Raw genomic sequence first — 61183 nt, forward strand, 5'->3', positions numbered from 1 at the left:
GGCGAGTAGAATTAACACTCCAGCTCCTCGCGGGTGGAGGATATCACACTTCAACGAAGAGGTATTTGCGGAAGCAATTAGACTAGAACACGAGGCAAGCAGAATTCGTAACCCGAGCGCTGATCAACTTGTTGCCATACTTTCGCGGGCGTGCGACGCCACTATGCCTAGGAACCGCCAGCCTAGGCATGGAAGGCCACCAGTCTACTGGTGGACCGACGCGATAGCGGACCTCCGCAGAGCGTGTCTTCAAGCGAGAAGAAGGATTCAACGTGCGCGAACCGACGAAGAAAGGGAAGATCGTCGAGGGGAATTCAGTTCCGCAAGAGCGGCGCTTAAGAGAGCAATAAAAGCTAGTAAACGTGCGTGCTTCGAAAGACTGTGCGCTAGTGCCAACACTAACCCGTGGGGTAACGCCTATAGGATGGTGATGGCCAAGACTAAGGGTGCGATGGCGCCCGCAGAAAAATCACCAGCGATGCTTGAGCGGATCATAGAGGGACTCTTTCCACGCCACGAGCCAAATCCTTGGCCTCCGGCTGGCGAGTCACTTCACCGACGTTCCAGTATCTCAAACTCAGACCAGAGGTGGTCGGCCAACCTGCCGAACACCCAATATATGAGTGACGGCGTTAGCCGTGCCGAGGCAGAGGAGGCGGAAACGGTTACGAATGAGGAACTCATCGCGATCGCCAACTCCCTGAAGGTGAGCAAGGCACCGGGATTGGATGGGATTCCGAATCTGGCTGTGAAGAAGGCCATCAAAGAGGCCCCCAGACTATTTCGGGAAGTCATGCAGAAGTGCCTGGATGACTGTACATTCCCAGACAGATGGAAGCGACAGAAGCTGGTCTTATTGCCGAAGACAGGGAAACCACCTGGTGACCCGTCGGCATACAGACCGATATGTCTGCTCGATACGGCGGGTAAGGTGCTCGAGAAGGTTATTCTCAATAGACTGGTTAGGTACACCGAATGTGCAAACGGTCTGTCGAGTAACCAGTTCGGCTTCCGAAAAGGCAAGTCTACGGTGGATGCTATTCTGTCCGTCACCAAAACAGCAGAGGTAGCACTCCAGCGTAAAAGATGGGGCATTCGCTATTGCGCAATCGTCACGTTGGACGTGAAAAATGCGTTCAATAGTGTTAGCTGGGATTCCATAGCCCACTCGCTTCGGAAACTAGACATTCCGGTGTCTTTGTACAGGATTCTGGAAAATTATTTCCAGAATCGTGTGCTAGTTTACAGCACAGACGAGGGTCAAAAATGTGTCCCAATTACCGCAGGGGTTCCACAAGGTTCCATCCTGGGCCCGGTACTGTGGAATATCATGTACGATGAAGTGCTGAAACAAAAGCTCCCCCAAGGGGTTGTGATCGTTGGATTTGCGGACGACATCACACTTGAGGTCTACGGCGAGTCGATCGAGGAGGTTGAGTTGACGGCTTCGCACTCTATAAGCGTCGTCGAGGACTGGATGCGCTCCAAAAAACTGGAGCTGGCGCATCATAAGACGGAAATTTCAGTTGTCAATAACCGCAAGTCGAAGCAACAGGCGTTGATCAGTGTCGGGAATTGCACCATCGCCTCTAAGCGCTCCCTGAAGCTGCTGGGGGTGATGATCGATGACAAGCTCGCCTTCGGGAGCCATGTCGAATATGCCTGCAAGAAGGCTTCAATGGCTATTGCAGCATTATCTCGCATGATGTCCAATAGCTCAGCAGTGTACGGCAGCAAGCGGAAACTTCTAGCTAGCGTGACTTCGTCCATACTGAGATATGGCGGGCCAGTGTGGTCCAAAGCACTAGGTACTAGTAAACATCGGAGTAAGTTGGAAAGTACCTACAGGCTCATGTGCCTGAGGGTTGCGAGCGCGTATCGAACTGTGTCATACGACGCAATCTGCGTCCTGTCCGGCATGTTGCCTATCAGCATAGCCATTAAGGAGGACGTAGAATGCTTCGATCAACGTGACACAAGGGGCATACGAGGTACCAGAAGATCATTCTCGATGATCAGATGGCAGCAGGAGTGGTCCAATTCCGCGAAGGGTAGATGGACGCATCGACTTATTCCGGATGTATCCGGATGGGTCGGGAGGCGCCATGGAGAAGTGAACTTCCATCTGACACAGATTCTGTCAGGCCATGGTTGCTTTAGGCAGTATCTACACAGATTCGGGCATGCGGGGTCCCCCATGTGTCCCGAGTGCGCGGATGCGGAAGAGACTGCTGAGCATGTCTTCTTCGTGTGCCCTCGTTTTGTGCATGCGCGGAGCGACATGATGGTAGTGAGCGGGCCAGACACCACTCCGGACAACCTAGTTCGGAGGATGTGTAAAGACCCAAACATTTGGAGGGCGGTTTGTACAGCCGCCTCTCAAATAGTTTTAGAATTGCAAAACAGGCGACAGGTTGACCACCGACACGCCAGTGTTAGCTAACGGCCAGTCTCCAGGTTAGTTACCTAAGTTAGCAAAAAGACCTAAAGAACCAAGAGGGTGCACAGAGCACAAAAGCCGCTCCCCGAAGCAATACCTAGCGGTGGTCCCGGGGAGTATTATGGGCTGGAGACTGAAGGGGTTTTAGTGGGTCCGGTCACTGATTCAAACCAACCCCACACTCCCTGAGGTTGGTCACCTCAGGGGTTTGGATGCAAATTTCCCCTTCACCTGAAACAAAAAAAAAAAAAAAAAAAAAAAAAAATATATATATATATATATATTTATATATATATATGTATATATATATATATATATATATATGTATATATATATATATATATATATATATATATATATATATATATATATATATATATATATATATACATATATATATATATATATATATATATATATATATATATATATATATATATATATATATATATATATATATATATATATATATATAATAGTGCTGAAATGTCACCATTTGTGGCAGAACACACAATATTAATTCTGAATAGATATTTTAGTACATGAATAAATCATTACAAACCATCCCCCCCTATTAAAAAAAAAAGACTTTATGATAGATGGATAAATAAACTAATAATGATAATAAATCATCATCACTTTCGTCACGACCTAGCTGGCAACAATCGGAACGTGAATAAATGAATATCTATATTTTGAGTAACTATCATTTATTGATAAGGCATGTAGATAAGGCTTATACCAAGATATGTATATGTTTACGACACGTATATAATAAAATCAGTTGTTATTTAAGAAGGTAATTGAATCAATGTACGCTCCCAGGTTACGCACGACCGAGACAATGATTTTTATATGTTCGTTTTCAAAGTATACCATGTGTTTGTTTTCCTCAGTTTTTACAATTCGTTCGTTGAATTTTTTAAACGCAATAAATCGGTTATACTTTTCCAATTGTCGAGAACGTGGAAGTTCAAGGGATCGATTTTCAACCAAATTTAAGACGGCATTTTCGACTGAACCAAATTGCAGGCTTTTTTTTTTTGCTAGCTCTTTTATCAATTTAGGTAGTTGATCAGGGTCTGAGTAGGGAATCTGGCAATATCCTGCTAAAAAGTGATTATTTACTTTTTCTTTGTTTTCCGCAAAGTTCTGTTTTAACATTGTGATATTTGTGTCAATAGAATTCAACGAATCATGCGACACCTGTTCAAACTTCCTCAAGGCGAATTTAAAATGATAAAAAAATTCCCGAAAGTTTGTGCATTCTATTGCTTTTGTATAGCCGACAGCCAATTCCACTGCAGACGGGTTGAGTTGAAAGGCGGTTCTCAGTTCTTCTAGCTTCTCGAAATTTTTATCTCGAGGCATTTCTTTGCACGTATTCTTCCACAAAAATTCAAGATATTCTCTATGATTCTTCATTGCTGACTCGCATATTTTGAGGAATGTTGGATCAACGAGATACGGCTTATATGCGGACGGTGCTTTGTCGTAGGTAGAAAGATCCAGGTATATCAAAGATTGTATCACGATTGTCTCTCTATCAGAAATTAAATCTGTAATGGAAAGCGACTTTTCCGTGCAAATTTCGTCGATTTTGAGAAGAAACCGGATTTTCTTCAAAACATGATAACTTTGGCCAGACCCAGCCATTATCCAGCGAAAAACTTGTAGCTCTTTACCGTCTTTGGCCATCTGCGAACGTAACGCGGTCATCTTTTTGGCTTCCTGGGGGTTCATTGTATTGAGAGCATTGATAAGGGCACAACATTTTAATCTTGCTACCCTGATGAACACATCGAAAGCGAATCCCAACGTAAACGAATGTTCCCTAGCAATAATGATGTTGGTGCCTGACAGTGCACTGAAACCATCTACAATGTTGCGCAATGAGTTAAACAGCTGAATTAAATCATTGATTGCTCTGCCATAATCCCCTCTGGTGCCACCTATCTCTTTAGCACGCTTAGAAACTATTTTGAAAACTTCTACAGCACCAAACATCGACTGCAACAAAATGAAAGTTTCTTTGAAGCCTACAGCTATTGATTCGAGCATGTGAATAAACTTGTCCAATACACTCGATTTTATATAAAACAATGTAGCAAATTTAAATTGATATCCGAAGATCGTTATCTCCGTGAAGTCGCAGTTCACCGTGACTTTAATGGCCTTCGTTGCTAGAATTTTTACTAGTTCTAAGCCCCATTCTAGCATATTCTCATCTTTGCTGAAAACATTTCTTACGGTAGCTGGACACAAAGACGCGGATTCCACGCAACTTGCAAAGAAGCTGGATAATCCATCCAACTGATTGTTGCGAATGATTCTTTCGGCGTTTACAAAACTGATAACTTGTCCGACACTGAAGCACACGGAACATACAAGATTGATTCGTTGCGAAATCGACAGTTGCTTCCAATTGCGGGCCGAATAGACGATTGTGCTGACCATTGCAGCCGTGCTGGTGCAAGCGCTGGTTCTCTTCAAGTATCGACTTGCGGTAGATAACCGAGCTGCACTTTTAGCTGTCAGATTTTCTGCGGCGGCCAGTTTGGTAACTCCGGCCGATGCAAACGCAAGCAAATTAGCTGACACCAGAACCCAGTTGTGGAACGCTTCCTGATCCTAAAAAAAACAGAAAGAAAACATTTCAGTAGCGTTGATTTTTTTTTTTTATAAAAATAACGGATGCATGAAGAAAGCTGCAGATTTTTTGTGATGCATGTAGAAAATTAGTTGTCAAGAGCTTTATGATTTGAATTTACTATAAATATTATACTGCATCATTAGAATTAGATTATTCTACAACCTTATTTTTAAAATTTTTTTCTTACAATGGGACACCCGAAACAATGTTCAATTTTAAGAGATGGCGCTACAGTGGTAGTGATAGTAAAATCGAAATTTCAACAAGCATTTTGCTCAATGACCGGAAAAGCTGCTATTAATTACTCTGTTTTTATATTATTCTAACTTTCAAGTACTTACTTTTACTATATTCAATCCATTTTTATCAAAAAACTTGATTTTGCTGTACTACTATATTGAGTCAACGGAGTGGTATAAGAAAATCAAGTTTTTTTGATAAAAATAGATTGCATATAGTAAAAGTAACTACTAGAAAGTTAGAATAATATGAAAACAAGGTAAATAATATCAGTTTTTCCGGTCGATAAGCAAAATGCTCGTAGAAATTTCGATTTTACTACCACTAACATCAGCGCGTCTTGAACTGTCCTACAGATCAGACGTTTTTTCGGTTGCTTGTGGACTGGTCTTTGACTGCCTATAGCTTCAAAGTTTGTGTTTTGTCAGTATGTCTTTTAAAGACTACCTGAAAGTTACTTCCCATCAGTCTTTCTCAAGACTACCTACTTTTGAATTTAACATTTGTTTTAACTTTTTTCGTATCACCTGAAATGGCTGGACGGAAAAAGAAACCTCGCATCGCTGCGGGGAGGAAAAGAGAGGCATCTCTTTCTGACACATCAAGTGTCTGTAGTGACAATCCTTTTGATATTTTGCCTGAGCAAGAAGCTGGTGAAATGGAAATTATTAATAATGAAACTATACAAAATATAAAATCTTTAAAAAAGGAGAAAGTTCCACCTATTGTGGTAACTATTTCTTCTGAATTTAATATATTCAAAAAGGAACTTTCAACGTTTGTTTCTGACGTTAAAGTAACCTATCAGATTGGCCGTAGAGGTGAATGCCGCTTATTAGCCGACTCAGTAAAGGGTCGTGATCGTCTTGTTCAGTATTTAACTGACAAGATGTACAAATTTTTTACATACGACACCAAGAACGCCAAGCCGTTCAAGGTTGTCTTGAAAGGTCTCACCAACGATCAAACCGTTGATGAGATCAAACTTACTTTGACAGAATTACTTGGCATAGCCCCTACCCAAGTAATTCTAATGAAACAAAAATCACGAGGCGAAAACAGTCAGAGAACTGGAATTTTCCTTGTTAATTATTTAATTCATTTTAACCGCAATGAGGTTAACAACTTAAAATTTTTTGAAAAAGCACATGCTTTGTATAATGTGCGTGTAAAGTGGGAAATTTATAGGAAGTATGGCGGAGGTGAAAAGCATATCACCCAATGCCGTACTTGCCAACGTTATGGCCATGGTTCCAAATTCTGTAACATGGACCAAAAATGTCTTAATTGTGGAGACTCTTGTCACAAAAAGGACACATGTCCTGTGAAAGAGAGTAAAAATTTTCGCTGTGCGAATTGTAACGGCAACCATATGTCAAAATTTTATCAATGCCCAGTCCGTTTAGCAATTGTTAAGGCAAGGCAAGGTAAACAAAATTCAATTTCTCAATTAAAACCAACTTCAAAACAAAATTCTCCAAGCGTACCAGTGACGCATAGTTTACCTACTCCTTTGCATACCCGTTTAACATATGCACAGGTTACAGGTAGTTCGAACATTATACCGCCTAATGTTGGTAGTTCGAAAATGACCGCTAATATGGGTAAGCAAAACACGCTAGAAAATAATTGTACACCTATTACCCCAGCTAATATTGCTACCGAAAATATTTTTTCTAATGTCAACTGCCTGGGGCCTATTACGGCAGGTAAATTTTCTTTTTTGCAACAGGCAATGTTCGATCTTATGAACGCCATGTTGCAGGCAAAATCAATGTTTGAAGCCATTCAAATAGGCACAAATTTTACTATTAAAATTGTTTCTAATTTAAAATTTAGCAATGATTTTAAATAAAAATATTGAAATGTTAAATTGGAATGCTCGCTCATTGAAGGCCAATGAGAATGAGCTTTTTAATTTTTTAACAGTAAATAATGTGCATATTGCAATTATTACTGAAACATTTTTGAAACCTAACATAAAATTAAAATATGATCCCAATTACGTGGTTCATAGATATGATAGGATTCAGGGTTCCGGCGGTGGAGTTGCAATTGTTATTCATCGCCGAATCAAACATCGTGCTCTTCCCCATCTTGAGACGAAAGTTATTGAAACTTTGGGAATTGAAGTTCAAACTGAACTTGGGATTTTATTTATTGCCGCAGCATATTTACCATTTCAATGCACACGCGAGCTCAAAAATTACTTTAAAGGTGATTTACAAAAACTCACCAGAAATCGTTCGAAATTTTTCATAATCGGCGATTTTAACGCTAAACATCGTTCATGGAATAATTCTCAAAGTAATTCCAATGGCAAAATTTTATTCAATGATTGTTCTTCAGGATACTATTCTATTTTGTCTCCGAATAGTCCTACATGCTTTTCTTCTGTAAGAAACCCTTCAACAATTGATTTGGTGCTAACAGATCAAAGTCATGTATGTAGTGATTTGATCACACATGCTGACTTTGATTCTGACCATCTTCCAATAACTTTTTCTTTATCACATGAATCAGTTTTAAACCCTATGAGCTCTGTTTTTAATTATAACAAGGCTAATTGGGAAAGATACAAAACTCATATTTAGAGAAATTTCAATAATGAGCTTGATTTGCAAAACGAAGTGAATATTGATTCCGCTTTGGAAGCATTAAAATGTGCAACTGTTGATGCCAGGAATTATTCTGTTCCAAAGGCTCAAGTGAAATTTGATTCACCAATAATTGACGAAAATCTTCAACTTCTAATTCGTTTGAAAAATGTCCGCAGACGTCAATATCAACGTTCTCGTGACCCTGTTTTTAGATTTACAGAAAGAGATTAAACATAGATTTACTCTTCTGAGAAATCAAAATTTTGAGACTAAAGTTGAAAAATTGAAACCATATTCAAAACCTTTTTGGAAGCTGTCGAAGATTCTTAAGAAACCTTCAAAGCCTATTCCAGATTTAAAAAAAGGTGAACGTTTTCTTGTATCCAATGAACAAAAGGCTCAAAGACTTGCTCAACAGTTTGAGAGTGTTCATAACTCAAATTTGAATTTTGTGAGTCCAATTGAAAATGAAGTCACACGTCAATTTGATTTAATTTCTTCCCAGAATTTTTTACCTGCAGAAATAATTGAAACTAACTTGAATGAGATTAAATCAATTATTAAAAATTTCAAAAATATGAAAGCACCTGGTGACGATGGAATCTTTAATATACTAATCAAACATCTCCCTGAGGGCACAATGGAATTTTTAGTTAAAATTTTCAATTGCTGCTTCAAAATTGCATATTTTCCCAAATTATGGAAAAATGCAAAAATTACTCCAATTTTAAAACCGGATAAGAACCCAGCAGAAGTTTCAACTTATCGACCAATCAGTTTGCTTTCTTCAATAAGTAAACTGTTTGAGAGAATTATTCTTAACAGAATGATGTCACACATCAACGAAAATTCAATTTTTGCAAATGAACAGTTTGGATTTCGCCATGGGCATTCCACAACTCATCAATTGCTCCGAGTTACTAATATGATACGAGCTCACAAATCTGAAGGTTATTCCACTGGAGCTGCTCTTTTAGACATAGAAAAAGCATTCGACAGTGTTTGGCATAAAGGTTTGATTGCGAAATTGCAAACTTTTAATTTTCCAATTTTCCTAATCAAAATTTTAAAAAATTATCTTACTGACCGAACTCTGCAGGTTGTCTATCAGAATTCCAAATCTGATAGATTTCCTGTCAGAGCAGGTGTACCTCAAGGTTCAGTCTTGGGTCCAGTCCTGTACAACATATTCACTTCAGATCTTCCTGCCTCCAGGATGCACAAAGTCATTGTTCTGCGATGACACAAGCATTTCCGTAAAAGGAAAAAGCCTTCGTGTCATATGCAGTCGATTGCAGAAAAGTTTAGATATTTTTTCTTCCTACTTGCAAAAGTGGAAAATCTCTCCCAATGCTTCTAAAACTCAAATGATAATTTTTCCGCATAAGCCTAGGGCTTCTTTCCTCAAGCCAAACAATAATCACGTTGTCAAGATGAATGGGGTTATTTTAAGTTGGTCTGACAAGGTTAAGTACTTGGGACTAATTTACGATAAAAAACTTATTTTCAAAGAGCACATTGAGAGTATACAAGCCAAGTGCATCAAATATACGAGATGTTTATATCCTCTCATTAACAGGAATTCTAAACTTTGTTTAAAGAACAAACTTTTGATTTACAAACAAATTTTTAGACCAGCAATGCTGTATGCTGTACCGATCTGGGCAAGTTGCTGTTCAACAAGGAAGAAAACGCTCCAAAGGATTCAGAATAAAATTCTGAAAATGATTTTGAAGCGTCCTCCTTGGGTTGGTACACTCGAATTACATAGACTTACTGGTGTTGAACCATTAGAAGCTATGTCAAATAAAATTATTAACAATTTTCGACAAAAATCGTTGCAATCCTCAATTGCTACGATAAGCTCTCTTTATAGCCAATAAGTTAGCAATTAAGTTAGTTGTAAGTTTACTTCCCCTTTTCTGACAAGTAGGTTCAAATCCCTACGAATGATAAGTCCTAATTGCGAAAGCAAACAAATCCTAACAATTAAAATTACAAATTTCTAACAGTGTTGAGAAGTCACCATTTGTGATTGGACACACATACTCATTATTTACTAATATTTATCATAAATACTTAAGCTACTAACAAATCCCCCCCATTAAAAAAAAAAATAAACCACTAACACTGCAGCGCCATCTCTTAGAATTTAACATTGTTTCGGGTGTCCCATTCTCCAACCAAAACTTTTCATCAAAAAATTTGGAATGATGTCAAGATGCAACAGAAAATTTACTCGTATAATTCAGTTTCTGAATTTTCTCAACTTAAATTACAACTTACCTCAAAATGGATGCACTTACGAAGTTAATTATTATAAGCTTTTTGATTTGCATTGACCATTTAAATCGTTCGGAATTATTACAGTGTACCTAATTATTTCGAAAAACGTCGAAAAATATTTATTTTTCAAAACTTAACCTTTCATAAAAAATGTTTTCCAATTTTCCATCCTAAACTTTTCATCAAAAGTTGCGTTATTCCTCTAGCTTCTTTTGAAAAAAAAAAATCAATTATTTTTTAATATAATTTTAGTGTTAGTTTCCAATTTCTTTTAGTGAACTTCTTTTTAAAGCATTTATGTTTCCCTACAACTGATTCTCAGGCTGTACAACAAACGGTTTCTGAGCTACAATGCTTCAAATTGCAAATAACTCATAGTTCTAGAAAAATTCTCCATCTGTGAAAAATACTCAGTTTGTTAAGCCAAATACGCGTGCAAAGTTTCATTCGAATCCGAAATTGCTGATTACGATTTTGCTCACATGTCTAGTGTAAAAAAAAATAAATTTTTGCTATGCCAACTATGACGGGAACCACGATTTTTTTGACGTAGAAAATCTATTAACGGAAAAGCATATTCGATTTTGAACAGTAAACTGCCCTTCTCAGGGCAACTAAACAAGTAATTGAAGATTAACAATTTTTTCGAAAGGTCTCAAGCGCTAAACTGTGGAAGTGAATGGTTTCTTATTCTGTTTAGTCCAATAGCATGTGAGAAGTACGAGGATTATTGTTATCGTGACGATTTGGGATTTTGCCTAGTTGAAATAGGTTGATAGACATGGAATTTTTCACAACAACGTTAAGGTTCCCGATCACGGACATATATTTCGTACTCTAGCACGGTACGAAACGTGCAAATTGTCTTACTTACTCCAAGTGGTGCAGTATTACATTGAAGTGTTGTATTATTCTCATATAGTAGACTCCCAGCGTTAAATCAATGAGTAGTTTTTTTAATTTGAGCAAGTAAGAATAGATTTTATGACTCAATAATGAAACACTCTCAACAATGCATTTGTTAATAGTGTGCGTAGTTCTACGTCGGTTATGCGGTCGTGTCTTAGATACAACCTCCTCCTTTTTTTCTCGTTCTTCAATTCTTAGGTTCTTGTGGTTACAGGTAAAACTCATGTTTGGATCAATCCAAATTGGAACAAAATGTATTATGTTTCGACAATGGTTTTGATTAATTCAATCAAAATTTTGAACTGTAATGGTCGTTCGTTAAAAGTAAACAGAGAGATTTTATTTATTTTTTAACAATTCATAATTGTGACTGAAACATGGATCAATCCGAATACTAAATTGAAATATGATTCCATAGATTGAACAGAATAACTCTCATCGTCGAATAAAACATGGTGCTATTTCCTATTTCGAGACGACAGTAAATGATACTTTGGGAATTGGAGTTCAAATTGAACATAGGGTTTATTATTTGCAACATGCTAGAACAACTTTTTCGACCAAGGCGATTTGCAGAAACTCAGCAGAAACCGCTTTAAGTCGGTAATTCAACGGTCAACTTCAGCAATCCCCATTACAGATATCTAATAGTGTTGAAAATTACCATCCATTGAACAGTTAAGTTGCGTATAACGCATGGAAAGTTAATACTTGTTTGAAGATGAAATTTTCATTATGAATGTTACTAAATCGATTAACTACCGCCAGCAGACTTTGAATGTTGACTGCTACAGAAGATTGCATTTTCCTATGCATTATTTCTTTCTAACAGCGACTTTCCAAAACAGACGTCTTCAACAACTGTACATGCATTGCTATTGGGCTACAACCGAATTTAGGATGTTTTTTCTTGACCACGAATTCTTAAATGCTCACAATAACCGAGAACTGCTTTTACAGAACAAGTTAAGCTTGTAAAGTCATGTACATTTTTATAACGTTAAAAATAAGAATATTGATATTTACAAAGAATTTATATTATTATTATTTGCTTTTAGGTTAATTTGTTTCCACTCATGAAAGTGCTACTAAAGACAATAGATGAGTACAGGAACTATGCTGCATTTAAAATTAGGATTTCCTCTCAAATAATTATTTGAAAAAATCAGTAAATTAAAAAAAAAATCAATTGGTTTTCTATTCTTACTGTTAACGAACTTTTCTAAATGGTTTTCTCCAATATCTTTTGTTCACACAACAATTCACCCTTATCGTTAGAAAAGAACTCACCGCAAAAGGATCCACCGATTTACCATGTTTAGCGGCATCACACAAATTAGCAACGGTTCGACCGGTGGTGTAAGCCGCGGATCCAAGCGACATTGCCAACAGAGGTGTCGCCATTCCACCAGTGGCAAACACAGTTCCGATAGCGCCAATTATCCCAACGGTATTGATAAGTGTATCAAATACTCCGAGCATCTCATTTTTGAGTCCAACCTCGCAACTATCAATGCGTATTTCTCCGGAACTTTCAAAATACATGCATTCTCTCCAGGGATAGTACAAACGCGAATGCGGTAGTTTGTTGTCATTCAGAAAGTTATCAAACGACGTATATATACGTCCATTCACATCGACATATCGATATTCGCTACCAATGTGGCACTTAATCAGTAAAGTAAAAAGCAAGGGTAGCTCGTTTTCACCTTTGGCTATTACTCTCTTAATAACCAATGGCAGAAGTTCAAACTTATAACTCGGCATCTGTTTGACAATGCTTTCAAGATTTTTTCTAATTTCTTTGTCGAAAAAACAGGAATTTCCATCGAGAAAGTCGTTCGAACAAGTTTGGGATACCTCAGAACGTAATGGACAACTCAGGGCATATCCCAAAATGTTGACGGCTTGAACATTATTGGCTACTTTGAATATCTTAACCGTATACCAGGAACCAGGAACAGCATCTTGACCACGTAATACGAACTCCTGTATTATTTTTCTTGCTTCTTCAAATCTCGAATTCATTGTTAAAGATAAGTGGGGCGATCTGTGAACAAGTATAAAAAAATAATAGTGAATAAATTTACTAAAACTAGTTATTTTGAGTTTTTTTTTTGAAACTATCGAAAACTATCGAGGAAAGAAATAACTACCAAATTATTTGAACAAAACTTGAAAGAATTGATGCTGAAGCTTAGAGCTGATTTTGTACATTCCGAGTTCGATTCCATTGCTTAAAAATTTGATGTACACACTAAAAATTTATTAACGGGTCTCGGTTATTTTTGCCGAGAATGGCACCACTGAGTGCTCGGTTAAAAAAGAATGACAGCTGTCACATTTTTTCGTAAATCTCGGTTCGGCCAACTGAAGTGTCGGCACAAAATAACCGTAATCTCGGTAGTGATAGCTCGGTAATATTTTATACCAAAATATCAGTTAGGTTGAACCGAGATTTACGAAAAAAAGTGACAGCTGTCATTATTTTTTTAACCGAGCACTCAGTGGTGCCATTCTTGGCAAAAATTACCGAGACCCGGCTGTAATTCTAAGTGTGTACCATTTTATTTAAAATTCACATCAATGGCATATACAGTCCCTCAACAATTATGGGTCAGTCAACGTGTTGACTAAATGTTGAAAAATGAATATAAAATCGGAAAAGTTATCAACTACGAATGTTTTACTATCTATTTCTGTGTTGTGATGTATACTTTCGATCGACAATTAGTTTCACTGCAGCTGATGTGTCTAAAACGGTTAAGAAGAAAAATAGTACTTGCATAGCAAAAGACACAATTATGGGTCACTTTTGGCCTTCAAGATCATTTAGTTTATAAAACCATCAGAATCCATCACATAAGTTATTTTATTGTTGTAAAAGCTTGATAATAAGTTATTTAATTAGGTCGTGATGTATTTTCATGCAAAAGTAATAAATATAGCCAAAATATGGACTGACCCACAATTGTGCACCGCAAAACGTGACATTACTACAATTATGGGTCACTTCACTTATTGCACCGAGCAGAATTATTGTTTTTAGTAACATTTTCAACATTAAATCATTTCAATCGTATGAATAGGGTTACAATTGAGTTATAAAAAATACTACTGCCAATGAAAATTGTTTAGTTACGTGAGAATAGACGTATTTGCGTAAAAGTGACCCATAATTGTTGCTGACCCATGATTGTGGAAGCACTGTAACTAACTTCACGGTTCACCGATGTAAGATTAATTGCTGATAACGTGTTTTGTTCCGTCTATCGCGGTTGAAAACTCAAATCATGTTGCAGCCCTTTTAAACCAGAATCCGTGAAACCAAGTATTTTTTCTACGGCCAGCTTTAGGCCTGCTGTAAAATCATGCCATTTATAAGGAGACGGCTAAAATATTCGTTTCTGCTCTTCCATCTTATTTCACTTATACTGGACAGGACACATTTTGATAACTATCTGGGAGCAAACAGTATAGTTTTTGCCAGCGGATTTTATGAAAAAATCAGTAGTTGCTGGCTGCCTTGATATTTAGGCTTTCGAATTCTCAGCGAATATTTTTATATCCATTTCAGATTAGTAAAAAGTGCAGCAGCAATGATGGATGGAGATAATACCCGGGTGTCTGGTGTATTCCGTACTTCTATTATTAATAATAACACTATTGAGAGTAGGTGACATGCTTATTATTTATCCGTGCTTGGGGGACGTCTCAAACCACGTGGTCATAAAGAGGGGGACGGGGAGGAGGGGGGGTTGTCAAAAGGCCACGCACGGGGGTTGGGGGGTTAACGAAATGACCACGTGGTCCTGACGTATAATTTATTGTGTCCACCAATTCCAGAATGAAGCTTTTGCATTTTAGAAATATAGAATGTACTGAAAGTTAAATAATAAAAATGTAAAAAATTCAAGCGAATTTTTTGCACTTGACAAATGAAAACACCACGTGGTTAAAGTCGCAAGGAGGAGGGGGAGGAGGTTGGCCAAAAGATCATGAAAGACCGTGGAGGGGGGGGGGGGGGTTGAAAAAGTGATCAAAATATGACCACGTGGCTTAGGAACGGCCCCTTGTATGTTTTACCCTTCCTTTTACGCATGCTGCTCTACTACACCGGGTTTTTTCCGTCTGCCAAGTATTGCCAATCAGAATTTCCTAGAGATATTTCAACTACGTGTACTTCTGACCAGTTTTATACCAACAAGAAGGAAGAGTAAGTAAGGGCCTGAAAATAAATCCATGCCTAAGTCCTTTAAAACCGAATGGTCTGATTCTTTAAAAAATTCATGATCACTGGCTATGATTGCAGCTACACAGCTTCACCACAGACTAACAGACGTAACACTGGAACCTAGCTCCATCGCCACAAAAAAAAACGATCATTTCAAATTTCTAATCGAATAACACTCATCGCGCGAGAACGCCGCCCGGGGCGCTGTCATGCAATCTCATACATATTTTATAGTTCCCTATTTGACACATGCAGTAACGCTAGCGCTGTTGTCGAAATACATGACGCAGCGCGAACACGGCAACAGATGGTGCTAGCGTTACTGACATAAAGTACTGGAATCATCCGAACGATGATTTTATTGGAAACTTGTTCGAAGTGTTATGTCTGTTAGTCTGTGGCTTCACTATCATTATACAATGTTATAATTGTGATATACAGTCATACCTCGATATAAGGCAATCTCTATATAACGTAACTCGATATAACGTAACTTTAACCTCGATATAACGTAGCTTTTTAAAATGTATTGAAATTAAAAGTAAATGATACAGCAACCGTCGTTGGGGTATAAATTGCTTCAAAGAAATGTTTGTAGTAAGTTTTAAAATTATTGAACTTAATGCGAAAATTGTCCTATATGGGCATAAGAAAGGTTTAGAAATACTAATAGGTGTTGGAAAATAGGTTTTCACACATCCTTCAGTAACAATTCACAGTCTTGCATCAATTAGAAAAAAATATTTTTTTTTTACTAGTTGAAATTTTCTCTGAATGGGCATAAGAAAGGTTCAAAAATACTGATGGGTGATGGAAAATGGGTTTTCGCGCATCTTTGAGTAAACAATAACATTCTTGCATAATTTAAAAATATTTTTTTTTTGCTTCAATATAACGTAACTCGATATAACGTAACGAAAATAAAGTTGCCTTATATCGAGGTATGACTGTATTATATCCTATTATATATTATTATACACTAAGGTCGCTTTTTACGCGGTTTTTTACGCGGATTCCGGAATTCACGCGGCTTTTTTTACGCGGATTCCGGAATTTACGCGGTTTTTTATACGCGGATTCCGGAATTTACGCAGTTTTTTTACGCGGATTCCGGAATTAACGCGGTATTTTTTTTTGCCCGGATTTCGGTTTTCCTTCACTCGGAATGCAAAATTAACGATGGTTTTTTTTTACGCGGATTCCGGAATTCACGCGGTTTTTTTTACGCGGATTCCGGAATTTACGCGGTTTTTTTACGCGGCACGTATCCCCCGCGTAAAAAGCGACTTTAGTGTATATTATTTAAAAATAAATATATAGTACGTAGCACAATCGTTGACTTTTGGCCACATCCGTGTCATCAACGTCAATCCCATACATTTCGCTTGAAGTCATTGTTCTCTGGCTCAATTATCATACAGCTATCACAGGGTGGTGAAAACATTTTCTAAATCAAATTCCCTGATTTTCCCTGAAATATAACATCAATTTTCCTGATGCATTCGGGACAAAAAAGTGCAACGTAGATAAACAGAACTCTGAAATCTCAGTGGAAAAAGTACGGTAACGGTCCCGAATTAGCCTTTTATGCTAAAAAAATCAGTTTTCACGCTAAAGAGCCGTTTGAAAAAGAGTCGTGTAACGGTTGAAAAATTTCCCTGATTATTTTAAGGTTTTCTCTGATATTTCCTGATCGAAAATTGAAATCCCTGATGTTTCCTGATTTTGCGGTTTATCCAAGGTTTCGACACCCTGTATCATGCCCTGTATTCATGCTGAAACAGCCAAATAAGCTTCATTATGGCGTGATCTATTGCTTACTGCAAATGGTGTGTAGAAAAGCGAAAAAGCGATAAACGTTTGTTTTGTTTTGTGCTTTCAATGGGTTTTAAGCAGAACATAACTGATAACGTTCAGACATATCTCAATACGTTTCGGATAGCCCAGAATTCTATGCAGATTTTACCATAGGTCAGGTTTGTTCTTTTTTCTAATATATAGGCAATCAGCTTACTAGCTGTTTTCAGTTCATTATTATTTAGAGAAAAAAAATTCATGAAAACTTTAATTTGCCCCCTTTCAGGGCATCAAAAACAGAAACAGAGAAAAAGAGAGTGGGCAATGGGATCAATATAGGAAGACTTTTACCACTTACAACAACGAATTAAGGTAATCCAAGAGAAGAAACTGGAAGTCGTATTGTAGAACATATAAAAAAAATCCTCTATCGGTGGGGGTCGTATTGTAGAACATATAAAAAAATCCAGCGACAGATGAGAAGAACCGTGCCAGGAGGCGCATGCTCACTGCGGCTATGCGTCAGAATAGAGAGAGGTACAGGGGGGCAAGAGCTGCCGAAAATAGAACCCACCGTCGGAAAAAGCGCGAGTACGAGGAGCAGGTGCTCGCCGGCGCAGAGGACAGCTATGCTCAAAACGAAGTGCAGAGCTTCTAGAGAACAGTCAACAGAGTCAGAAGCAGGAGTTTCCCTGTGCCGATCATGTGCAATGACAAGGACGGCAACCTGCTTACTGATAAACCGACGGTTGCAGCCAGGTGGAAGGAGCATTTTCAAGCGCTATTGAACGGTGAGGAGCCGGATGAGCAGAGCAGGAACAGGATGACGATTATGAGTGACGAACAAGCTGTGGAGCCACCAACACAGGAGGAGGTGAAAAAGGCGATTAGTGAGCTGAAAAACGGCAAGGCCGCTGGGAAGGACGGTATCCCGGCCGAACTTCTAAAAGCGGGAAGCGAGCGGCTGTACTATGCGATCCACCAGATAATACTAAGGATCTGGGTGGATGAACAAATGCCGAACGACTGGTTGGAAGGCCTCATATGCCCTATCTATAAGAAGGGTCATCGACTGGATTGTTGCAACTATTGAGGCATTACGTTGCTCAACTCCGCGTATAAAGTGCTCTCCTGTATTCTGTTCTTCAGTTTGAGACCGTTGGTTTTTGACAGGGGCGATACTCGATAAGTTCCGGGAGTACAACTTACCGACTCACCATCTACTTACGACTCAGTGAAATGAAACGAGCTGTGGCAGACGAAACTTATTTAGCTGAGTCGTGTGACGCTCCCAGATGGTCTCGAGGTACAATGCTGGCCTAACAAGCCAGTCGTCGTAGGTTCGAGTCTCTCGAGGAAGACTGTTAGTGTCAGTAGGATCTTAGCGCTAGCCCCGCAATTGTCCTGTACACTAAACAATCGGCTGCGAAGTCTGTGTGTATGAAATCATCGCAGTTGTTCTATGTGTTTGTAAAGTCGGAAGTCCGACTTCCGAACTCAATTTAGTTCTGGCGCCACAATATTTAACATCACCCTTGGAGGTGCAGTACTAAAAGCAAACGTGGAAAGTAACGGTACGATCATCACGAAATCTCACATGCTTCTTGGTTTTGCAGACGAAGTCGATATCATCGGTATCAACCGTAGGGCCGTGGGGGAGGCCTTCGTACCTCTTGAGAGGGAAGCTGCGAGAATGGGACTTGTAATTAATTCTACCAAAACGATGTACATGGCAGCTGGCAGGGAGTGTGGGAGTTCCGTGGTGTTGGTGGTGAAGTGGCGATAGATGGAGAACGATTTGAAGTGATTGACGAATTAGTTTATCTTGGTACGCTTGTGACATGTGACAGCGATATGAGCTGTGAAGTGAAACGATGAGTTGCAGCTGCGAACAGGGCCTTCTACGAACGACGTAGCCAGCTGAGGTCCCGTAGTTTGCAAACTCGCACAAAACTAGCAATATTGAACGCTGATACTCCCGGTGGCCCTTTACGGACATGAAGCATGGACGCTGAAGAAAGCTGATCAAAGAGTGTTCGGAGTTTTTAAGCGTAAAGTTATGCGATCGATACTTGACGGTAAACTGGAAGATGGAATGTGACGCAGACGCATGAGTTGTACCAGGTATACAAACATGCTGATACAGTGAAGGTAATACAGCAGAGCAGGCTTCAGTGGGGCTGGACATGTAGCCAGAATGCCTAACGAGAGAGCCGCCAAAACTATCTTCAGTAGAAAACCAGGAAAAAACCGTCGACTCCGTGGTAGGCCTCGCACGCGGTGGATACGCGCGGTGGGAGAAGATGCACGATCTGCTGGTGTACGAGGTGACTGGAGAACGGCTGCCCAAGACAAAAGAAGCGGGACATCTCTAATTCGTTCGGCCCTAGACCGGTGAACGATCCGTTAGCCAACGAAGCAAGTAAGTAGCAATCTGCACTGAATTGTACTTACATTTGTGCCAAAATTAAGAGTTGAATATAAACCCTTGCAAGGCAGTGTTGGTCCCGTTCACTCGCAAGAAAAATACGGCGTTCCGAACACTAATACTAAATGAATTTGCAGTAGAATAATCGTCAGAAGTAAAACATCTACAGCGTGCGGCAGGAAAAAATGCGAAAAAGTGTGGTACCTACTACTTCAAATCTTATTTTCAACTACTTCGAGCAATAATATCAAAATTGACGAAGTTATTTTTTAAGGTTCTTTCAAACAAATGTAATTGTTGTCTCCTTTATTTTTATTAATGACATCTTCAAGACAACAATCCAATTGATTCTAAGAGAAGCTGGCCTTTATCCAGGAAAGTACTTGGGTCTTTCAAAATAACGTTATACATCAACAGTACTGATTTTAAAATTAGCATCAATGAAAATAGGCGGCATTTTTAAACCGTTGGACACCACCAAGCCAAACATCAAGAAACACGCCGGATGCTTGATTTGAAACGTAAATATAACTTTCCCCGGAATATCCGCCAATTTTTTCAGTGAAATGAGCCGGTTTGTGCGGCTGTAGGACACAGCATCCATGCCAAACAGTTTTTCGCTCGAGAACAGGATTATTATTTTTTCATTCCTCGACAAAAAAGAAAGAGTCTCTCATAGCTCCTTCACCTACTTCGTGGTAAGTGGCGTTTTATTCTAGCCCTAGAAAGTGCGTGAAATCTTCTATGATGATTCCTCGCATGGATTTAAAAAAACCTTGGCTTTTCTGGCAAGCTTTCTGATTGAACGTACCGGGCTGCGAAGAATCTTCGTGCGGACCGATTTGATCACGTACATTTTGAATTCTCCCAGTTTTTCTTGAAAAAAGGTTGACATCGCTGGATCCAATAGCAACGGATTTACTCTCAATAAGCCTAGCTTTACTAACAAAAACTCGACGCATACTTAAACCGAAAACGTATACTGATTCAGAAAATTGGCTATTCTTTGGTGATTTTAATGTTTCGAATCACAAAACTATTACAAACAACGTGAAACTCAAACAAATTCTTCAAAAACTCATAAATTTCCAAAAAACATTTAGAGACAGAAATCTCGTTTCTTCTACGAAGCTACATAAAATTTTTAAATCTAAAACAGAAGTTCTTATTACACTGAGAAACTTTGCTGAAGAATGCACAGAGGTTGGATAGAGTATCAAGTACTGGACCGTGTATTCCATGCAATAAATACATAGCAATTGTTCAAAATTCAAACTGAAATATCATTAAAACACCAAAAAAATACATCTTTCAAAATTTCATAAAATGAAGATTTTTTGATGGACAATTTTTAGAAAAAACATGGTTTGCTAATACTTGCTACCCGCTGAGATATCTACTTCACGAAATTATGTTTTTTTTTTTTACAAATTTTGTGTAATATTTTCACTTAAGTACTTCAAAAACTTTTGTACTCGGAAGAGAACGATGTAGTTATTCAATTTCTTTCGAAAAAAAAAAATTGTAAGAAATTAATTCGAGTGTACTCATAAAATTCTCACAATAAAACGTGAAATTCAGACAAAATTTATAAAAACTCGTAGATCTCTGAAACTTAAAGAGTTGGAAATTTTGCATATTCTGTAAAGTTTCATGGAATTTAGAGATCTACAACTTTATCGAATACCGCAAAGCTCTAGCGTGTAAGGGAAAGAAGTTGGCATCGCAGTGCCACCTTTGCGGCTAAATTCCGAACTAATTTAAACGTCCAAAATGAAACCCTAACTATACCAAAAAACTTTGTAGAAGTTCGAAAACCGATTGGTCATACCCTGAGAGCGCTATTAGTTTCGTTCTGCTAGATTCCATTTCTGGCTCAATGTGCAGTGCTTGAAAGTAAAGTGCTTGTAACCAAATACACTGTCAACAGAAATAGGTCACTAGTTACAGAATTTAACCCAAATTTCACATTTTTTTCTGCCGCACCTGTGGGAGTTATAAACTAAAGAAAAAACTAAATTGGAGCTCACATCTTAATTACGTGATAAGCGAAGCTTCGAGTTTGGAATGAAATGGGGATTAAAACCTGCGACCATCCACTGGATTTATACGGTTTTAGTCGGACCCTGACCTTCCAGCTGGTGTCGAGGTTCGATGCTGGCCTAACAAGCCAGTCGTCGTAGGTTCGAGTTTCGGCTCGGAAGAGACTGTTAGTGTCAATAGGATCGTGGCGCTAGCCCCGCAATTGTCCCGAACACTGCAAAGTCTGTGTACAATAAACAGAAGGTCGAGTTCCGAATCGGTGCTACATTCTTCTTCTACAAGGCTTGAGTCGGACCCTAGTATGGTAACCAAAAAAAGCAATAGAAAGCTCAAGAATAATTTGAAAAATAAAACCCTTAGTATGCATGTCCTTAACGAGAGCATACTTAAATTATACAATATGTGCAGATGGAAGCTGAGGGAAAAAGGACAAAGTACTTTTTTAGAAGCTAATCTTGAGCTTGAGCTTGACGACTCGCACATTTCGTAGTTGCTTCTTCGTGATCGATCTGAGCTGTGAAGTTGCACAAAGAACCAAGTATATGGCTATTGTATAGACCGGTAACGGCATCGGCTACATTAGGGTAAGGAAGGATGTTATAAGAAAGGGAGTGTAACAGTCGTTGTTGTCGGAGACCGTGTTTACCTCTTCATCTCTCCACGACTGTGACGGAAAAGAAAGGTATAAGTCACCGTGGAAATGACCAATTCGAACAATGTTGTGCGCGAATACCTTTTAGAAGGTAATCTTACTGGACATCTACGTATACTAAAGATTTTGAAATTAATCCAGTAGTAGAGAGCGAAGACTGGATAGAATCTAGACTAAACCTTTAAATATCATACGGGGTGACTGAAACAGATCGTCATATATGGCTATAAGGGGGACCAACTACCTCACCAGGATCAATAATCTTAAATAGACGGATCAAACATAGGTAAAAATACGGGAGCGGGGATCACAGTCATTCTATTTGTTACTTTTCGAAAGTGAAACTAAAAACCAATAAAATCAAAATATATATTAGCGTTTGAAATATATTGTTGCCTGGTGTTCCTGTGTGCAATGCACAGGTTGCACCTATGAACGAGTCCACCCTGCTACGATGAAATTGTGAAGATACAAGTGACATTTGAAGTTGCATCGTTACCTCAAAAAACCTTGAACCAACAACGTAGTTCACGGAGTAGGAGTTGTTGATGAAACGTGTAAACCGCATTTGAAAACTTAACATTCACACAATAGATCTAGTGTGCGGGGCACATAAGTTGACAACGTGATACTTCCAGGCAACGTTGCCAGTATGCCAGATAAATCTGGATTTCTGTTTGCGCGCCAGACAAACAGATAAACCTCAGAATCAGCCAGATATTTGCCAGATTTCATCTGCGTCGTCTCGCAAAAAGGTCATTACTGCGAGGTGGGCCGTGGCTGGCTTTTACCTACCTACATTTTTCTCGGACTTTTTATTTTCGTTTTGCCAGATTTTATTTAAAACTTAGTGGCAACGCTGCTTGCAAGATACACAAAACAAACACTTTTGAAAGTTGCCGTCATGTTGAAACACCGAAAATGTTGCAATTGGCTATAATAAATAATAAATAGAAATGTAGCTGCAACTTAGTTTCGCATAAAAATTGGTTGCTGTGATGCACAAAGTTCATGATCAACACATTTTGCATTTTGCGTGTAATAGTTACAATTCTCCAGATATCCCAATTCCATACTTGTCACTGTATTCACAGATTCGTCAGGTGAAAGAGGAATGACAGTATCGGGGAATCATCCTCTTTCTTTAATTGGTTGTCGGTGCTGGTGATGTACATTGATTCTCATGCGTTTATGACATGGCATGGTTTTGAGATGAGAATGCGTGCTGCCACACTTGATTCATTGGCACGAACGTTGTCAATTGCATTCTTATGCTCTCGCAAACGCATCTTGAACTTCTGTCGTGTTTGGCCAATGTAAAGCGCGGGGCAGTTTTTGCAGGGGATCTGATTTGGGTACCTGATTTTAACGTGTTTTTTTCTTTTGTAAACAGCATAGAACTCGTGTTTCTGTACTGTAGAAAGGTCCAATTTCGACAGCGAAATGCTAGTACCTAAGCGAGCAAAAAAATGTTACGTGGCAAAACTTCAACAATTAGGCTGACCAGATTTTCTCAGAATAAAAACGGGACATTTGAGTTCGAAAAACGGGACACATGATAAAATTGATTTTTGAAAAATTTCAGCAACTAAATCATGTAAACAATTATGATTTGCTTTCATGAACCTACCCGATTCTGTACGATACTTAGCGTTGATGAAATTTAGCGTAGAAGAGTGTGATTTTTTGCAATGAGTTACTAAAATTTGTCACATGGATGACGAGATTTTGATTAACAATTATCATGGTCTTGGAAACTTATTTTCCGCTTAGGAAAATTTCAATGCAAAGCTAGAGTTATCATTTGGTCGAAGTTAAAAATCAGGACATCTTTTTCCAGCAAAAAATTGATCTAAGCTATTTTTATTTTTTGAGGTATCAATAAATAAAACATGTAATTTGAGTTTTGCACTTCAAAATACACCAAAAGACTCATATTGAACGTATTTCTCGAACGATTCAATTTTGCAAGTTTGGTTTATTAGACGTTAATAGAAACTTAAAAAATGCAACACTAGTAAACTGTTTGAAATAAACTCAGCAATTTTCAAAAAACGTTTAACGGTTTCAACGATTAGACAATTTCTCTCATCAAGATTAAACCAAAGAAAAAAATCCTTCAAAATAAGTTCGTTTCTTCCCGGAGTCAAGATGAAAATACTGAACAATTTGGTACTTTCTTGAATATCCCGTATTATTCGGAAAAATCAGGACAAACGCTGAAATATGAAAAATAATTCAGGACACTCCAAATAGGTCTCAAAATCAGGACATGTTCTGCTAAATCAGGACGGATGGTATCCCTATGCAAAGCTCTATTTAAGAATTTTTCAAGGAGTCTCCGAAAACGGTACAAAATGACAAAAAGACGGGACGGTTAAAAATAGTCGAAAAAACGGTACTGTCCCGTTCAAAACGGTACGTCTGGTCAGCCTATCAACAATCGAATGTTTGTATTATAGATTATCATCAAATTATTTGACGAACAAGAGTATTGTTTACTTTTGATTTTTATACGATAAAATGGAAACGTTGTTTTTATCGACTGTGTATTTTTATTACAAGATAAGCAACCAATTCTGAGTACCGAACAGCAATCAATTCTGAGTCACCGAACAATTTCGACACTAGATTAAAAGGTTAAAAATTTTCGAAATAAATGACTGTAGGTTAGTAAAAGATTCCAACTGCTTGTAGTATGCTATTCAATGAGGCGATATACTATATAGTACAAATACAAGATCCCGAAAAGGGAAAACACTGTTTTATCAATATCTGCAAGCCGTGTCACGCAATTTAAACATAAATAAATAAATAAATACTAAGACAACATACATAGTGTTATGAACTCAGTAAACCAAACATCAATGTTGACCCTAAAACAATGTTTATTTGCCGATTGTTAGTTTTTAAGAAAACAATATGTAGGTAATCAAATTATCAAAACTCACATATTTTACAACACTAAAATCTGCAGATTTTTTCTGATCTTTCTAGAGCTTTCGAGTAAGCGAACATTCGAAGCAAAGCACGGACCGGGACCGATAATTGTAGAGCCAACAACACGGCTGCCAGACAGTGTCTTATAACTTCACTTGGAATAGAGACAGTCGTGTTTAAAGTTGTGCAAACCAGCTCGGTGGATACACCAGTGATAAAATACCTTCAACAGGCCAATATTTTGAATTTTTAATTGCGTACCTAAAGAAAACCCATAATTTTTGCTAGCGATATGTCATAAAAACTTATTTATGAAACTTAGAGCTGTGTTACCGGCTGCCGCTTACAGTTTATGACGAGAGAAATCCAAGAGTTTAGACTTCGAGTGAAACGAGAAGTGAACCAGAACTTTCTCTAGAACGCATAGACAAGTCAACTTTACACTTGTTGCTGCTTTTTCAGGTGCGTTTTGAATCATTACTTCCACTGTTGGCTATTTCTAGCATTCAGAGACGTTGTTTAACCAATTTAGACCGAATTTGGAATTCATTCTTTTCTATTCTTTCGAACATTTCGAAGTATTTTTAGATATTTCAAGCTACATTTACGAGAGCTTTTGTACTTTTTAAATTACGCTTGATGTAGAATTTTCTTGGTTTTGGTATATTTCCTGGTTCCACGTTTTTAGATACTTTTCCTGCATTTTGAGGTAAACTCAGCGTACACTAAGGTCTTTTTACCCGGGGAATGCGTTCCAAATTTGTATGAACCCGCGTAAAGACTTTTCTGAGTTAGAAATATAACGAAGAATACCCTCCCGAAATGTTTGTACCTCGTTTGAATACGATAGAGTTCCTAAAGACCCACCTAAAGACCAAAATGCAATATTTTAAATTTTCAGTGTCAACCCCAAAAATTGTGATTTTTTTTTTTTTTGAAAACTGATACATGATTATATTCGGCCTAAAACGGAAAACGAGATTGAAATGAGGTCGATATCTTGTACCATTTTTAAGTAATGCAGAAAAGCAACCTGCGTAAAAAAAGAACTTACTTCTTTCGTTTTTTTATTTATTCTTATAGAAAACTTGACTACTAAAAAAGATTTTATTTTTCCAGCTATTACAGAAGTTTCCAGCCATATTGAAATAACTTTAGAATCGTTTTTGTTTTTGATCCCCAATTTGGTTTCTTCGAGCGGTTTACAACTATTATAAAAGACAAGTCTGGTTTTCAGGAAGCTTTAGCTTTGGCAATTTTCTGTTTGGCATTCAATTATGTTCTGCTGGAAGCCATGCTAGAGTGGATTTTTAATTACTGGTTTTTTGGTGAGTTTTTATTTTTGGCTTTTCTGATCTTGTCCACTTGGACAGAGGGGGGGGGGAGGATGACGGCCTCTTATGTATTTCTGATCAAATCAAATTTATTATATGATTCTTACTCTGAAAATGATTTCGACCCCACTGCATAGGTTCACTAGTAAAGAAACATAGTAGATATGACAAACAAAAATATCAACAAGTTCCGGCAAAAAAGCGTAGCAATCATCAATTTCAACGATTGACTCATATAGTAGCACCAGCACCACGGCAAATTTAAAAAAAAATCATCTTTCATTTTTACGCGACAAATAAGTTTTTCCATTTACTATATTACTATTACTATACTATTCACTATATTACGAAGACAGCTAATATACGTATATTATTCCACATGCTCTGTACAGTACTGTTGCCTTCACCAGCATGTTTTCTTTCAAGATATCAGTTTTCATTATATTCCAACAGCAGATTAACAAATTGTTTAAGATAGAAGGTTTTTCCTAACTTCTCATAAAACCTTTACATTCGAGACATCAAATTACTGTAAGTTAACGTAAACAGACAAAAATTGACCTGTTTACCAACAGATAGGACTGTCATTTTGCGTGGGACTACGTTTTTGTTTTCTATGCTGGAATTCATTCTGTAAAATTGGAAATGAAACTGGCAAATGTTGCGTCAGATTTCAAACGATACTCACAGCATAACCACATGATACCAAAAAACCAATATTTTGTTGGATAAAGTGGTGGAAAATTTTGCAACACGCTAGTTATCATTATTATTTCATTGCAAAGCAAAGCCTTGGTGCTACATTCCGATTCGGAACTCGACCTTCTCTTAATTATACACAGACTTCGCAGCCAACTGTTTAGTATACAGGACAAATGCGGGGCTAGCGCTACGATCCTACTTACACTAATAGTCTTTCTCGAGCCGAAACTCGAACCTACGACGACTGGCTTCTTTGGCTAGCATCATACCTCGAGACCTACTGGGACCAATTATTTTATTGCTAAAAGGTAAAAAGTACAAAGGACAAATTTACGCAAACAATGAACCAATTACATGCGAGTATTCCTAGCACAGACGACAAGATTAGACACTAACCATTCCCAGTGATATTCTCTGTATCAAGATCAAAAAAAAAAATTAACCCTTAAATCCGCAATGTTGTTTAAAAACAACATTGTGAATAACGTTTCAAATGTGTTTTCTCAAGAAGTAAAATTCGTATAAACAGCCATCAAGGTTTTAATAAAAAAAAAAATCAAAGTAAAGATAACTGCTCCAATCTATTATATGTATTTGTGGAAAAAAATAAAATACATTCATTTTGTAACATTATTCCCAATATTTGCTGAAACAACGCTTTTAAAGGTTAACAGAAATTTCCCGTCTCAATTGGTCAATTTATGTTTGCTTCCATGAATTTAGACTAATTTGATGATTCGGAGGTAAAGGTTTTTCGAAAAGTTTGAAACAATTCTTTTTCTTGAACAGTTTTAGAACCTGCTTCAAACGTAATGAAAACTAATGTCTTGTGAGAAAACAGACGATAGAAGCAACAGCAACGAACAGTATGTGTGGAGCAGAGAACCGCAAGTCTCTCGTCGTCTATGATTGCAGCGGTAAACTTCTTTTCGTATATCTCAGCGGTACACTTCTATTCATACTGCAGCGGTACTATTTGTATAACAGCGGTACATTTCTATTCGTGGGCAATCGAGGGAAAACAGCAATGCTACTGCTGATGGGGATGTATAAACTACTCAACAAAAATTATACATTTTTGCAACGGTTATAAGGCATAAGTTATTTTATTTCATATTATTTTTGATATTCACTAAAAAATCGTGACCGGATAATATCGAAAGAGTGAATTCTTAAATAAACAAATTTATAGAAGGGTAAGAGCCGGCGAATGCTTGTGAATTTTCGGTTCATTTACCATTTGGTAGATTTATTCGAAATCTTTATTTACATTCCAACATTGTTAGGTGACATTTTATTATATTGAACTTCACAATAATATACGTATATGAGACGTCTTCGTAATACAGCGAATGTAATACACTGTTCGTTCGCTAACTGGGTTTGGGGCCTAGCCCAGTTAACGAATGTCTCTCGCTAACTGGGCTGACGTTTCAAATGTCGTCAAATACCGAGGGGGATTTCGATGTAATGGCGCTAGGCATAACTCCCTTAGCGAAAATTGGAAAATGTTTTAAAACAAACACACTAAAAATACTGATAAGAAATAATAAATTGTCTTTAGCCTTGCGTGTGCTTTATTTGCACTAACCGTTGCCTGGAAACATGTTTCTTTCACGAAATATTTATTCGACCTGAAAACGAGTAGATGGATATTGATGATGGAGATGGAGTTGCCGTTTTCACAGATTTTTCTGTAAAATCACTGTTTTTTTCCTTTTTCAAATCACAGAATCTGTGATCACAGATGACAGATATTTTTGAAAAATCACAGATTTTCAAAGATTTTTCCCATAAATGCCGGAAATAACAAATAACTCATTTTTTCTACAACTCAGGCTCATTTACCCGAGGGTTACGATTTTCCAGAGGCTCGATCATTTATCCGGAGCAAATGGTTTGACTATCCGGAGTATTTTTTTTCTTGAACTTCGGATTTGCCTTTTATTCGATTCTCACTGGGAATGCCAGTTTTTCGCGCTAAATGCTGCTTAGTTAACTCAGTGAAGTATGCAGAGAGGGGACCTGATTGTATCACCTCATCATGAATAAGTTTTCGATATTTTAAAGTTAACCGTGTCCAATTTATGGACGAGTTTTTTCTGACTAAATCATAGCCACTTTCTTTGATCCACAGCTTATCTGGTTTGTTTCAGTAAGGTCGCAAACAGAGCAGATTGTATAATTACCTTTTAACTTTCTTCGCAGATCATTCATTTCTAACTTTTATGATAATCAGGGATGTTACGGATGTGATTTTTCAAATACCTGCAGATGCGGATGTCGATTTTCATGTTTCGCATTTACGTATGCGGATGCGGATATCCGTAATATCTCGCTTATTTCGCTTATTTTTCATGACAAATCGCATCCCAGTGCGAAAGCTATCCAAGCGAGCAGCGAATACACTAAAGAAAATTTTTCTACAAAATCTTATAAAGTGATATTTTTTTCAACATACGCATGATGTCAATTTTCATGCAGATGTTCTGCATTTACGGATGCAGATGCGGATTTCCGTAACTTCCATAATTATAATGCCTCTTTCATCAGCAGTTGGAGAGAGAATTTTGTCTCAATACCAAGCAAAACTACGTTGAGGATGAAGTTGACTGTTTCAATGCAATTTTAAAAACTAAATAGTAATTCAACCGTTTGGAGGAAAATTTAATGTTTATGTAAAGTCCAAGTTCAAATATTTATAGAGCGACTCATTAACAAACTATCAAACTATATTCAGCAGTTCAATGAATGTCGTTTTCTGTTTAAACAAATATTCATGTCACAGATATGATCACAGATTTTTATTGTCAAAACACAGATTTCGGAATGGCAACTCTGGTGATAACAACCAAAATCCATTGAACTGACAAAATCAATCTCAATTTACTATTAATGTGCCCTAGAGTGCCTATATATAACTAGAGTGGCGCCGTGTCATTCAAAGTAACGCTGGTAACACGAGTAACACTGAATATCTTTCTCTTTTCTCCACACGTGTTTAATAGGTTGTTTGCTCATTTGGAATGACACTGACAGATAATTTTTATTCCAATTTTGACAGTGTCGTCACTCTATATATTTACAGGCACTTTAATGTGCCCCTATCTCGGTGACAGCAATATGCCAAACGCTGATTTTTGACGTTCATCTGCTTTTTAACTGAGCTATAGCCCAGTTAGCGTACGCCCAGTTAAAAAGCAGCCCAGTTAAACAGCACCCAGTAAGCGAACCGTTACTTAGTTGGCAAATGAAAAAAAATGTCAAGCATAAAACAAACATGAATCTTCTCAAACTTTAACTTCTTTGGAATCGTTGATTGCTACGATATTTTTTGAAACTTGTTGATAATTTTGTTGAACGTATCTCTTTATGTTTGCCTATTAGTGAACCTATGTTAGGGCTTCCATATTATTTAAAAAATAAGATCCATACAATAAATTTTATTTAATCAGAGTTAGATAAGACAAAGCCATTCATTACAATAATGTAAGTATTATTAGAATTGGTTTTTCGAAGAAATAGAGATAATTCTACAGACGAGATTACGAGAAATTCTTGATGCTTCTTGAACACGAACGATATGCTTGTGCCTTGTCGAAAAAATGTTATTTGTACAAAAAAAATACTACAGGCACAACATCGCCAAATGTAAACGAAATTCTTTCGAGTGTTTTAAAAAATATTTAAAAAAAAAATCACAGGAGGGTTGTGAGCAAAGCCACGACCGCAAGGTTGAAGTAGAATACTTTTAGACAGCTCTACTTACGGCTGTACATTAACCTACGGCCGGGCGAATCGGTTCGCGCCGCTTTTCGCGTTTAGCCTGGCAGAGGCCTAATGCGCACGGCCAACACAATAGAAAGGTGTTTTCACATTGAAAATTAGACACGGATTTACTGGAGTAAGTGTTAGCAAATGCATCTACCGCTAATACCGCCGCTATCGTACGAAAGCGCATCGTTTCATGTGGGGAATAATATCAACAACGAAAAATGACGCGCATCTAAGCACACCCGAACTGTTTCGCCGAGCCGCTTCCATTTACTTCCTTATAACATCGGCCACAGGGAAGTACCGGCTGCACCTACCGCTGAGGCTGTTACAATACTGCTACTGGTACCCAAAGCTATTAACTTTTCAAATTAAGTGTTTTATTTGTCCTCAAAAGAACAATTGCTCAATTCTATATCGGATATAATGCAATCGCAACTCTGTAATTTAACCGACAGTAATATTCTTCTGAACAAAATGATCCAACTTTTTCATTAGAGGAAGTGCCGGCTGATGTACGGCAAAAATCTGACCTGATCGCTCGCGTTGGCGTTCAGCCTGGCAGAGACCTGAGACGTGGTGACCAACCACAGGGCAAGTGATTTGTTTAATTTGAAGGCAGCCACAGGCGCAACCCGCTGCTATCCTCTGTTACTGGTGAGTGCTGATATCTGCTGCTACCGCTGTCAACGTTGTGGACGGTCCATCCAGCTCACCTTCCGACTAATGAATGTAGCTAGTTTTCCCAGAAACACTCTTTTATAGCCGAAGGGTGCTACGAAATAGGCCACGCCTTTATGTTCAGTTTTACCATTTTCTAATATTCTTTAGACGAATTATTCCACAATTCGCATTTGATTTTCGTATCCAGCTAGTAAACACCGACAGTGCTCTCACACACGCAACGGTTTTACCCCTAACCGTATTGCGGTTTGTAACATCAAGCGATTTCGTTTGCTCGCTGTTGCGTGTTGCATCATGTTGCAACTTGGCAGCAGGAAGACGACGATATTATGTTCATGCTGATCGATTGAGTCGCCTTCATATTAGCTCTGCATAGTCGACTTAACTACTTCGGTTATGCTGATCGCAGCCTTTGCGCTGCCCCTACAGTGGGGGGTTTACTAAATAAAGTGAAAATTAGACAACTACAACAGAATTTGATTGCATCCTGCTTGTGTTGATGCCAGAAAATTATTAACCTTCAATTATTTGTTTATTTGCCTTGAAAAAGGCATTTTGCGGTTCAAAATCGGTTGCTGATCACAACCTTTGAGCTGCCCTAACAGTGGGGGAATTAAGATACACGGGCAACATGCACTGTGGAAGCTATTTCACATTCAGTAAATTGCTAGGATGCAACACAAAATGCTTGCTTGCGTTGTCAAAAATTATTAACTTTCAATGACTTGTTTAATTGACTTGAAAAAGGCATTTTGATGTTCAAAATTGGATTTCCTGATGGCAATCTTCATGCTACCCCAACACGGGGGGGGGGTCTTGCGACACACGCTGAGAAGAACCGCGTTGCTCCCGAGACGTGGTGACCAACCACAGGGCTAGTGCTGCTGCTAAGGAAGGACGACTGCTGTTGTAGCTGTCTAGAATTATTATGAGCGGCTTCAGCTGAAACAGGCTCTTATATAGGCCAAATAGCATGTTTTCATTTGCAAGGTATATGATTCTGTCGACCGTGCTTGGGAAGCAATCATATAACGACCAATCAGAGGTCGAATTTTTCGTTTTGACACGGCTTGACTATTTTCAATAGTACAATAGTGTGAATAATAAAACTACAATTATCTTCTTTTGGGAAGAATCTTAGAAGATTTTCCAATCTATTGCTGCAAGAACGAAGGAAATCCATCGAATACTAACCGATTTATTAGCATTTGAAATTGGACATATTTTTCACTTTTTTCGGTTTTAGATTTTCATTTCACATCCCTATGTAGCCGAACTTCCTGAGAGAAGTATTCTACTTCAAAAAATTTAAATAAAGGCTGAAAATAAAAATACGTAAGTCACTGAGCAAACTGATTGATTCTGTCTGCGGACTTTGGAACTTTTGTAACAAAATACCCCTCTAATTACAGTGTTCAGTCACACGTCACCATTTCATACAACCCTAGGGCTGTATATCTTGCAGTATTTCTATACTGATCTAGAGAATATCATATCAAATGGTTGATGTCTACTCATGTGGTCTATGCACCTCCCTGACACCGTAATCTCATTACCTATAGTTTGACAGTACCCCCATTATGACGAACCCCTCGATGCCGAGCCCCAAACAACAATGGCCGCAAAGGGAAGAAATCTGACGTGCTCTTCACTCCCGTTCAGTGTTGCCTAATCCATCGATGTCGCTGTTTATAGCAGTGTAAAGCACAGCAGTGTAACATGCCATTTCATTCCCGCGAATACAAAAGTACAGGCTACGAACGTGACAGGGAGGTGTGTCTATGCTAGGCATGCTCGTATGTGATTGGTTCATTAATCAAAATTTGTCCTTGAAATATTTATTTAACTTTTACCGCTAGGCGATGAAATCATAATGTTTTCTATTGCACAGAATGTACCTCAGTATAGAAAACAAAGATGTAGTTTACGTCGAAAGTCATGCTCTACTTTGTTTGAATATTACGCATGAGTGAAACATTGGCGTTTAAACATTTCTTTGTGGAATATATCAATTAGAATCCAACCAGTCATAGAGATGAGCTTCATCATCTTCAAAATAATCGAGCAAACTTGAAATTTAACTCTTTTTTTAAGGGAGGGATTTGTTAGTAATAAATATTAGTAAATAATGAGTATGTGTGTCCAATCACGAATGGTGACTTCTTAACACTGTTAGAAATTTGTAATTTTAATTACTAGGATTTGATTGCTTTTGCAATTAGAATTTATCATTCGTAGGGATTTAAACCTATTTGTCAAAAAAGAGGAAGTAAACTTACAACTAACTTAATTGCTAACTAATTGACTATAAGGAGAGCTTATCGTAGCAATTGAGGATTGCAACGATTTTTGTCGAAAATTGTTAATAATTTTATTCGACATAGCTTCTAATGTTTCAACACCAGTAAGTCTTTGTAATTCGAGTGTACCAAACCAAGGAGGACGCTTCAAAATCATTTTCAGAATTCAATCATTGTTGAACAGCAACTTGACTAGATCGATACAGCATGAAGCATTGCTGGTCTAAAAATTTGTTTGTAAATCAAAAGCTTGTTCTTTAAACAAAGTTCAGAATTCCTGTTAATGAGAGGATATAAACACCTCGTATATTTTTTGCACTTGGCTTGAATACTCTCGATGTGCTCTTTGAAAATAAGTTTCTGTTGGAATTCAACTCGTTACTCTCGCTTGGACCACAATCATCGCATTATTTGAACTGCGAAACTCGACCAAAATTTAATGGTTCCGTCGTCAGACGGCCTTATATAGTCACAACTACCTAAAACTTGGATACTCTTCGATTTGCGTGTAGGGAGACTCACCTATCCTCTATACAACATACCTTGCATCACTTGGCTTAGAGCTGTCAAACTTCGTGTTGGCGAAAAGTGTAAAGAAAAATTCATTTTCGTTTTATTCCGTTTATCCACACGTATTCGTACTTGTCGCGCAATACGAGTCGGGTGTGTGCTCGGTCTGTGTGTGGGCTGGTAGTAAAAAGGTGTAGCATAAGTTCAATATTGCTTAATTAATCAATATGCTCGAATGTTGCTGAAAGCTGCACTATACTTGCTTCGGTTCCTTAACGAATAAATATAATCTTTCAAGTGGCAAATAAGTGGATCACAAAGGAGTGAGAAAAATCATTAAATATCATCAATATATTCCAGTCGCAGCGGCTGTCGATGTATGCGTGCCAGTCTGTCTGTAGGCTGTTTGTTGTAAACAACGGTGGTCAAACGGGAGATGGAGATGTGAAGATACTGTGCTTCGATGGAAACGGGTTCCAACTTTGACTGGCAGATGATAACGCTGTACAAAAACGACAGCCAGTCATTCTCCGTGTCCTCAGCAAGAGGCAAGAGTGTTACATGACTAAATAACGCAAATTGCGAAAAAAGGGGGTGTCATTTAACTTTGCTATCGTGCGGAAGAATGTAGTGACCAAAGTGCATTCAACAACTATATAGGCAAGTTGATACGATTTGCGGAAGTGCTGATCTGGTGCTGTCCTGTTCAGTGTTCTACAATTGTAAACATATTACCTTTTCTGGCTTCTTAAGCAAGAGGAAGGTTTGCAGTTCAATTTTTTCATTTGTGACTGCTCTCCCCATGCAGTTGCCACCCCGATTCATGCTTCAAAGCTAATCAAATCCGAAACAATGCACTTCTCCATTCCGGATACACAGGAGTTTGGCTCGGATAACTCCGGCTCATCGTTTACGGTAAGAGGATTTTTTTTTAATTAAAGGGGGGATTTGTTAGTAGCTTAAGTATTTATGATAAATATTAGTAAATAATGAGTATGTGTGTCCAATCACAAATGGTGACTTCTCAACACTGTTAGAAATTTGTAATTTTAATTGTTAGGATTTGTTTGCTTTCGCAATTAGGACTTATCATTCGTAGGGATTTAAACCTACTTGTCAGAAAAGGGGAAGTAAACTTACAACTAACTTAATTGCTAACTTATTGGCTATAAAGAGAGCTTATCGTAGCAATTGAGGATTGCAACGATTTTTGTCGAAAATTGTTAATAATTTTATTTGACATAGCTTCTAATGGTTCAACACCAGTAAGCCTATGTAATGTAATTCGAGTGTACCAAACCAAGGAGGACGCTTCAAAATCATTTTCAGAATTTTATTCTGAATCCTTTGGAACGTTTTCTTCCTTGTTGAACAGCAACTTGCCCAGATCGGTACAGCATACAGCATTGCTGGTCTAAAAATTTGTTTGTAAATCAAAAGTTTGTTCTTTAAACAAAGTTTAGAATTCCTGTTAATGAGAGGATATAAACATCTCGTATATTTGATGCACTTGGCTTGTATACTCTCAATGTGCTCTTTGAAAATAAGTTTTTTATCATAAATTAGTCCCAAGTACTTAACCTTGTCAGACCAACGTAAAATAACCCCATTCATCTTGACAACGTGATTATTCTTTGGCTTGAGGAAAGAAGCCCTAGGCTTATGCGGAAAAATTATAATTTGAGTTTTAGAAGCATTGGGAAAGATTTTCCACTTTTGCAAGTAGGAAGAAAATATATCTAAACTTTTCTGCAATCGACTGCATATGACACGAAGACTTTTTCCTTTTACGGAAATGCTTGTGTCATCGCAGAAGAATGACTTTGTGCATCCTGGAGGCAAATCAGGAAGATCTGAAGTGAATATGTTGTACAGGACTGGACCCAAGACTGAACCTTGAGGTACACCTGCTCTGACAGGAAATCTATCAGATTTTGAATTCTGATAGATAACCTGCAGAGTTCAATCAGTAAGATGATTTTTTAAAATTTTGATTAGGAAAATTGGAAAATTAAAAGTTTGCAATTTCGCAATCAAACCTTTATGCCAAACACTGTCGAATGCTTTTTCTATGTCTAAAAGAGCAGCTCCAGTGGAATAACCTTCAGATTTGTTAGCTCGTATCATATTAGTAACTCTGAGCAATTGATGAGTTGTGGAATGCCCATGGCGAAATCCAAACTGTTCATTTGCAAAAATTGAATTTTCGTTGATGTGTGACATCATTCTGTTAAGAATAATTCTCTCAAACAGTTTACTTATTGAAGACAGCAAACTGATTGGTCGATAACTTGAAACTTCAGCTGGGTTCTTATCCGGTTTTAAAATTGGAGTAATTTTGGCATTTTTGCATAATTTGGGAAAATATGCAATTTTGAAGCAGCAATTGAAAATTTTCACTAAAAATTTCATTGTCCTCTCAGGAAGATGTTTGATTAGTATATTAAAGATTCCATCGTCACCAGGTGCTTTCATATTTTTGAAATTTTTAATAATTGATTTAACCTCATTCAAGTTAGTTTCAATTATTTCTGCAGGTAAAAAATTCTGGGAAGAAATTAAATCAAATTGACGTGTGACTTCATCTTCAATTGGACTCACAAAATTCAAATTTGAGTTATTAACACTCTCAAACTGCTGAGCAAGTATGAGCCTTTTGTTCATTGGATACAAGAAAACGTTCACCATCTTTTAAAACTGGAATAGCCTTTGAAGGTTTCTTAAGAATCTTCGACAGCTTCCAAAAAGGTTTTGAATATGGTTTTAATTTTTCAACTTTAGTCTCAAAATTTTGATTTCTCAGAAGAGTAAATCTATGCTTAATCTCTTTCTGTAAATCTTTATAAATAGTTTTAAAAACAGGGTCACGAGAACGTTGATATTGACGTCTGCGGACATTTTTCAAACGAATTAGAAGTTGAAGATTTTCGTCAATTATTGATGAATCAAATTTCACTTGAGCCTTTGGAACAGAATAATTCCTGGCATCAACAATTGCACATTTTAATGCTTCCAAAGCGGAATCAATATTCTCTTCGTTTTGCAAATCAAGCTCATTATTGAAATTTCTCTCAATATGAGTTTTGTATCTTTCCCAATTAGCCTTGTTATAATTAAAAACAGAGCTCATAGGGTTTAAAACTGATTCATGTGATAAAGAAAAAGTTATTGGAAGATGGTCAGAATCAAAGTCAGCATGTGGGTTCAAATCACATACATGACTTTGACCTGTAAGCACCAAATCAATTGTTGAAGGGTTTCTTACAGAAGAAAAGCATGTAGGGCTATTCGGAGACAAAAAAGAATAGTATCCTGAAGAATAATCATTGAATAAAATTTTGCCATTGGAATTACTTTGAGAATTATTCCATGAACGATGTTTAGCGTTAGAATCGCCGATTATAAAAAATTTCGAACGATTTCTGGTGAGTTTTTGTAAATCACCTTAAAAATAATTTTTGTGCTCGCGTGTGCATTGAAATGGTAAATATGCTGCGGCAATAAATAAAATCCCAAGTTCAGTTTGAACTTCAATTCCCAAAGTTTCAAAAACTTTCGTCTCAAGATGGGGAAGAGCACGATGTTTGATTCGGCGATGAATAACAATTGCAACTCCACCGCCGGAACCCTGAATCCTATTATATCTATGAACCACGTAATTGGGATCATATTTTAATTTTATGTTAGGTTTAAAAAATGTTTCAGTAATAATTGCAATATGCACATTATTTACTGTTAAAAAATTAAAAAGCTCATTCTCATTGGCCTTCAATGAGCGAGCATTCCAATTCAATATTTTAATTGTTTTATTTAAAATCATTGCTAAATTTTGAATTAGAAACAATTTTAATAGTGAAATTTGTGCCTATTTGAATGGCCTCAAACATTGATTGTGCCTGCAACATGGCGTTCATAAGATCGAACATTGCCTGTTGCAAAAAAGAAAGTTTACCTGCCGTAATAGGCAGTTGACATTAGAAAACATATTTTCGGAAGCAATATTAGCTGGAGTAATAAGTGTACAATTATTTTCTAGCGTGTTTTGCTTACCCATATTAACGGTCATTTTCGAACTACCAACACTAGGTGGTATAATGTTCGAACTACCTGTAACCTGTGCATATGTTAAACGGGTATGCAAAGGAGTAGGTAAACTATGCGTCACTGGTACGCTTGGAGAATTTTGTTTTGAAGTTTGTTTTGAATTTTGTTTACCTTGCCTTGCCTTGACAATTGCTAAACGGGCTGGGCATTGATAAAAATTCGACAAATGGTTGCCGTTACAATTCGCACAGCGAAAATTTTTACTCTCTTTCACAGGACATGTGTCCTTTTTGTGAGAAGAGTCTCCACAAATGAGGCATTTTTGGTCCATGTTACAAAACTTTGAACCATGGCCATAACGTTGGCAAACACGGCATTGGCTTTTCACCTCCGCCAAACTTCCGATATAATTCCCATTTTACACGCACGTTATATAAAGCATGTGCTTTTTCAAAAAATTTTAAGTTATTAACCTCACTGCGGTTAAAATGAATTAATTAATTTACAAGGGAAATTCCAGTTCGCTGACTGTTTTCGCCTCGTGATTTTTGTTTCATCAGAATTACTTGGGTAGGGGCTATACCAAGTAATTCTGTCAAAGTATTTTTGATCTCATCAACGGTTTGATCGTTGGTGAGACCTTTTAATACGACCTTGAACGGCTTGGCGCTCTTAGTGTCATATGTAAAAAATTTATACATCTTTTCAGTTAAATACTGAATAAGACGATTCCAATCTTTCAATGTTTGGGCCAGTAAACGGCATTCGCCTCTTCGGCCAATTTAATAAGTAACTTTGACGTCGGAGAGAAACGTAGAAAGTTCTCTTTTAAAAATATAAAATTCAGAAGCAATAGTTACCACAATAGGTGGAACTTTCTCCTTTTTTACAAAAATTTCACTTTGAATAGTTTTACTTTCGAACATTTCAATTTCGCCGGCTTCTTTCTCAGGCAGAATATCATATAAATTTTCACTGCATGCTAGTTTCAGAAAGAGATGCCTCTCTTTTCCTTCCCGTAGCGATGCGTGGTTTCTTTTTTCGTCCTGCAATTTCAGGTGATACGAAAAAAGTTCAAAAATAATATCAAATTGCAAGTATTGAGAAAGAAAGAAATAGGTAGTCTTGAGAAAGACTGATGTGAGTTAACTTCCAGGTAATCTTTTAAAGACACACTGACAAAACACAAACTTTGAAGCTATACGCAGTCAAAGACCAGTCCACAAGCAACCGAAAATACGTCTGATCTGTCGGGCAGCTCAAGACGCACGTTAAGAGGATAATGTAGTTATATTAACAGTGTATTCGCCATTGAAAAGATTCGTGTTTCAAGCTGCACTTTGATTTAACTACGACAGTGATTCGAGTTCGAACTGTTCTACAACTACTGTGCATGTGAATCAGCCAAGCTGCTAGGTCATTAATTAACTTCCAATAATTGTAGTTGGACGTGACCAGGAACTAATGAAAAAGAGCATTTTTTTGGAAAATTAATGTTCAGAGAGCCTAACTGAAATTGCATCTAAACTTTAACTAAATGAGCTTCAAGGGTTAAAAAACCTTTTCTTGACGAAAATATATCGGAATGACTTTATATAGCACAGGTGAAACAGAAGGAATAAAAATTGGTTTGATTAGTTAGTCGATCGTTTTAAAAACAATCGAAAATGATTTTCTAGATGGTTTCCACAAATGATATCCCATTGTTAGACAACAATAAAATATTGACTCTAATATTAAATAAAAATTACAGGATCCCCAAATCTGGCTACGGTGTATCAAAATGTTCATACATTATTAACTAATAAGTAACTTGGAGGCTAAACAAAAACTGAAATCCATTTTTATAATTTTCGTAGCATCGAAAACATGCTTTGGAAAAACCAACTTGAGCATATTTGGTGAGCAATATTTGCTTAATTGTGTAGTCTTATCACAACGGTTTAATCTTTTCCGTGTTGGGCATACCACTATTGGAAGTGGCCGTCATGATCTGACCGATAGCATTGGGCCAGTCTGGTATAACACTTCGAATGAAGCGCACAACCGTACTAGGGGTTGTTCTCCAGATTCCAGAGAGTTTTAATAGTCTTCTATCGAAAAACTTATATCTTTTGCTAAAAGCTGTCGGACATCGGCATAACAGGTGTTCCCAATCTTCTTTTCCCATGCCACATAGGCGACATATATCGTCTTGAAGTTTTTCATAACCTTCAAGTGATAACAGCTTGGACAATGCTGCTATTAAGCCAGTATATATGCTTAGATCTTTTTTTGAAAGCTCCAGTATTTTGCAAGTCATAGAAATGGTCGGTATAATAACCCGCTCCGAATGTCTACCAATGGAAGTGTTTGTTTGGTTGGATTCCATTTTCAACATCTCCATTTTGAGTGATGAAGCAGATAACCCACAGAAGGGTTCGGGTCCTAGGATCTGATGAGACGATCCAAGGCTTTTTCGTTTCCATCGATTCCTCAGTGACCAGGAACCCAATAAAAATCTACTTGATTGTTACCCAGTGTTTGAAGTGATTGAACAAATTCCCAAACAAATTTCGATGTGCATATTGAAAACTTTAGACCATTTAAAGCAGCTTGACTGTCGGACATGATGCAAATGTTTGAATGTCTGAATCTTCTGCGTAGGCATATAACAAAACATTCTGCTGCGGCGAAGCAAACATAAAACGCCTCCTTGTGGGCTTCTTTTTGCTGCTTTAATTTGTATGTAAAAGCTCCCAAGGTTTGTTGATATTTCTCTTTTTGACAACATCTCGTTAATCCAATGAATAATGCAATTGTCGGAAACACGTTTCTTCATAGTCGCAGTCATTAGGTCGTGCGATGAATTATCAAATGTTCTCTCTATAAGGATTTTGATAGTTCTGTTAGCCTTGGGGATAAAGATAACTTATACTGGAGTATTTTCGATCTCTTATGACCTCTGTGCTTCATCTGAAACGTGTCATTTTTTTTTTACTCTGCCGGAGATCACTGGACTACTTAGTGTTAAGAACTTCTTGTCATAATACTTTAACAAAAGTTGGTTTATCCCTCTTATTACATATATCTATCCCTTGTGATGATATAAAGCCTAAAATGTACTCACCTCTGTTGTTGATGTCTGTGTTGGCCCAAATCGTGTGATGAGCGTTTGCATCGCGTCCAATTATAATAGGAAACCAATCTTGCGACCTCTAGTGGAGGAAATTCTTCCAATTCACCTGGAAAGTATGCAGATGCAATACAAATTTTAGTTTTACGTGGGTTGTTGGTACCTCCAATATGATCGCTGCCAAGTCTCTCGAAATGAATTCTGTAATTAGAAAGAAATTATTTCTCCCGTTTACTAGGATTGCAGCTATCGGCGAGGGCTGACAGTCGTCGTAAAGTAGCTAAAATGTTTTGTGGGAATACCTTGTACCCTACTGTTATATGTCCTTGACTCCTGGAAGAATACTACGTTCAGTTTGCTCGGTGTGAATCGCCTCCAAAGTACAGCAGTACCTCCCTTCGCGTGTTGCAAATTCACTCGAATACATTTAATGTTTTTATTGTTCATTACTGTTTTTGCTCGGATTTCTGTAACGTTATGGGGGTCCTTGGTTGCCAGTATTCGAATTTTTTAACTGCAGATTTATCTTCCTCAAATTCAGCATAATTGCGCCTCTTGTACTGACTGTTTTTTTTTTTTGTTTTTATTTCTGGTGTCAATCAGTCTGATCCGAGTAACGTCTCATATCATACATTTTTGTTGTTTTTTTGTTTCTCATTTTTGTATGGTTGTTTTTATGGTTCAGTTCAGAACCGCATTTGCTTTTTAGTCTGAAATATTCTAGAAAAATATTTTAAATAACATTATTTTTCAATAATTTTTAAACCGATTTTTTGGGATCCCCTATCTCCAGTTTTCTTGTTGATGGTTTGATCTTACTCAAAGAAATATTTATCGAAATCAATACACGGAACAAATGATTGCTGTTGTAATAGAGTTTCTAGAGTAATAGAGTTCTCTTTCTGGCTCATAACATTTTCAAGCTTATGAAAAAATTTGGTAACTGTGTGCTTGTTGAAGGCTCTGGCAATGAAAGTTGGTTAAGGTTTACGAAAGAAAATGCCGGGGTTTGCTTTCCGAGAACACAACGTTTCACGGGGAGCGATGCTGTTCTTCACCGCTAGCTCCTGAACGTCACACATATTGATTCCATAGAACCGGCTTTCTAGTTCATATAGGCTTTCTAGCAGTTGTGCTGATTGCGATATTCCTCTCCTGTGACCAGTTGTAATTTCGAGGCATTTGGGCTTGAAAGTAAAACAGACGAATGTACCCTTCCCACTGGCTTTACCGTTAATGAGAAGTTATCATATTTCACCGAAAAAGTTTCAAAATTGTAAGAAATCTCACGAATGCAGACAGATCCCAGCAAACGATTTAACGTTTATTCTCAAACAAAACAGTCGATTTTGAAACCAAAAAACTTAAGTTCTCTGGCCTCAGAAGCGACAGCACTCTCCAGTACAAATTAATATGAAACTTTGTATGGAAAAACTTACTTGTTTGCATTCTCTTTTCTAGAGGGCTCAGTAATGCTTTATCAATGCACTACATATCGCTATAGTATAGTGTTTTACATGCTTAACGACTTTATCGAAGACACCAAAAAACTAGGATGCCCCTTGAAACATCTTGTCTGTCAACACCTATAATCTACCTATAATCTTTATCTACACTTTCAACAAATTTCGCCTTTTATGGGCGTAGATGCGTCTTACAAGGATTTCCCAGTAATTTCACACTGGATTTAGATCAGAACTGCGGATTGGCCATTCCAGTAAGTTATTTTATGGGTAGCAAACCATGATTTTGTAGCCGAACTGGTGTAAATACTGGCATTATTTTGCTGGAAAATAATTTTTTTGCGACGATACGATGCTTTAATGGGAACAAACCATTTTTATGGTATTTCTTGATGAACGATGCAATTTTTGGTAGGCATTTCGTACTACAAATTTTCCCGTTCACGGAGCGAAAGAAGAGCGGCTTTGACATCCCCTTCTCGCTGACTGTCAGCCACAGCAGCACCTACTTGGGGAACTTGGTGTGTAAAATAAACTCCACCTCGGAGCTCACTTCTTGCTTAAGGGAAGTCAAATATGAAGTGCACTGCCAGTCGTTGCCATTCAGGGTGAGATAGGCCTGATTACCGCCTCGTCGCTATTCGCTGGGCGAATCGACTTGGCTATATTATTCAGCCACTGCCACTGTGTCATTCTCTACAGCCTCGAGATCAGTGGACGGGACTGCCACTTGCTGGTATGTATGTCTATGTTCGCCAGGTACCTCTTCACTGTTTGGCCGGTTGCACCGACCTCTCGCAGAGATGTAGCCACTTTTCCTCCTGTCTTCCTCTTCAGCATTCTCTGGAACTTCTTGTCGCTCAGAGTCGTCGGCCATACAGAACCGGGCTTTCTTTCGATGCTCTGATTACTGTCCAATAGTGCCAAGATGTTGTAGATGCCGGAAGGGGCGTATCCGGCGTCCACAAAGTGCCGCCAATGTCCGTTTTCGACGCTGCTTTGAACTGACACACTTTTGAACGGAGTAGTTTCACTGTTTCCACCATCACGGTTAGAAATCAACTGATAGAGCTGTCAAATTTTGTCATCTGACTCATGGGTTACCACGATTGAAACTAGCCATGGTTTCGCCAATACGTGTGAAGGTAAACCCATGAAAAATCGGCAAATTTCGTCCATTTTTTAAAATGCAAACGATAGAGCGAAAAACTTGGTTCTGGTTTTGTGCTATCAAGTTTTACTTTTTCATATAACGACGCCTTTTTTTAATACACTCTTGAATGGGTCGATGAGAGCATGCAAATTTGTATTTGTATTTTGGTCGATTCATCTGACACTTTTAATATTATCTGCATGAAAATCTTAAATCTAAAACTATTGCAACATCCTAGACCTTGAGATTATTTCACCAGAAGCACGTGAGGAAACATTTCCGAAATCGAATAAATCTTCGACCAACGAGAAGGTACGGATGCATGACGTCAGTGGTTCAAAAAAGCCGTACAAGGTCCGATGAGACCTAGTTGTCAGTAAGTTTGACGAACGAAGCAGTTTACTTGGTGCTCGAAAATCAAGGTGAAAAAGCACGAAGGTAGCTTGTTGAATCTTCCGACGACTCTCCAGTGTATCCAAATCCAACAGCTTACAACGGGTAAATATCAGCAGTATAATGTTGTTTGAAAGTGAGCTTATGATCCAACATAACTCCAAATCTGATCTACGCTTTCGAGAACACATCCATTTATCTGGTAATTAAAAGCAATGGGCACATGACAACGATGGAATGTTATGAATACACATTTAGCGATGCTTATTGTGAGCTTGTTTCTGTTACACTATTCAGGAAACGTCTCCAACAGTGCTCGCAGGCGTTGGCAGTCCTGGACAGCATTCACATACCAATACGCATCCGGCTCCTAGCAAAATGGCAATGTCATTGAAGTATAAAGCAAACAGCAGTGGACCCAGATTACTGCCCTGAGGGACTCCGGAAGTGTTGCTAAATATCCGTGAAACTGCGAAATCCAGCTTAATACTCAAGGTGCGGCCTAAAAGATACGAGCTCAGCCAAGAGGTTAGTCTCTCAGACATACCGTGTTTAGAAAGCTTATGTAAAAGTATTCGATGATCTACTGTGTCAAAAGCGGCCTTAATATCTGTATAAACAGCATCAATTTGCGATTCAGCTTCCATCTATGAGATACAGGTGCTTGTGAAGTCGATCGAGTTGGTCGACACTGAACGACCCGGCATAAAACCATGTTGATCAACTGATAAATAGCTTCTAGTGCAGTTTAAAATCACACTGTAGACGATGATTTCGAAGAGCTTAGATCCGGCAGAAAGGCTGGTTATCCCTCTATAGTTCCTTACGTCACGTTTGTCCCCCTTTTTGTGTATCGGAAACATGAAAGATTGTTTTCACAGCGCTGGAAACTTTTGTTGTTCAAACGATTTGCTAAAAATCCGACTGAGAGGCACGGCAAGAGCAGTAGCACAGCGACAGAAAATAATAGCTGGAACACCGTCGGGACCAGGAGAGTAGGAGCTTTTCAACTTCTTGGCACCAGCAATGGCCATAACAGGGGTGATTTCGAAAAAGTCCATGTCAACAGCACCAACAGATACACCAGCTGCAGCTAATTCAGCTTTAGACTGTGTTGTACAGCCATTGGCAAACACAAAAGAAAAATGATCAGCGAACAGTTCGCAAGATTCCGTGACAGTCGAAGAGTCTGTGCCGCCCAAGAACACGCTAGAAGATTTGGAGAGCTTTTCCTCTTTGAGTTCACAAATGTCCAAAAGCTTTTAGGGTTAGATCGCAAACTGAATTGCGTCCGCAATACGTAGGATTTGTAGAGAGAACTATTCAGTCTACGGTACGCATCACTTGCACATTTGAAAGCACGTCTATTGAAGAGTGTTCGTTGTTTGCGGAGCAGTCTCTGTCTTGCGTTACGATATCGTTTCAACCTTCGCAGTTCACCATTACCTCAAGCAGGAACTGGAGGAGGTCTAGTTCCCGGCAGAATATCGTTTAACCAACTGCAGATAGCATCGCAAAAACGCAATGTCATATCATCAACGTCCAATTCGTCCAACAAGGCTACCCAATCCAATGCAGAAAGATATACAGCAAGTGCATCAAAGTTAATTCGACGATAGTTGAGAAGTGCCATACCAACAGCAGCCGCAGGAACTTCAACGGAACAAGCCGGTATTGGTAGAAGTACCTCCAGTGGCGGGTGGGGACGATCAACGGGAAGCACCGAGCAATAGCTAAATGCACTGAGATTTCTTGTTATGGCAGGCAGTAAACAAAATATTTACACTGCAAAAGTTTCTATACCAGTAGTTCCCAACTGGAGGTCCGCGGCCGGGAAGCAAGCCACGAGGCTCATCTAAAAGGGCCTAGAAGCTTTTGGGTAAAGTAATTTGAGAGGCAATAGAAATTTCTTTCTAGATACCTCTACCTAGACGATATGCGACTGAAAAATGCGGACTCGTATTGCAAAATTGGTATTTGAAATTCTTCTGGGGGCCGCGGAGCCCTTTGTTATTTGCATCTAGACTACCAAAAGGTTACAACCGAATTTAATGGTAGTTCGTTGGCTTCTACATATGCGTAGTAATCCTTCGCTGAACCACATGTATTTTTGCCAGAAAATACGTTGGCAATCGGCATTTTGTAATCCTTTTTGATATCTGCGGCAGAGAAATGAACCAATCGTAAAAAGAATGCATTGGGATATTCGACTTAAAAACTTTTTCTGAATTTCTACCGCGCGATAATAAACAGAAAAAGTAGTGATGATTAGCATATCATGAAATTCTTGTTAATTTCAGTTATCCAACTACATATTTGTTATTACATTTGGTAAATTTGTGTAAAAGCTATTATTTAGCATTTGAATCTGCCATTCTAAACGTTTCAGACTTAATCCAGTTTTCACATAATGTACACAAGTATAGTGAAGGAAAACGTATTCCTTCGTTAAAACACCAACTTTTCACCAATTGTGCTGTATACCCGCATAATTGTGAAACGCTAATTTTAGTAACTAATTTGATTTTGTGCCATATACAGAATACACGGCCTCGAACCAGATGATATGGCGTACTTTGAGGTAATTTAGGTCAACAGACATACGCGGTTTCAGAGTGATAATACATAGCGATCGATTCGGATCCAATGTGCCAAGGTAAAAGGAAATTTGACAAATTTGAATGTACTATTCCAACCCAACATGAAACAGCAGTGACAGAACGAAACATTTTCCTTCCATCAGTAACAAACTAAATCCGCACAGATTTAATTCAATTGCTTCGTCTAGTAGCACTCCTGACAACGGATGGCTCAAAATGAGCGTTTGCTTATCAGCTGGAGCATACTTGAACTTTCACAATCACATACACCTTAGCTGATGCATTCCATCGTTTTTTTTTTTTTAAAGCGCTAAGGCAACATCGTCCCAAGTGATGCTGCCAGTGCCGTCGTCATCACAGCAAGACACCAGTTTTAGCTCGTTAAAATCTGCTGGTAGATCAAATGTGACGTGATGTGACGCATTCCGGGTGCGTTCTAGTGCGCAGGTTCAGTATGCACACGCATGTCTTTGATGAACGATATCAATTAAAAAAGGTTCAATAAACTTGTGCAAATGCCCGATACGAGCGTCCATTCGTCCACCCTCTCGTTAATCACTTTCGATGTTAGTCGTTGAAATTTTCGCTTTCGTGAAATCATCGAACCGAGCTAGTTTAGCTAATATTTTCTCGTATGCTTTCAAGTTCGTATTTCCACTTGAAAGGGGAAACTGGGGCACAGCAAATGATTTTTTAGCTAGAAGCTCCACCTCAAAAGGTCTTCTTTCGGTGAACAGCAGCATATGAATAAAGACCACTTGAAGGGCAGCTATTCATTCGTAATTTTTGCTTCACAGTAAAGCGAAAATTGAATTAAATGATCGTACACATGTTTCTCGAGAAGCTAAGCGACGATGTTGCCGGCAGCGTGCCTACCGCGAATCATAGGCAAACACGCGCTCAAGCATTTTGTTAACCGCTTAGTGTAGGGGCGGCAGCTTGTAACGAGTTATGCAATAGTTGTAACGAATTCCCATCGGAAACAAAGCGAACAAACACACGCACCAGCAGTAATTTATTGCCTTATACTCCCACAGGGCTTCAACATACACATCAACGGTAGCTTCCACTGTTGCCTCCGGTACAAGCAACTTCACAGCTTGCACGAACAGCTAAAGCGGTCACTGCCCACGCTGGTACTGCCAAGCTTTCCGCCCAAGAAGCTGCTGCCTTTGACACCGAGCCAGATCGAACAGCGGAGAATTAGCCTCGAGCGGTACATTCAACTAGGTAAGAACCATTTGTTTAACAGTCATCTAAATATTCTTCATTGTTTTTTTTTTTTCTTTGCTATTTTCAGTCGGACAGGATCCGGTGTTGTGCCGTTCCGAATTGCTCCGAGCGTTTCTGCTCAATGCCCAGCAGGAGTCATCGTTCACGGAATGCCGCGAAGCCAATGTGGATGTGTTCCTCACGAATGGCTACCGGATAGCGACCAAGGCCTTCACCACGGACTGCTCGAGCAAGGTGCTGGAAAAAGCATGTGCCCTTGTTGATCTGCCCAAAGAATTTACGTACTACTTTTCGCTGTATCTGATGCGCAAAGAAACCAACGGAGAGATTGCCATTACCAAAAAGTTGATGGACTTCGAAGCTCCTTTTATTTCCCAAAAGCAGTGGGAAGACTGCAAGATTGTGATACGAACTAGCTACTGGGACACTAGCTACGATCTGGAGCTGCTGCGGGATAGAATCGCGTTGAATCTACTCTACATACAGGCCTTGAGCGACGTGGAACGTGGTTGGATTATCACCACTCGTGATTTGAGTGAGCAGCTGACGGATCTACAGGCACGAGGGAACAAACGAGAGTACTTGGAGATCGTGCGAAAGCTCCCGCTGTATGGTTGCTTGCAGTTTCCGCGGGTGTGCGTAGATTACCCACAGCAGAACACGATGGCAACCGTCATCATTGGCAATAGAGAGCTAAACATGCTGACCCACTGCGGAAAGAAGATACAGGAAACCAAATTCAAAGTGACGAGAATTCGCTGCTGGCGGGTAACAACGATTCATAGTGTACGAAAAATGCAACTTTGCTTGTGGTTCAAAATTAATTGATTCGTTTATTTTAGAATGAGGAAATATCATCAAATTCCTCGTCCGAAAGCCGGGAAGGTTCGGGTAACTTGGAGCTCTCATTCGAATACTTGATGGCGAAGAATCAGCTCAAATGGATCACGATTTACAGTGAACAGTCGATGCTTATGTCCGTGTGCCTTCAGTCGATCGTAGATGAACTGCTCAATCAGAAGAACGGGTCTGATATCAACAATATACAGGTAACGTACGCTGAAGCAGGTCTCGAAAAATTGCTCAACTAATCGTTATCATCATCGACAGACTCATCAGGCGGAGTTTGCTCCTCTTTCCTACATCAGACGGGATGGTTCCAACTACTACATCACCGATTCCAGCTCAACCGACACTCTCAGTAGCATTGTAAGTACTTTCCGATTACAGTAGGATTGACTGCTCAAATTATAACGTTACTTTCTAGAGCGACAGTAACAGTACAACGAATCAAACTAACGGCAGCAGCCACAATGGTACCTCGTTTATCCGACGCAAGCTGAAGGAGTTCAACACGACAGTTCGTTTCAAATCCGGCAAAGATTCGGTTCACAACGAAGCGTTCGAATGGATTGGCGATGATGATTTGTAAATATTAGTTAACGCCCTCTTTATAATGCTATGTATCGTGATTAAGTGCTGGATGTACGCCAATTGTTTTCGTTTGTCGAGAAAAAGTCTTTTTGGGGGTCTCAAAGCGAGAGAACAAGTTTCATGAAAAACAGACCTCCTAGCACTAATTTCAGGTTAGCAAAAGCCATATATCTTTAAACACACTCGCTGCTATGAAAGTCAATCTACAAACGAATTTAGCACGTACGGAAGCACTGCATTTTTGCCGTACCATAAAAAATATATTGTAACACTGTACATTTTTCTACAAGCGTATTTTGTTTTGTAAACTATATATTAGAGCTTAAGTTGTTCTGTATGCTTCCTCATATGATAAACTATAGGGTCGTATTTTAACAGTCACCCCAATCACCAAAGCTATTCCTTACTAGAGCCATTTGCCTCTCACGAAGTGAGGTGACTGTAACAATGGGGCCCTTAATTGTGTATACCAAAAGTTGTTTAGCAATAAAAAATCAATTCTTCATCGCAAATGCAAAAAAAGGTATGAATGTCAAGTCTTCCAGTGGATAAAAACAATAGAATTAGTTAAAGCGTCCAGCAAATCAGGAAATCGATGAGCACAGATAAGCAGATGATAAACTCCACATCATGCTTTCATTAAAGGTTGAGTTTCTTTGATTGATAGGAACTTTGTCAGCTGTAGCGTGTTGGGTAAAAATTCCAACGCTGATAACTGTTTAAATTCAACAGGACTTCCATTCATTCGTGTATCCTGTATAGCATAGAATTTTTATGGGAAAGATATTGCATGACATGTTTGGTGAAATACATAAGTTATTTGAACATAAACTTCGAAAAAATTGTTATCTAAATTCTCTTTACGTACCTCCATGGCAATCGACCGTTTCGAATCCTGTGTCAGATTTAACCTCAAATACCGCTTCACACTTTTGCCTTCCACTCGTCGATTGCCGGGCGGTGTTGAACGTTGAATGTCCTGTTGAAGAGAAACTTTCTGAAAATGAAAGTTGCAGTTTTCTACGGTCATAAAATTTAGGTTATTTCAATTCATATAAATGGTGTTTTAGTATTACCAAGTTCCCTCGACAGCGATTATCCTAACGGTATTACGTCTGTTTATCTATGCATTGATCATCGAAAGCCAAGGCGTTTTTGTTTAAGTTTAGCTGTTTGCAATTTTGTGCCACTCCCACAGTAATACTACTCAATACTATGATTATAAACTCAATGAATAAACAATACTCGACATTAGTACAGGAACCGAATCAGTTCAGAACTACAAACACAATCCTAGGTTGCACCTTTCATCGTTAAAATAATCAATCGTGGGCTACTGCGATCACTGGTAGAACATGAAATAAGGAGCACCAAATAAACCTTCAACAGAATGGCACGAGTGACGGGCAATGGCCGTAATGATGGTCTATATGAGAAATAACTGAATCACACTGAAGTATAAAATAAAGTCCAATTGGGAATAATTTCCGATAATTTCCCATGTTTTGTTTCATAACGAAAATCCTGAGGAGAGCTTTTCGTGGCAAAATTCCTCTGCTTGAAATCGTTCTGAAAACTGACTCTGGGTTATATCACGATCACGATGTTACTCTCCCTCGACGACAGCACATCCGTGCGGGGTCTGCCTTGAAGTCGTCAGCTTCTATGTGGTTCTCTGCTGAATATCATCTTGCCGGTCGCTCATCCACCATACGTGCTACGTGGACACCCCACTGTAACTTGCCAAGTTTAATCAGTTTGACAAAATTAAAAAAAAATCCTGACTCACCTTGATTTTTGAAGTTTAAGCGTTGTGGAAGCAACTGCCAACACTTGCTCACATCTGATTGCTACAACTATTTACCGCTTTTACAATGCAACCTATGATAAAAAAATAATTTCGTTTTTCAAATTTCCCAGAGTCAATACGTAGACCTGAGCTTGGAGCAAAAAAAATAAATTTAGCATGTTTTCTTCCTCGTCGATTTGTGCAACATAGTTTTGTAAACGTAGTTTACAACTTCCCACCCCGTTTGGCATCCTGACAACCATTGATTTGCGGAGTTGTTTTCTTGTATGTAAGCCTTGAAACAAACTTCACTCAGTTAAACTTCCTAACCTAAAAGTTTTTCTCTATTTAAAAACAAAGTTGAAGTGTTTTTTATGTTATATCACTCGGGGGAAACAAAAAAGTGAAATAATAGTATTAACGAGTTAATACGACCTTATTAAACTAAATTAAAATTGAATCGATTCAACGAATTGAATGTCAAACAAAAAAAAACGAAACAACGTGAACAACGAGGTTAGTCTTCACTAATATTAATCGCTCGAGTTCCATACAGTACCGCAGTATTGTCCTTGTACCCACAACATATCAACGCCTTTGAAGCATGAAATGCCACACTGGAAGGGGGTCGCTTCTTAGCTCCATCAACTGGAACACTTCCATCGCTCTCCGGGCGCTGTACTGTATACAGTTCTTCTCCATGAATCGTACGGACATCTAAAGCCTCTGCGGCACCAGCAATCAACTGCAAATTCTCATGTATTGCTATATCCGAAACGGCATGATCGTAGGTCCAACTCTTTACAGGGTTGAGGGGTTTTCTCCAATCAACCACATTGACGGTCCCAGCAGCGCAAGCACTGATCACCCTAAACTGGTCTTCTCGAACGCTGATAGTACACACAGATTTGGAGTGTTTTACCGCAACCGTCATTTTGCCACCTGCAGCAGCGGTTCGTAAATCAAATATACGCATTGAACCATCTGCGAAACCAGCGACAACATTCTGACGATTTTGACTTGCTATAGCAGTGATTGATTGATCTGTTCCAGTTGATATATCTGCACTCATCATTTCGCTACACAAATCCCAAACCCGTAGCTGCTTAGAGTCGCCGGCTGTTACTAACTCGGTCTTACCGAGTGCACTCAGTAGAAGGCCTTTGGTTGTGACCTTTGACTTCGATGAAACGGAACAGTCTAGGTCATACATCGCTTGCCAAGCGGCTATCAAAACGTTCGACTGCCAAACCCGTACTACGCCATTGCTGTGACCAACAAGCAGCTGAACCGGTGATGCTACAGGCTCCAAAAATAGAAGACTAGAAACGGTCGTACTGGAATCACTAGTACTAGCGGCAGGCTTGAGATTGTAGCTGCAATCGTCGGCAAAGTTCTGCCAAACAACACGATCTCTGAAAAACAATTCAAAATTGATATTGAAATTTAATTGAAAAATGTAATGCTCACCTGTAAGCAAACGCCAACTCATGGTGGGGCCCAAAGTGAATCAACTCTGGAGCGCGCTGCGTTTGGAAACATCGCAGTTGATGTTTTATCGGACCATCTTCTGAAACATCCAGCGAGTAAACACCATTTGCCACCGGGACAGCAGTTTGAGAGGGCTCTACAAAAAGTTCTCGAATTGCCTGATCGAGATAAGGCTGTCGGCGAGCCGAGAGTGAAGTTGGATTTTTATCAATCACCGCCTTCTTTTTTGCTGTTTTCTTGCCTCCAGCATCGATTTCGAGAGACCTTTGCTTCACCAGAGAAACTACAGCTTGCATTGTGGACGCTGTCTCTGGGTCAGGGTCTGAACTTAGAGTTAAGATCATGCGCCACACTTTGACCATTGCAGTTGAGTCAATCTTTTTCTGTTTGGACTTATTTTTATTCTTGCTGATTTTCGTCATTTCGCAAGAACTAAACGAGTCATGTTTGGAAACAGCGACTAATTCTGAGAGTTTTTCGACTGCAATCGAACTCAATTCGTACATCAATTCTCTGCGCATCAACAAGTTGCGTGAGTTATCAAGAATCATTGAGAGGATTTTATCGCTAACGCAGTCACTTTGAACGGCGGTAATATTCGCGGTAAGCCAAGCTCTCAAAGCTGAAGCACGAACTTTTGGACTATAGTCATACAACAGATTGTGCAATTGTTTCAGTTGCTCTGACGACCACTTTTCACTCATATTCGAAATCAAATTCAAAGCCAACATTCGAATTTCCGCAATAGGATGATCAAAAAATTTGGACAATACCTCTCTATCGGCAAATGTGTTTTCGGGAGAATGTTTCAGCATCGTCACCTGTAGAAAGAGTTGCTTCAAAATATGGTCGTCATTTGTTTCAATAGCAAGGCTTTTGTATAGATGGCTGCAACAGAATGCCGGCAAATGGCACCCCAGGGCAAGGTTCTGACGAAAGATGTGAACAAGCAATTCAACTGAGCTGTTGAAGATTTCGGCATTTTCCGAAATGAGCAACCTGGTAAGTTTGTTCATCATATTACCCAAGAGTTGTGCATTGTCTCGCACCGTTGGCCAATTGAGTTGCAGAACGTCCATGGCATTTGAAGAATGTTTTGAATTTTGCAGAGCTTCCACAACAAGCGGCAAATACTGAAAAAAAAATATACAAAAAATCATTTTAGCGAAACTAAACTTTTGTTTCTTAATGGCTCACCTCTTCGCCTGAGTACGATAATACATCATGGAAAAAATCATCAACAAGAGTGTTTTCTTGCTTGTCCTCAAACCGAAGAAGTTTCACGGCAGTATTGATAGCATTGTCCCATAGTGACCACAATTTATTTTCACTGCAATCGGGTAAAGGAGGGTGCGACATTGGCAAGCACGCGTAAACCTTTAAAGTTTTTTGCGCAAGGATAAATCTTCTCCACAATGTGCCAGTCAGCAAATCATCGCGAAAAAATCCTTTAAAATGTTGCCCTGAGAGTGCGCTGTACGCGATGGTGTCTGTTAAAAGCGTAAGAATCCAGTACAATTGACCAAGCAGCGATTTTTTATTCTTAATATTTCCTAGCAAAGTGTCCATCCTTTCCCTCTCAAGCACTACATCCAGTTTCACGCAATGCTGTTCCAGGGCTGTGTGCACAGGTCGTGCCAAAACGCGACTGAATAAATCTCTTTGTGGACAGGTAAATTGCTGATGAATTCCACAGCTTACCAAGTGAAGATTTTCGGTTTCCGTCGTAAGACCCTCCAAGAATCGCCCAGGTGAATCGCAATCGTATACAAAAATAGCCGGCATTTCGAGCCATTGTTGAACCTCCGAAATATTAATATGTTTTACTTTTCCGGAATATCCCTCATCGTTCAACCAGAACTGTTTCACTCCCGAATCGGACTGCTCAACTGAGTGACCATTGTAGTACACTAGCGGACGCTTTGAAATGTCGTTCTCTTTGTTTTTATCGTTTAACAGTTTGCATGCCTTGTTCAAATCCAAATCGGTCGGATCGGGCAGACTTCGGAAGCACGCCTGGATGTAGTACGAATCTTCTCTGTCTAATCCTGCCTGTGCGTACGTCGTTTCAGCCTTTCTCAGCTTGGTTTGTACACGATTTTCCAACCAGTGGACATTGATCCAGCTGTTTGTACGTTCCGTTAACTGCCACGATATTACATCCGGTAGCTGGACAATCGTATTCAAATGGATGGAGGTAATTGTTTGAAAATCTGCTTGAAGGTAAGAATCTTTTATTTGTATTGCAATCATATCGCAATGCGATAAAACGTACCTTCCATTAATGTGGATTGTTCGTGTGCAGGAAAGTATACCCTTAATTTTTAGAAAGTGTAAGACAAAACGAACTAAGCTTGCGGTTTACAAAATTCAAATTGAAATTTCACAATGAAACAAAAATGGACGCTAGGACCAGAGATGCCAGATGTTTTTGAAAAATGTCGAAATCTGAAAAATTCGCTCGCGCAGGCAAAAGTCTGTAAAAATCTGCACACATTTTAAGAAAATCTGCGCAAATATAAGGAGACTCTGTCAAAAATCTGCAGAAACCGTGGAAAAACTGCAAATATCTTCAAATCAATAAAAACCTGCACACGGACTCCAAAAATCTGCGTTTTGCAGACAAATCTGCCCATTTGGTATCCCTGGCTAGGACGCTAACTGACAGCACGACTCGGCTCTTCATCGCAAACCCATATGAACCATGTGTATATTACGTAACACGCTCAGGGGTGGTGGGGTGGTATTCAGCGAAGCGTTACACTGAGCGAAGCCACACACCAAATTGCCGAAAATAATTTCAGTAATCTTTAATGAAATTCAACAATAAAAACCATGTACTGGAAAATCAGCAATTTAAATGTGTACTGGAAATTCAGCAATTCGTTTTGCTTTACCGACATTCAGCAATCTTTTCTTTGATTACTGAATATACGGAAATAAATTGTCAAATGAAAAAATGATGCTTGTTGTTCAATGTTTTAGCACGCACTAAGTGAAAATTTGTGATGTTGGGTATAAATTTATTTAAATAAATGGTTCTGGAGCTTAAAGGGCCTGAACGTCGACCATTCCCAACAAACAATTTTGTTGGATAACGGCTTGTTAAGCTATAGTTCAGCCGAAATCCACTGAATAATAGCTTATAAAGCTGTAAAACAACAAAATTGTTTGCTGGGTTGAGACGTGGAGGAAGTGATGGTGAATGGAATAATTATTTATTCTTGTTCATTTTTTAGTTCAGTGAAGGGAGATGGCGAAAGGTCATCGGATGAACGGATCGGACTTCGGCGATTCGATTGTATAACAATTCCTCGAAAACTATTCCCCAGAAAATAAAATGCCGAAGCTTTTTCCCCAGAAAACAAAATCCCAGAATGTACCAACTACCAGAAAACTGCTACCCAGAAAGTACTAATCCCCAGAAAGTTATTATCCGGAATGAACCAATGCCCAGAAAACAATTTCCCAGAAAATACCATTTGGAACCATTCAAATATTACATAACGCGGAATTTGGCAATTTTCAATACCCACCCACCCCCATGTAACGCAATTCTACATGTTTGCCACATGCAATATAACGCTTCGCTGAATACCCCCCACCCCTGAGCGCGTTATGTATTATTTGATTGATCCCTTTCCCAGAAAACTATTCTCCAGAAACGTGTTACATGCAGACCGATGACATGGCAACAGTTTCCTGAAGCTGCCGCCGATGATGATGGCGCTACTGTTGGAAATATGGTCATAAGCTCTGTTCATTGTGCCGCATGTGTTACAGTACGGATTTTTCGTGTGCTTCTAACTATATCGAATGTAGGGCTATCCGGAACGTGTTGAAACATGTTTTGAACGTGACCATTTATGTTCTGCACAAAATCCATAAAACGTTCAAAACAAAACAATCGTTTTTCGCTTTCTGCATTTCTTCACACCACTTGCGGCAACAGTTGATCTGGCATGGACGGTGCTTAATCGGCTGTTTCGCAAGCACTGACAGCCTTTTGACGTATAATCGAGCCAGAGAGCCAGAGAAAAACGGCTTCAAGCGGAATGTATGGGGATGACGTTCGTGACAGGGATGTGGTTACATGTTAGTTCTTGCTTCGCTAGAATATTTCAGTTATGTATTTTTTATATTCAATCAGAAATATCTCAGATATCTTGTATATTTGGTGAAAACAAAAAGATATGGTAACCATACCTGGCAATCCGTCTTGAATGCCTTAATTAATTAATTGCCTCTCTCTATTGATTTTATACGATTTACCTACGAAAGGTCGAAGACAAGAACAATTTTATAGTTACTGTTGCGCTTTTAATTTGCACAAAACAAAAGTGAAACTGAAGTTGTAGAGTTGTTTGTTTGCTAGTTTTGTGTATACAAATTTCCAGTTTCAAAATTTCGTAAGTCATTTTTCAATAATTCTACATCACAAATACCACTAAATATAATACAACACACTCGTGGCCTTCGGCCAACTCGATTGTCTGGGGCGCATGCTGTTCTTACTCGCTACCGCTCGTTCGGACGTAAACTAGGGGATCACCTCTATGTTTGGAATAGACCTAGGAAATCCAACAGATCAGTTGTTTGAGTGCACGTGGCTGCCGCTTCCGACGGCGGGTCGGCGGCCGGCTCGGGCTGCGGGAGCAGTGTCGGTCTTGGGGGCCGCAACAGTCTCTTGCCCTCGATTATGCGGCAGAGCCGCATCAGGTGTAACACCTATGGGTACGAGAATACGAATACCTATGGGCAGTGCTGAGAAAAATCACCACCTAGAAACTCAAACAGACTGATATCAAGCCAACCTTAGCGTCAAATATCTTTTCTACGCACAAACATAAATTGTAGCTAGACAACGGTCGCTAGACAAATCGAAATGTTGATTTTCGATGAACACATTTGTTGGTATTCATTCCTCAGTCAAAGTTCACATTCGTTTATATATTGCTAAGTTGAAATTCATTATCATCATCACGGAAACGAAAACGAATATCAGTGTCTGTAACTTGTACTGAATATTTGTATTACGTTGAGCTCAGATGCAATATTCAATATTGAATTCTTGGGATTCGACAAGCAACCGACTGACCTAGACTAGTTCATACGTAATCGCAGCAGCCATCATAGTATATAATTCATATAATTTATTTAAGTTATAACGTTTAATACGTTTATTCTAATAAATGATATTTCTCATGAATAAGTTCAATCATGATCACAAACTTATCATTTGAATTCATAAACAATTGATCAGCCAAAGCGACCTGTCTATTGGCGATGATTCTTGTTTTTTTCTGTGTAATTTCATCATCTTCGAATAAACCATGCTCATACGCTTCAAAAGAATGACTAGTACGGAAATGCCGGATGATATTCCCGATGTCCAAAACGACTTAGGAATGTTTGCATTCGCTCCCAACATCAATTTGACAACGCCCACGTGCAATCAGCGGTAAAGCAGCAACTTCCTGTAGCGTACGCTTCCCTAAAAGAAGGTTTTTAATGTTGAAGCACTTTTTACAACGTTGAAAACACATGGACGAAAACCATACCTGCACAAAGCTTTCTAGTTTTAATAATATCGTTATCACGAGAAGAGCTTCCAGTTGGTATTGCTATCCATTTCAGATTATTTTCGAAATAAAAAAAATGTAACTGCACTTCGAAAAATATCAGTACCTCAAATCGAAATTGATTTTTTTGCTTTGAGTTTCATTCTCACAGTTGCTATTTTTGAATTGATAGATGAACCGATCCGAATATCTTCTATTTCGTTCTTGTTGGGTATTAAATTCATTTTGAGACGTCAAGTAACGATGAACACTTTTGTTTACATCGCATATCGGATAGTGAAACCGATTGTCATGGTAATATGTATCACCTACACGACGAAAAAGCTGAGTTTCAATGTTGTGAAACTCATTTGATAATTTTATCCACTGCCTATGGGTATGGGCATACGAAGTGGTAGATTGTCTAGGGGTGGTGAGGTTTGGAGACTATGCCGTCGATTCCACGCAGAACTGCATTGGTATGGTTTTCAATCAGTATGTTCAACGAAAAAACTAGCTATTTTACACATTTGTGGAGGGTTTCCACTTTTATCTAATCTATTCCATTGCCATTAATCCTTTATTTGCCTCAAAAGCATGTATTTTAACAAATTACTTTTTGGTTTATCATGATGCGACCAAAACAATTATACTTTGTTACCTTAGGAGTTCAATAGAGTCCAAAATTTTTAATTCTGATTCAAATCACAATACTTTCAGCCTTTTATGATTCAGCCTTTCGTACATTCAGCCTTTCGTATATGATACATACTTTTCAGCCTTTCGAGTTTCAGCCTTTCGTGTTTCTTATGAAAAGTTTTAATGTGCAGTTCCAAGATAAAAAAAAAACTAAGAGAAAATTCAACCTCATTCAACCTTTTAAATGTAATGTATAATTTCATGTTTATTTTCTCACTTTCTCAACTTAAAACCATGATAACTTGAAAGGGAATGAGTTTACGAAGTGAATGATTAGAGCTTTTTAATTTAGAATAATTTCTTAAATCATAAGGCGAAATTGATATTTTTTTTTTAAATTAAATCCAATAAAAAAATCCATCCTACTTGGACCAAAACTCAAAAATTTTGTTATATCATTATGTTAGAAAAAATAAGAAAAAATCATCTTATTTTTGTGAATCGAAATTTTTTGTTCATTTACAAATTTTCGCACTGGAATACTATTTGTTTTAGCGTGTATATATATTTCAATTTTAGAAGGAAAAAAATCTAATTTTAAAAATGCAACGAACACTCATTATTTTCTTTGCTAACTTTTAAAACAATAAATATATTTTTCGCAAATCGTTGTTCTAGGTACAAACAACTATGTCCAAGTTAGCACAGAAAAGGCAATGGCAGCGGCAACGCCATAGGGGCCACCTGCTAGTGGATCCGGCCGATTATGATGAAATCGAAGAAAATTTCACAAAAACTTTCGATGGTCGGGAGTTTTTGTTGTAAAATATTACAATTGGAGACGGTCGTCTAATGATTTTCACGACTATAGCAAAATTTGACGAGGCTGAGTCAGGCGAGCATATTTGTGCTAGATGGCACATTTTCTTCCTCCTCGAAAAATTCCGACAGGTTTTCACGATCCACGGATCCATAGGGAATGGAAGAGAACGGATATTTTTGCCACTAGTACAAATGCTTCTCCCTGACAAAGCCGAGTCAACATATCGGAAAGCTTTTAAATTGATAAAAACTGCCGCTGTCGATAGTGGCATTGCTCTGAGACCCTCAATTGTGCTAACAGACTTTGAGGCTGCTGAGATAAAGGCCGTATCAAAAGTTTTCCCTGATGCGACACAATTTGGTTGCTACTTCCACCTAACAAAAAGTTGGTGGAAGCGTTTGCAAAAAAGTGGACTAAGTGGCGAATATACGAAGAGAGTAAGGATGTAGATGGCGTTCCGACAAGCCCAAGCCTTAGCCTTCTTGGATCCGCAAGATGTGCCTGAAGGCTTGGGCATTGTCCGGGCATCAGCGCCACAATCGATGACGCCATTTTTTGATTATATTGCCAAAAAATATTTGTTTGGTAACAACAGCTGCGGAAAGCTCGGCGCGCAGCCCAGGGTCCCTTCAGAAATCTGGTCTACGAGATCGAATACGTTGAATGATATGCCAAGAACATCCAACAACATAGAGGGATACCACAACAAGTTTAATTCGCTTCTGAAAGGCGTCGGTGATTTGAAATTTTACGCCGTACTACGTGCATTCAGGGAGGAGGAGCAATCGACATCTGCTGAATACTTGCGGTATCTGCAAGGAGAAGCCACTGCCAGGCGTCGTTGCAAAAAGGTAGTTAGCAGGGAGACCAAATTAAAGGAAATTTTAACAGCAGCAGATAAGAACAATTCGTCGTTAGA

At 38.6% G+C, this 61183-nt stretch overlaps 3 protein-coding genes and 1 long non-coding RNA gene across 8 annotated transcripts; 1 reads left to right on the forward strand and 3 right to left on the reverse strand.

The window, feature by feature from the left end:
- Positions 1–3133: 3133 nt before the first annotated feature.
- LOC129723321 (uncharacterized) lies at positions 3134–25369 on the reverse strand. 2 transcript variants are annotated; one of them, XM_055677475.1, is made up of 4 exons: positions 25234–25337; positions 25118–25158; positions 12419–13178; positions 3134–5071 (listed from the first exon to the last, which is right to left on the reverse strand). In XM_055677475.1, exons 3-4 carry the CDS (start codon positions 13154–13156, stop codon positions 3221–3223), a joined length of 2589 nt encoding a protein of 862 aa, XP_055533450.1. In that variant the 5' UTR covers positions 13157–13178; positions 25118–25158; positions 25234–25337; the 3' UTR covers positions 3134–3220. The 2 variants fall into 2 exon arrangements, with proteins under 2 accessions (XP_055533450.1, XP_055533451.1); XM_055677476.1 differs by lacking the exon at positions 25118–25158 and having other exon boundaries at positions 25234–25369.
- Positions 25370–34640: 9271 nt separating this feature from the next.
- Positions 34641–51455, forward strand: LOC129723759 (sorting nexin-17). Of its 2 annotated transcripts, XM_055678169.1 has the most exons (7): positions 34641–35186; positions 35335–35441; positions 48332–48524; positions 48595–49313; positions 49370–49576; positions 49638–49736; positions 49795–51455. In XM_055678169.1, exons 2-7 carry the CDS (start codon positions 35379–35381, stop codon positions 49957–49959), a joined length of 1446 nt encoding a protein of 481 aa, XP_055534144.1. In that variant the 5' UTR covers positions 34641–35186; positions 35335–35378; the 3' UTR covers positions 49960–51455. The 2 variants fall into 2 exon arrangements, with proteins under 2 accessions (XP_055534144.1, XP_055534142.1); XM_055678167.1 differs by having other exon boundaries at positions 34641–35441.
- LOC129723761 (uncharacterized) lies at positions 41704–44690 on the reverse strand. 2 transcript variants are annotated; one of them, XR_008727813.1, is made up of 3 exons: positions 41988–44690; positions 41849–41886; positions 41704–41794 (listed from the first exon to the last, which is right to left on the reverse strand). It is a non-coding gene; the product is annotated as an uncharacterized LOC129723761 (long non-coding RNA). The 2 variants fall into 2 exon arrangements; XR_008727812.1 differs by having other exon boundaries at positions 41707–41794; positions 41849–42018; positions 42078–44690.
- A 143-nt stretch (positions 51456–51598) lies between the features above and the next one.
- Positions 51599–55600, reverse strand: LOC129723592 (uncharacterized). Of its 2 annotated transcripts, XM_055677910.1 has the most exons (6): positions 55517–55600; positions 54439–55454; positions 53221–54374; positions 52333–53165; positions 51751–51842; positions 51599–51694 (listed from the first exon to the last, which is right to left on the reverse strand). In XM_055677910.1, the coding sequence occupies exons 1-5, from the start codon at positions 55521–55523 to the stop codon at positions 51799–51801; spliced, it is 3054 nt and encodes a 1017-aa protein (XP_055533885.1). In that variant the 5' UTR covers positions 55524–55600; the 3' UTR covers positions 51599–51694; positions 51751–51798. The 2 variants fall into 2 exon arrangements, with proteins under 2 accessions (XP_055533885.1, XP_055533884.1); XM_055677909.1 differs by lacking the exons at positions 51599–51694; positions 51751–51842 and having other exon boundaries at positions 52067–53165.
- Between the last annotated feature and the right edge of the window lie 5583 nt (positions 55601–61183).

The sequence above is a fragment of the Wyeomyia smithii genome, chromosome 2 (genome assembly GCF_029784165.1).
Source record: "Wyeomyia smithii strain HCP4-BCI-WySm-NY-G18 chromosome 2, ASM2978416v1, whole genome shotgun sequence".
NCBI classification, from domain to species: Eukaryota; Metazoa; Arthropoda; class Insecta; order Diptera; family Culicidae; genus Wyeomyia; species Wyeomyia smithii.

Coding starts and splice junctions, on each gene's coding strand:
- LOC129723321 (XM_055677476.1), bottom strand. CDS start 13,156: ATGAATTCGAGATTTGAAGAAGCAAGAAAAATAATACAGGAGTTCGTA. Junction 5,072..12,418: donor AATCGGTGGATCCTTTTGCG/GTGAGTTCTTTT, acceptor TGTTTTTTTTAG/GATCAGGAAGCGTTCCACAA.
- LOC129723759 (XM_055678167.1), top strand. CDS start 35,379: ATGCACTTCTCCATTCCGGATACACAGGAGTTTGGCTCGGATAACTCC. Junction 35,442..48,331: donor ACTCCGGCTCATCGTTTACG/GTAAGAGGATTT, acceptor ATACTCCCACAG/GGCTTCAACATACACATCAA. Junction 48,525..48,594: donor CGAGCGGTACATTCAACTAG/GTAAGAACCATT, acceptor TGCTATTTTCAG/TCGGACAGGATCCGGTGTTG.
- LOC129723592 (XM_055677909.1), bottom strand. Junction 54,375..54,438: donor TATCGTACTCAGGCGAAGAG/GTGAGCCATTAA, acceptor TTTTTTTTTCAG/TATTTGCCGCTTGTTGTGGA. Junction 53,166..53,220: donor GAGTTGGCGTTTGCTTACAG/GTGAGCATTACA, acceptor ATTGTTTTTCAG/AGATCGTGTTGTTTGGCAGA.